The sequence below is a fragment of the Coptis chinensis genome, chromosome 5 (genome assembly GCF_015680905.1).
Source record: "Coptis chinensis isolate HL-2020 chromosome 5, ASM1568090v1, whole genome shotgun sequence".
Classification (NCBI taxonomy): Eukaryota; Viridiplantae; Streptophyta; class Magnoliopsida; order Ranunculales; family Ranunculaceae; genus Coptis; species Coptis chinensis.
This window is the reverse complement of record NC_141460.1, coordinates 73,201,430-73,273,518: the sequence shown is the minus strand read 5'-3', so window position 1 is coordinate 73,273,518 and position 72,089 is coordinate 73,201,430. Positions and strand designations below refer to the sequence as shown.

The window sequence follows — 72,089 nt, the reverse complement described above, 5'->3', positions numbered from 1 at the left end:
GGTCCAACTACCATTGAAATTTCGGCCAAGCCAATAAAACATTTCGGCCCAACAACTTAAAATAGAAATGGGCCCAACACAACTTAAAAATGAAATGGCCCAACCACTTAAACTAGCTAAGGCCCAAATCGAAACCAAAAGGCTTTTGCCTGTGCCCAAATGGTGAAAAATGTCATCTCCTTCACTGATTTCTCTTCCACCACCGGCCACCAAAAACCGCCGGCCACCCACTCCCATTCCATTAAGTCGGTTAGACTCCCCATAAGAAACCCAACAACATTAATGAAAACAACAAGCCAAAATCGTCCAATCCAAACATCACAAAAACTAGATCTAGGAAATTTCTTGCCGCCATTAATGGCTGGCTTCAAGCTTCCAACAGCTCTACCACCGTACTCCAACCCCCAAACATCATCCCCAATGTTCAATCAACACAAAAACAACAATCACAGTTCACCTATATTTTTACTGACGATTTTTTTCTTACTGCCGCCATTGATGGACCTTCAGGCTTCTTCGACAGTTCTATGTCGTTTTCAAAGCCTTCAACATCCATCCCTAAACACCGTTCCAACAACATACATCACACAATAACAAAACAGTTCATATTTCTAATTGGCTGGGGCCTCCATTACCAAAACTCCAGAGTTTTGAACCGTCCAACAGTTCAACATTTTCAAATACCACTATTACCAAAGTTTCGACAGTTCTATATCAAATCCGAATTTTAACAAAATTTAATAAAACAAATGGCACGAAGTCCTATACAACGGAAAATGAACAGTATCCATACACAGAAAACCATAAGTTCGGTGAAATAGCAAAATAGCTACTCACCTTAACTAACAGCTCGACGAATTTTCCTAGCCCGAATCGTCGTGCTCCACCTCTCCAGCAAACCAGCTTCTTTCTCTGCCTCCATTTTTTATATTTTATTATCTTCAAAACCCTATTCTCTAGAACAATGTGTTTATATACTTGGGTCCGAAACCCAAGCCCAACACCGACTCGGGCCCAAAACCAAGCCCACGTATCCCGAGTCCAATCCGACGAATTTTTAAAATAAACAATTAAATTAATTAATTAAATAGAAAAATACGTATAAGAAAAACACGGGGTGTTATAAGTTTGTTGTTTGAAATTTGGAGTGTTAGATCTGATGATTTTCATACCATGGTTTTCATACCATGGTTTATACTTTATACTATGGCCCACAACTTCACCCACAAGATGAACTAGAACCTAATTTTTTGTGGATATGTCCAACAAACCTTGAAGATCACCTCTACAAAATTTTAGTTCATTTGATGATGTTTAACAATGTCAAAAGATGATTGCAAAATCGAAAAATCGGGGCCGTTAAAAAAAATTTAAAGTTGTCAACAATTTTTATTTAGTTTAGAGATTTCCAAATGAACCGAATTTTTGTGGAAAATCTATCCATAGTTAGGAGATCATATCCACAAAATATTAGCTTTTAACTTATCTTGTAAAGGGGCGTGGTATAAACCATAGTATAAAAAACCATGGTAAACAGATCCCTCCCCCCATATATATATATGGGTAGTAGGTTCTATTTACAACACTTTTTATACAATGTTTTATACAATACCCTCACTAGACCCTTCAAGATGTTTTGAGGGCTAATCTTTTGTGGATAAGATGTTCTCACCATAGATATGACCTCCACAAAAAATCGGGTCCTTCGATCATTTCTAAATTTGCCAAAAAAAAGTTATAAAATCGATATTTCTAGACCGTTAATAAAAACTCATAGGTTGAGAGCAATTTTTCTCATGGTTAAGAGTTTTCAAATGAGAGATGATTTCGTGAAGATCATATCTACAAGGAATCAATGCTTAATTCATATTTTTAAGGAATATTGTTTAAAACGTTGTATATAAAACGTTGTAAATGGAATCTACCCCTATATATATAGTCAAGCGCACTTTTTGCAGGGAGCTCGTGGAATTTTTTTAATGGGAAAACAAATTTTCACCAGCAAATTTCTTTTAGGGAGCATTATTTCGTCAATTTCAAGGGCCTTTGTGAACAATTTGGGATAAGGTTTTTCATTCCTATGACATTTTACCATCGAAATTGTTCTTAAATGCGAGGGAAAATAAACATATTATGAAGCTAGTGGGGAATGAAATCCAACGGTTAGAATTCAAGCAAAAGGACAAGGAGTTTAGTAGCTATACAACTCTTTGGAGTACAAAGTCTAACTTTCTATAGATTCGTAAATCTAACTCACTGCATATGAACCACGTATTCAACTTGGTTTGCGATGACAAAAGAATGTCGGGACCACTCTATCCATCAATTTTTGTCGTTTGCAAGTTTGTCCAGCGTGGTTAACTTACGCAAAAAACATAAATATCGTGGCCGACATAGGTATATAGCTTTTCCGATGTCCTCATAATTAGAGCATTTCCAAAGCAAGCGAGAGTTTTTCACCTCCACGTAGGCTCAATTTCTCTTGTTTCCTATCATTTTAGTGAAAAGCAAGATGAGGTTGTCCAATGCAAATGTGAGTTTGAATCTGCTTGATTCCGTCTGAATGTAAAAATCGAAAAAACGCGCCAGACAGAATGAAACATCCCGTCTGAAGTTTAAAAACAAACCTAAAAAACACACGGGACGGAATGAAATATTCCGTACGGAAAAAAAACCAAAAAAATTAAAAAAAAAACACGCGAGACGGAATAAAACATCTCGTTTGAAGTTCACAACTCAACTACTTTCTTGGTAGCAACTGCTACTCTCGTTTTCACTTAGTCACAACTAACTGACTTTGTCACCTTGCATTGGGCAAAAAAAATTTCCCAAAAAACGGTGAAAATTATCAATTTCCCTCCATAGTGACTGTGATTGGGAATGCTCTTAAGAAAACTTGAAAACAACTAAAACACTGTGTAGGTTATTAATTAATTAATCCGACCGAAAAACTAGGGTGCATCTATGGGCAGGGCTGTGAACCACTTCTTTTAAAATTTGTGACCGGGTGTTTAAGTTTTAGTCAACAGCAACTATCACACCCCGAATTTCGATAGAATTTGGAAAAACATTATTTGTTCCTGACTCTTCGATCTCCGAGGTGTGACGCACTCTCAACTCCCAAAAACCCATAAACAGTTTAAATATGCGGATAATTTAAAAACCAATAAAAATTTCAAACTTAAACAAAAGTTATCTTCATTACAAAAATTTACAAAATGAAAATGCAAATAACTTTATCTTAACTGAAAATCTATATCACCTCAAAGGAAAACAAGGCCTATCTTGAAATGCGACGCTAACACAAACCACAAGCAGCAACCAATCTTCTTCAACACTAAACCTGTCAAGACTTATCAATTGTGTTCATTTAATGAATACACCCGATAAGCGAACATGCAAATCGGGTTAGCATTATAAAAATGCTGGTGTGAGTAGCTCTAAAATACAACATATACTTATACCAATATATACACAAACCATACGGCAGTTAGTTCCTCCACCGAGACGCCGTAACTTTCAACAACTAATACAACATCCTTAAGTACAATAATCTAGGCAGGTAGTTCCTCCACTGAGGCGCAGTAACTTCCAACAACTAATACAACATACCATACGCATAATAAAAAGGCATTTAGTTCCTCCACGAGGCGCCTTAGGTTATAACTAAATTACTAACCAGCCAAACATATACAATCATCTATCTAGAGATATATCATTTACCAACATATTACCATAATTATATTAGTTTAGACTTTCTTTGTGTGTCCCTAAAATTCACGTCGTATCTATGTCTTACCTAGTTTCCCTGGCTACCACAATCGCTACCCAATGCCGAACATGTACATCCACATGCCTCCCCTTACATAACGTATCACTCCGTGCGTAACTACCCTGAGCGGGATGCCGTACACCAGGTAAATCCTCACACGGAAGCCATTATGTAAGTAATGCCACTATTCGACATAAAATATCGCGCGTCTCGTTCTATTTTGCAAACGAAATAATCAAGCTACTATTCGGCTACGCCAGAAGGGCCATTCAGATTCACTGAAACGCCAGAAGGGCCAATTACATTACTTACGCCCGAAGGCCATTCAGCTTTCACTGAAACGCCAGAAGGGCCAATTATATCACATACGCCCATACAGGGCAAATCACATGAGTTGTGGTAGTCAGGTTCTAGGATTTTCGTTATGTAATTTATTCAGGTGTCATACATCTATGACTTGTAATAATTCCACTATATCACGTGCAGGTCAAATACCTTATTGCACTAAGCCACAATATTTAGAAATATCTCAATATATCTCATAACCATTTTCATTCTTTCACGTGCCAATATATTATTGCACTAAGCCACAATCCCGTGGAAAATATCCACACATACTATACTACCTCATAGTAGCAGCATCTCACATATACTAATGGAGAGTTTATACATTTATTTCTCCACAACTATTTAATATAATATATATATATAGGGGCTGGCTACCTTGACAGCCCCAATTGACAACTTATCTTGCCATCTCGTCATGTCCGTTCGATTACATCTAATCCAATGGACAGATCACACACCCCAAACAACTAAAGAATAGAACGGGGTAAACTAGTCATTTAACTTTCTTGTTGAATAAATCCAAAAAAACGCGACAAACCTCTTCCTTTCTTTGTCTCTCTCCTCACCAACGGTGAATAGTGAAGATGACGAAGTGGCTTCCTCCCCTCAACAACGAAAATGAAATCCACTACCACTACTGAGAGAAATGACCGGAGAGACCCACCACCACTCAAGAGCGAGAAACCCACGACCACTAGAGAGAACCACCACCACTACTGGATCGAGAAACTCATCGCCACTACAAAGAAACCCACCACCACGTTTGATTAACTCAAAAGATGTAAGTTTTTTTTTTCTTCTATTAACTCTCTTTTCTTCTATTATGTAGTGTTTGAGATGAATGTTGAGTTCTAAATTGGATAAATTGATATTTTTGTTATGATAAACAGTGAATTTCAATGCAATTTAATTTGATAATTTAATTTTCCGATGCTATTTAATTTGATCATTTTTATTTTTTTCCCTCTTTGATAAACAATGAATTTAAGTTGTGGGGTGCGAAATTTTTGCATCTGGCCTAAACTAAGGATCTCATATTTCAATAGAGGATATTGACCAATGAGATATATAGCACCCGTATGCATCCACACTATCCTAGATGCAAAGTTCCTAGTGGAGCCTTGTAACCAACTTTTCTCTTCTTCTGCAGGATTTCGCTATGCATTTTCACCTTATTGTGCTATGCGATATTGAAAATTTGTGCAGATGTTACTTTTTATCTTGCCAAGCATGAAAGCTCAAGCAGAGTATAGTGATAATAGTTGCAAGCGGAAGTGGATGTGGACTATTACCTCTAGCAATTACCGAAAGATGAGTGTGGATAAGGTCTTAAGTAGATGTTGAGGTGACTAATATAGTAATATGTTAAGGCTTAAATAATCATGAGGCGTCCGTACAATCGTTTGGTTTTAGATAGTTCTTCAGTATTGAGTATAAAACGAATAGCTGACAGGGTTTGTAGCATTGTTTTAAAAGGGGTTTGTAGGGGAGCAATATCCCCACTAAGGAACATTGCAGACGAAGCACAAGCGACCTCAACGCATCGACCTCCAAGACCGATCTGCGAGCGACTCCTTAGAAGTAGGTGTGTAGGGGAGCAATATCCCCACTAAGGAACATTGCAGACGAAGCACAAGCGACCTCAACGCATCGACCTCCAAGACCGATCTGCGAGCGACTCCTTACAAGTAGGTGGTACGAACAAAGATACCTCCAGTCATTTAACACTTTGCCGAGACGTAAGCCACCCACCGGATGTAATCATTGCCAAAATCTTATTTGTATTTCCCACCACCGGGAAATAGGGACTACCGCGCCAACTCCCAATCAGAGCACGACTTACACCAAAACCACTCCAGCACTCATTCACGATCTCTACCCTACATTTGTACACAAAGGGTACACGTGTCTGAAGGATCTCCACTCCTTAATCCTATAAATACCACCCATCATCGGAACTACGCCGGACTGATTCTTCTCTCCCAAGTAAAGGAAAAAGAGAAGATACGTGAGGCGGTTCGGCTCACGGCGACCTCGGTCCCATCCAAAGTCCAAACCCATCTCGTTCTCCTCAGAATCGAGAAAACTAAAACGCCCTTTACATTTGGCGTCCGTGGGTTTCGATCACTTGAGAAACCAAACAACCTTCACAATAAACCAAGAGCCAAAGATCAACACCAAAAATTCTCAAGCCCACGAAGCATGGTTAGCCTCAAGCTCAAGTCCAGGACCTTGCCCACCACCGGGGGAGTTACTTAATGAAAGTATTTCCTTACTCCGAGGAAAACGCCACTCTACGAGCTCAAGTGGCTAGCTACCAGCAGCAACAAGGAGGTAACGGAGCAGACAATAGCATCAATGACGTTAATCAACAAATCAATGAGTTATCACAGCGGATTGATCAGAACGCCGTAAAGAAAGATTCGACACAGATTGTGCACAAGATGCTTAAAACTTATCGCGCGTCTCCGTTCTGCGCAGAGGTCCTCAGTAAACCCTCTCCACAAGACTTCATCCAGCCACGCTTTCCCATGTACGACGGCAGCACGTGCCCAGGTCAACATGTGGCTCGCTACATTCAAAGCTTGGCACTGTACAGCTCTCCCGAGTATGATCATCTCCACTGCCGATTATTTCCAGCCAGTCTCAAGGATGGCGCTCTCGATTGGTTCTTTTCACTGGAATCAGACTCCATCAGAACCTTTGAGCAGCTTACTGATCTGTTTGCCAGCCAGTACGTCCACAACAGACGGAAAAAGGCAGATCTTGATTCACTCTTTCAGTTGTCATTCAGAGAAGACGAAACTATTCGTCAGTTCCTAGGACGGTTCAAGGCCGAACTGCTATGCATGGAAAGCGGCTTGAAAGAGTCTTTCGCCACACTGGCATTTTCTAACGCTTGTCGAGTACGTAATACCGACCTTTCCAGGTCGTTGATGAAGGAACGCCCAGAGACACTCTCTGAGCTGTACGCTCGAGTGGACAAATACATCAAGTTGCAAGAAACTTTGAAGCTCCACGGCTTAGACGAGAACCAGGAAGTAGCAACGATTTCGGATCGTACCCCAGCGGGAAAGAAGCGCGCCAGGTCGCTTGCACCAAAAGCTCACACCGATCCGGACAACGGAGAGAGTTCGCCCCGACGACAAGTTCCGGGCCGATAATCTTTGGATAAGATTAAGCGCGCCTCATTCTTCAGGCCAGACGTGAGGCAACCACTAGACCGACCTGGCACGCCATTCTGCGCTTTTCACAAAGCGAAATGCCATGAAACCGATGCATGCTGGGGGCTCAAACATTATCTCCAGGATCTTGTAGAAGCCGGTCATATAAAACAGTACACTAGCATTCCTGATGGCGACCTGCGTCATAAACTAATGGCTCGTCGTGTACGTAGTCGATCTCCGCCTCGCCGTCACCAAAAAGAGGCCCAAGCTCGTCCTCACAGCAGAGGACGCTCCCGCGATCGTTCTCGTCACGACCGAAGGCAACACTCATCAGATCGTGACAATGCTCGAACCATCCATATGATTACCTTCCCGGACGACTCAGTAACCTCTTCCAGAGAGAAAAGACGTCGAGTGGGCGCCCTCCAAGAAGTCTATCACTTCACTTCACAAGCAGCCCACGCCCCACGCGATTCAGGTCGCAACGCCGGTGATATCACTTTCACAGAGGCCGACTTAAGCAAAGTCTGCCTTCCTCATAATGACGCACTGGTAGTCCATGTCAAGATTAGCGACTGGACAGTCAAGCGCGTCCTGATCGACCCCGGCAGTTCCTGTGACATCTTATTCTACCACACTATGCAAGAGATGCACCTTCCCAAGTCCGTCCTTGTAGACCCGATTGCCCCCCTTTATGGGTTCAATGGCTCCAGAGCCGACCCCATCGGTGATATTATCCTCCCAGTATCGGTGGGGTCTAGAGAGGATAAGATCAGCTGCAACACACGATTCTGCGTTCTCGACACCAAGTCGTCCTACAATGCCATACTAGGACGACGTTGGATCCATCAGATGCAGGCGGTACCGTCAACATTGCATCAGGTTCTCCGTTTCCCAGGACCTCGAGGAATGATGGAACTTCGAAGCAATCAGCTGGAAGCGTACCACTGCAACCAGATCATGTCAGGAAGTGAGACTGTCCGTAATCCGACCCCCATCATGCATGAACCTACCAGTTACACCATGGCACACGACTTAGTGGCCGAAGTCCAGTCCCGCACTACAAAACAGAACGCTGGGGGCTCCCGCAAGCAGCCACGCCCAGTCGCTCCCCAGTCATCACTTCACCAACAAGGATATCCAGCGTCGATCCAAAGTCAGACACTCCGTCGGCTCGACTATCAGAGGTCGCCTCAGATTGTGTTGGCCCGCCACATATTACACCATCAGCTGTACCACCAATGGGTATACAGCCAGGCCCGCTTCCACAGCTCGAGAGTATCCCTGCCAGCGTTGCCGTGCAGCCCGCCTTTTACCCCCCAGTTGCTCGTCATGCCAGCCCGGGGAGTGTTCAGACCTCCCCCAAGAGCGACTCACCAAGCAAAGCGCCACTGGCCCAAAGACTTCCTCGGTGGCAGAGAAAGAAAAGTGAACCTCAAGACCGAAGATGACCCTAAGTATGTCTATGTAGGGGCTAACCTCGACCCCACAATCAGAACCCACCTTGTAAACTTCTTATCTATGAATAAAGATGTTTTTGCTTGGTCGTATATCGATGTGCCCGGGATAGATCCCGCAGTCGCATGCCATAAATTAAATGTTAATCCCAATGCCAGGCCAGTCCGACAGCGACCTCGCCGACTATCCCTACGCTTTCAAAAAGCCATTAACGACGAGGTCGACAAACTCAAACAAGTCGGTTTTATCAGAAAAGTAAACTACCCAGAGTGGATCGCTAACATCGTCGCGTAGCATCTAAAAAAGAACGCACGCGGTTAAGCCTACGCGTCGATTTTATTTAATGTAAATCGCTACACCAAAAGACGGTTTCCTCTACCTCGCGATTGACCGATTTGTCGACCCGGACATCGCGGGCATGAGCTTCTCTCCTTCATGGACGCTGCGATGGGTACAACCAAATCCCACTCGCAGAGGAGGATCAAGAGAAGACCTCTTTCATCGACGAGCAAGGGATCTATTGCTATAACGTTCTCCCGTTCGGCCTGAAGAACGCCGGAGCAACGTACCAACGCCTGGTTACCGACATGTTCCAGGACATGTTAGGCGACACCATGGAGGTCTACATTGACGATATGGTCGTTAAAAGCAGAAAAGCCGGTGATCACCTTACCCACCTTGAACAAGCGTTCTCCAGATTACGCCGTACGGGCATGAAACTGAACCCAGAGAAGTGCCTTTTTGGAGCGTCCTCCGGCAAGTTTTTAGGGTATCAAGTGTCTCGCCGAGGGATCGGGTTTAATCCGACCAGATCCGAAGCGTTCTTAGACATGCCCGACTCCACGCACAAAGAAGCAAATACAGAAATTGTCGCATGGTCGCCGTGACTTAACCGATTCATATCAAGGGCGCCGATAAGTGTAGACCGTTCTTGCAACTTTAAAAAGGCGAAAGCAGTTTCGTGGAACGATCAATGCCATCATGCATTCGCTACTCTCAAAGAGTACCTCACTACGCCTCCCGTCTTAGCCAAGCCAATAGACGGAGAGACTCTGGGGCTTTATCTGGCCGTATCCGATTTCGCCATCAGCTCGGTTCTCTTCAAAGAGGAGAACAACTCAGAGAAACCGATATACTTCACAAGTAAGACGCTTGCGCCAGCTGAAAAGAATTACACCATCCTGGAAAAAGCCGTACTTGCTTTGTTGTATTCGGCACGCAAGTTCAGGCCATACTTTCAGGCGCATCAAATCAAAGTTCTTACCGACCTCCCATTAAAGAAAATCCTCCACAAAGAAAACAAGACTACTCGAATGGCCGTTTGGGCCGAAGAGCTCGGCGAGCACCACGTAGAGTTCGTACCGCGAACTTCTCAGAAAGGTCAGGTCGTCGCAGATTTCCTAGCAGACTTCCCTGTCGATGATCCCAGTTGGGACCACGAAGCCGACTTCCCAGACGCAAAAGCGCGTGTCAAATCGATCTGGTCCCTTTTTGTAGACGGCTCTAGTAACCCTGGCGGAAGCGGCATAGGAGTCGTCTTAGTTTCTACCTGATGGGGATATGATAGAAAAGTCAGTCCGCATCGACTTCGCAACTTCCAATAACGAGGCGGAGTACGAGGCTTTAATCAGGGGACTTCGTATGGCATTGCAGCTCGGAGTCGAAGCGATCCAAGTCTTTAGTGACTCGCAACTGGTCGTTCGCCAGATTGCAAAAGAATACACTACCCATGAAGGTAACCTTTCCAAGTATCTTCAGGTCGTTCATCAGTTATTGCCTTCTTTTAAGCAGGTACATATACGCCATTTCTTGCGGGAGGAGAACCGTCACGCAGACAGTCTAGCTTACCTGGCTACCCAGACCCCGACCTGCGCCCCCCGACAACTACTCATAGAAGTCGTCGATCGACCTGCTTACCAAGTCGAGCACACTTTGATGATAAGCGACCTATTTCCTCTCTCCGCCACTCAGTTGAGTCTAACATGGATGCAGCCCATCATTGACTATATCCGGCACGGCACGCTCCCTGAGGAGCGTACCAAGGCCAGGCAGGTCCCGTATCAAGCACGCCGTTATTGCTTACTCCAGAACAAGTTGTTCAGGAAGTCCGCCGCTGGCCCGCACCTACGGTGCATTACTCCGGAACAGGGTCAGTTGATTTTTGCAGAGATCCACGAAGGAGAATGCGGAAATCATGCCGGCGGTCGCTCATTAGCCCACAAGGCCATCTCTCAAGGATATTTCTGGCCCCGGATGCAGATCGATGCCAAGGCATACGTCCTCAAATGTCTCAAGTGTCAAACATTTGGTCACAATATCATCCAACCTGCTCGCGAACTGATCAGCATAGCGAGCCCGTGGCCATTTCACATGTGGGGCATGGACATCATGGGACCATTCTTCCCACAGAAGAGTACGGGCTTCCGATTTGTCCTAGCTGCGACCGACTATTTCACTAAGTGGGTCGAGGCCATTCCTCTAGCACACGTCAAAGAGTCACATGTTAGAAACTTCATCTGGACTCACATCATCACTAGATTTGGTTTGCCACATACACTAGTAATGGACAATGGGCCTCAGTTCAAAGGCAGAACAGTCAAGGAGTTTCTAGCCAAGTGGAAGATCGTTCATGCGTTCTCTACTCCACAGTACGCTCAGAGTAATGGCCAGGCCGAAGCCAGTAATAAAGCAATCTTGGAAAATTTGAAGAAAAAGATTGAAAAGAACAAGAGCCAATGGCCAAATCAGTTGGAAAATATCCTATGGGCTCACCGCACCACAGCTCGATCCAGTACCGGCGAGTCACCATTCTCCTTATGTTATGGCTCGGAAGCCGTAATTCCCACCGAACTGACAATCACCACGACTCGCTCAGAACTTGTGGAGTCGGGGCTCAACGACTCCGTGTTAGCACGAGAAGTCGACCTGTTGGAAGAAAAACGGGACTTAGCCGCCATCAGACTCGCATCTTACCAGCAAACTCTGAAAAACTCCTACAACAAGCGAGTTCATCCTAGGTCTTTTCAGCCTGGCGACCTAGTGCTGAAAAAGACGCAAGACGACTCCAAGTTAGCACCCACATGGGAAGGTCCCTACATTGTGGAGCGCGTCGTAGGCAATGGAGCATACTGGATCAAAACCCAAGAGGGGAAGATGTTACCTCGACCTTGGAATACCTATTTACTAAAGAAATTTTATCAGTAGCGCCATTCATGTTGTAAATCTTTTGTTCACATTAATGTAAGAAAAGTTTTTGTGCTGACTGATACTATCTACTCCATTTAATTGTATTGGTAAAGCTCACAGGCTACTTAGCCTCTCCAATTCTTGTAACGTCGAGGACCTATATTTCTAGGATCGACTAAAGCGAGAACGCTCTCAGCGAGCAGACAGCTCTCAGGAGCTTACAGGCTACTTAGCCTCTCCAATTCTTGTAACGTCGAGGACTTATATTTCTAGGATCGACTAAAGCGAGAACGCCTCGCCGAAAGCGCATACTCTCGGGAGCTCATTGTGCTACTTAGCCTCTCCAATTCTTGTAACGCCGAGGACCTATATTTCTAGGATCGACTAAAGCGAACGCCTCAGCCGAAAGGACGTGAGCTCACATGCTACTTAGCCTCTCCAATTCTTGTAACGTCGAGGACCTATATTTCTAGGATCGACTAAAGCGAGAACGCTCTCAGCGAGCAGACAGCTCTCAGGAGCTTACAGGCTACTTAGCCTCTCCAATTCTTGTAACGTCGAGGACCTATATTTCTAGGATCGACTAAAGCGAACGCTCAACCGAAAGCGCATTACTCGGGGAGCTTACATGCTACTTAGCCTCTCCAATCCTTGTAACGTCGAGGACCTATATTTCTAGGATCGACTAAAGCGAGAACGCTCTCAGCGAGCAGACAGCTCTCAGGAGCTTACAGGCTACTTAGCCTCTCCAATTCTTGTAACGTCGAGGACCTATATTTCTAGGATCGACTAAAGCGAACGCCTCGGTAGCAGACGACTCGAGAGCTTATGTGCTGGGGCTACTTAGCCTCCAATCCTTGTAACGCCGAGGACCTATATTTCTAGGATCGACTAAAACGAGAACGCTTCTCCGAAAGCAGACACTTCGCCTATCGCGAAGCTACATGCATCATACCACGTAACACATAACATGCATGCTAAAAACACAACCAATAACAATATTCGATCAAGCATTGCAATAGATATGCCCACCGATCTGCTGGGATTACCTAGAAAATCCAGATCGGCGTCTCATACAAAATAAACAAAGTATAGAACCGCCATGGAAACCAAATCCTCCAAATAAAAGGCGAATCGCCGGGCAAGCCCGAAAACACAGCTCTATTGTCAACTCTCATATAAGAGAGAATAGCGTAAACAGTACCTACAACTCCTACCTCACAGAGACTACGGCTGATCACATTATCAAAGCTCACCTATGACGTGCTTATCCTCTGGTGGCGCGCTGGTAGAAGCCGTGTGCCCGACAGATCTTAGCACCACACGCATCTTCTGCCCTGGCTCATCGCCTACAGTCGCTTTATTCAGGACGTCATACTTCTCGTCCAGAGCGGCGTAGGCGACACAAGCCTCGGCATACGCCTTCTTTGCTTTGCGCGCCACCTTCTGGCATTTCTTGGCATAAGCAGTCACCACAGCTAATTCCCTCTCTAGCTCACACGTCCACCACTAACACAAACATTCTCAGCAGTAACGTTCTGGTACTTGGTCATCATCACTTCCAGCCTCCTCTTGTCAGCCTCCCACGCAGCCCGCATACACCCCAAAATACCGACGCGGAGGGTTATCACCAGTCTCGGTGTTTTGTACAACATCTTTCAACTTATCATACCCTGCAAGAAACTGCAAGAGCAAAGTCAGAATGCCAATCCTTTGGGAATAGGCATAACAGCTTAGGGTGTCCTGAACTCACCAGACAAGCGGCCATATCCATCGTCCCCAGCAGTGTCCCCATGTCCTCGTCCTCCACCTCTGCTTTATCACCATCTAACACGATCCCCTTCAGAACGCTAGTCGCTATGGGCGCCGAGTGGAAGCTGCAGTCTGAGCGCTTCACCATCCGCTTCTTCCCCGTCTTCCCCAGGTAGTAGAATTCGCTCCCCACATCCCTACATTGGGAGGACGAACTCTCCCCAGCGACTGCACGACCTTGCCCCAGATCGTTGCCTCCCGCAGCATCACAAGCAGTTTCGCCTGCTCGCAGCGGCGACCTGAACACAACGCCGCCAGAGCAGCGACTAGCCTTCTTCAGTCGTTTGTGACTCCTGGGCTCACCATCAGTGACCTTCCTCTTCCCACGATCACCAGGCACATAACGTTCAAACTCCATTTTCTCCATTATCAACGGTGACGTTTCTCTCGCATACGCGCGACATCTAGCCATGGTCTAACCTAGCAACAAAGATATCACGGCGTCAGCTAAAGCTTACTCCGGGTATTTCTCAAACGGAATAACATGTACAAAGAAGAAACCACGTACCTGGTGAAGAAGCAAGAAGAGCAGAGCACGGCGACAGGGTAGAGCGAAGAAGACAGAGAGCAGCGCAGACTCAACGATGGCCAAATACCTTGATGGTATGCGAGGAACCGTTTATATTCCTTAGGAAACGTCTTTTCCTAGGCGCCTCATAATTGCCTTGAGACGCCAAACGCCATCTGCCCGCCATCATTATGTCCCCTCGAACCCTCGCTTCTACACCGTCACGTCACGCGACGCGGAAGAAACACTTCGGTTTGCAAAGATCAATACATCGTAATTCGAACAACGCCTCGCCGGTATAACCCAACAGCCGGGGACGCTTCATCCAAGCTTACCGGTCATCGGCCAGAAAGTGGTCACCGCGAATGTATCTACCACGCTCGTTATGCGCAAATTTAATCACAATCAGCTATGATCAAAGCAAACGAAGTCAAGCACACAAAGCAAAACAAATAGCCAGCACCGCATGAAAATAAGGGACGACCTGGTTTACCAGTTTTCTCATACAGATCGTTGTTTAGCCGAGTTGCTGAGACTACTCAGGAAATCCAACCCGGCTACACAAATAGTAACATCACATGGTTACCCCGAATTAGCACGGGGTACCAGCTCGCTTAAGAGCATAGTATAACAACACAAGAAAAGCGAACTGCCCAGGTTACCCCAGGAAACCAGTTCTATTGTATCACAGCATATAAGCTGGCAAGAAACAAAAAATAAATTCACAGCTCGCCCTCCATGGGGCACTACCGGGCCACAGCTCAAACGCTTCATCAACCTCAAAGAGCCTCCCTTCCACTTCGATCGATATCCCGGCCCGGTTCTAACCTCATCGGCGCAAGATCAAAAAGTAGCTCCTTCCAAATTTTCGACACCACGGTTTTCGGCATGATCAAGGAGGACCTAATCGCTTTACCGGCGACGCCTCGCACTGTTCCATCGTGGTGTACGGGACGCGGCAGGCGCGTGTTCCTCCTTCAAAGCTTTGTAATCCATTTCAGATCTCCGTAGTCAAGATCCAGATCGTCAGACGCCTTTAGTAGCGCCCCCGAAAGCAACTTTCTTACAGTGGAGGGCATAATCGTTCAGCCTCCCAATTTCCACAGTTGCGGCACGAACGTTACCTTCCGCTCCTTCTAGCTTCTGCTTCAGATCTTCAGCTTCGGTGTCTTTCAGCATCTTCGACAGAGTCAGAGCTTCATGTGCCTTCCGCAGACCCTCGAGCTCATCACGCTCCATCTTGGCCGCGTCCTGCACGTTTTTCAGCTCTTCCGTCAACTTCAGCACAGACTCCCTATCTGTTTCAGCGAACTGCGCAATCTCTTTCAACTTTTGGAAGCCGCTGACAAGCTGCCACAATGCACACATGCAAACAGATCAAAGCAACGAACATAGGTTAACATGCTATACTAACGGACGATAATTCTACGTACCAGACATTGCGCGATTTCCATCCGACGTATGGTATCCGCCAGTCCCTTCTCATCCAATTCCTTGCGGTTCCCATCCAGGGCAACTGTTTCAAAGAAACAAGCCGCTACCTTTACTTCGACCGAAGCCGCAATGCGGTCGCTTTTCTGATTCGGCTGCCCTCCGGCTTTCGTCGGTGTAATACAAATTGGGCCTCCAGGTCATCGCCACCCGTACCGCTTTTCCACTTTCGCTTTACGGGAGCCTTCGCTTTCACTAGCGGACTGGGTTCCCGTCCTCGTCGAGGCGGACTAGATCCCGCACCGAAGGTGGCCAAGTCCATGACCTGCTCAGGACGCGCCCGATTCCGGCGCCCACCGCTAGCACCACCTCCTCCACTAGAGCCCTCCCCCAGGGCATGTCGCACCACTTTAGCCATTCGAGCTCCCTCTGGCTCAGCCACTTCAGCTCTCCTCTTCTCCGACCTACCCCTGGGAGGAGCTGCGAAGCTACAGTCTCCAACTCCACAGGAGCATCAATGGTCAGTCCTCCGGGATGAAAGCTCGAGCTACCAGCCCCCGTAGCCTCCACAACAGGACGCCGCCTCGAGACGCCACGCGCCCGGTCTCGGTCCTCCCGTGTTATCAGATCACTTGTACGCTTCTCCATCACCCTTCGCTTCGTTCGACTTAGAGCTCGCTCCTTTTGCACCTTCCTCTTCTCCCGGATCGCAGCACCTCCTTTTTCCTCAAAGAAATGAGCAAACTCTGGAAGCTTAGCTCGCTTTTGTTCCCGACTCAACCGTGCGAACCTTTCTATCTCCCCACGATCAGTTCGAGTCCGCACAGGAATATCTGCAAACAAAACAAAGAGATGAACCAGTTAGAAGAGCAGTGGCTCACCCACTAACACAACAAGAGGAAGACAAGCCTACCCACCGGCTAGACTACACATCCTAGTTCGCAACCTACATCCACTAGCACAGTAGTTGCCCACTAGCAACAACGGCCTCCTCGTCCAGGCCTCATTGCTTACACCATCAAGCACAGCAGAACGCGTCGGCATGGTTTGCAAGCTAAAGTTCAGATTACCAGACCGCCTCATTACGTAATGCTCTATTATGTCAGACACACCTATGTGGAATTCCCCACTCGCATTCAACAGATTGAACACCTTGAATAGTCGCCAGGTGTTGCCAACGAACTGACATGGAGACTTCCCACAATAACTCAAGAAGTCACAAACCAATTTCGAATCCAGTAGCGCATGAACGCCTCACTCACCGACCTTCACATATGATTACTCCACCATTCGGAGGTTTGTACCCCTCACTACTTAACATTTTCACTCAGCCTAGGTTCGTATATTTCCGGTCGGGCATTATTAATCCCCATACGCTGCTCAGTAGCTCTCGGAAACGAAATGGGACCGATCTACAGCTCTTAGGGGTAGGTCACCTGCTGGCGTCATCTCTCCTCGACCAGACGTACTAGCCACCTCATCCTCTGACCTAGATCGGCTATTAACCTCCTCTACCCTAACTTCTTCTTCCACTACAGTCCGATCATCACCGCCGCTCAACGAATCCTCATCCTCTTCTTCATACTCTCCACAGCTCAGTGAAACCTCCCGTACCTCTTCCGAACGAGTGTCATCAGAATCCGACATTGTAATATCACCTTATTCTCGAATCACCAAACCCTAAACCCTATAACCTAACACTGACCTACCAACTTAATAAACCCTACTGGAACGAGAAGAAAGCAAAGTTTAAAATGAAAAGCAAACAAAGAGCGGAAGCACTCACCGCAAAGCCCTCGCTTGTTTTTTTGCGGAAGAAGAAGCCTCGAAATGCCTTTTTGGTTGCCTCAATTTTGATTTTGCACAACCGCCTGTTCAGTTCCCAAGAAGTTATGATTACGGCCTATGATATAGCCCACACACGTGTCCAAGGAACTGTCTTTTCCTGACTTCCGAATACCGCGGCGACACGACTCCTTTCCAACTGCTATGATTCTGTCACGTGCCAGCAACACGCAAAAATTTTCTTTCCCGCCAAAACCACCTTGCTACAAGTTTCCAACTCAGCGGCATCCCAAACAGAACGATCTCCATAGCTCGCTCATGCTTCACCCAAGTGTTGAGTCTTCTCTCAGCAGATCGCCTGCATGAACCCAGCCATTCTACTGAGAGGGGGCTGTGTAGGGGAGCAATATCCCCACTAAGGAACATTGCAGACGGCTACTGGCGACCCTAACGCGATCGACCTCCAAGACCGATCTGCGGCGACTCCTTAGAAGTAGGTGTGTGGGGAGCAATATCCCCACTAAGGAACATTGCGAGCGGCACAAACCTGGCGACCTCAACGCATCGACCTCCAAGACCGATCTGCGAGCGACTCCTTACAAGTAGGTGGTACGAACAAAGATACCTCAGTACGAACACTTTGCCAGAGACAGAACGCGCCCCACCAGATGTAATCATTGCCAAAATCTTATTTGTATTTCCCACCACCGGGAAATAGGGACTACCGCGCCAACTCCCAATCAGAGCACGACTTACACCAAAACCACTCCAGCACTCATTCACGATCTCTACCCTACATTTGTACACAAAGGGTACACGTGTCTGAAGGATCTCCACTCCCAGAATCCTATAAATACCACCTACTGGAACTACGTCGGACCTGATTCTTCTCTCCCCAAGTAAAGGAAAAACGAGAGAAGATACGTAGGCAGTTCGCTCACAGCGACCTCGGTCCCATCCAAAGTCCAAACCCATCTCGTTCTCCTCTACTGTAATCAGGAGAAAACTAAAACGCTCCTTTACAGGGTTTGAGGCTGAAGGTGTTGAGTAAGGCGTTTATGCAATGGAAGCGACGCTTCGATTAGGTGTGAGGCAGCTCGAAGTGTTGAGTCGTTTGAAAGCATACACCTTAGTAGTGAGGCGTAAAAAATTTAGACCATTTTTTTTTTTTTTAAAAAAAAAAAAAAATTTAGTGCAAGTAGACATCAACTTCAAATAGTATTGAATTATTGATGTACCAAACGCCCGGACTAACCCATTTTTAATGCATTACTTTAACTTGTAAATGTTTCAATCTATCTATCTATCCTCTTGTCTTGCAAAATGGAGTATAATTGTTAACTCTTAATGATAATATATAAACTCTAAATAAATCTCAAGTTTATGAATAGATTGTTGTATATAATGATGTACGACAAAGTTTACTTCACTTTGTGGACTTCGTTTGGTTGTTTGCTCACTTTTGATTTATGCGACTTAGAACTTTATACTTACATAATAGGAAATGTTTAGAATTTAGAAAACGTCATCTGCTGCTTGAGGAGGCTTATGAGTGATCAAACACCTCGTCCCGTGCTTTCACATTTTTAAACATTGGTTTGTAGCATAGTTGAGTGAAGACAAGTGATGGCTTGACCTGTTATTATGCTTGTAATCTATTTTCATATAAGCAGGTTTGTAGAGTTTGGATACTGTTCTGGTACCCAGTCAGTAAGAGCCGAGTCTGAACATGCTGAAATTTGACTTCCCGACAAAGTATTAGTGAACTTCGAGCTACTCGAGGTTCCACTCGTTTCTAGCTCCCTCAAGCTTGTTTCATGTTGCAATTTGAGCTGAGCTTAAATAACTTTTTTTTTTATGGGAATTAAGAAAAATCAATGTTTGATTAAGAAAATCTAGCCATTTCTTGGTTTGTATTTTGTTACCTGTTTTGTGTAACTTCAAGTATTTGATCAAGGTGTGTTAGTGTATACATTGAAAGCTTTGTAAACTTAAAGCTTTGTTATCAGCAATGTAAAAAATAATTCAATGCTATGCTATTGTTTATATGGGTTCATTCATTATTGTTGTATTTGAATGCCAATTGGATACAGAAACAGTTCTTTGTGGACTATGAACAATTTGTGGACTATGAACAAAGAATGTTCATAGCTCATGACTATGAACAATCAATGTTCATAGTCCAATTGTTCATAGTCACAAAGCCCACAATCTACTCACCGAAAATAACAACTGAAAAGTAAAACCCAAATAGGCGCCCGCCCTCTTATAGTGCTTGGGATATAGGCTCCGCCCTAAACCCAAATAGGCCCGCCTCTCTTATAGTTAATGCGGGATATAGGCGCACCCCTAAACCTAAATAGGCGCCCGCCCTCTTATAGTATCTGGGCTATAGGCGTACGCCCCTAAACCCAAATAGGCGCCCGCCCTCTTATAGTGCCTGGGATATAGGCGCATGCTGACAATATTGCACTAACTCATTTTTTGAATGATATGAACAAAGAATGTTTATAGCTCATGACTATGAACAATCATTGTTCATAGTCCAATTGTGATATGAACAAAGAATGTTCATTGCTCATGACTATGAACATAAATTGTTCATTGCTCATGACTATGAACATTGATTGTTCATAGTACAGTATGGACTATGAACAATCACTGTTCATAGTCCAATTGTGATAAAAACAAATAATGTTCATAGCTCATGACTATGAACATTGATTGTTCATAGTACAGTATGGACTATGAACATTCATTGTTCATAGCTCATACAATTGGGACAACAATTTTACTAATATACTGAAAGGAAATAACTAAACCAGAGAAAGAACTCTTACAATTGGGACATCTTCTGGTTTCTTCTCTGAAAAAAGAGTATGGACAAACATGTTCAATGAACGATTATTCTGCACCAATTTAATTTGCAGATATTTTAACTTTTGAACTCACTACATAACATGGAAAACTCTGAGCACAAACCGAAAAATAATTATAGTCTACAAACCATATCAGTATCATTGCACAAATCTTGACATACCACATCCGCCTTTACCACTAGTCACCACCGATTCACAGCTTGTGTCTGTAGTTGCAAGACCAGTCTGTGACAAACGAGTAGCCCAACTCAGATAGAATCCAAAGTAAAGCAAACCAAAATGAAAATAAATTAAACAAAACAAAACAAAATCAAGTTAAACGAAACATCTAATATCTTGATTTTCTTACAGTCTGTGAATGTTGGCGAAAATAGCCATTTTCATACACCGATTCGACATAACCGCTACGCAACCTATCGTTCTCCTCCATTAAAAGCTTGTTCATGCGATGCCTCCTTCCGCTGCTTCTCTCGGCACCTTAAACACAAAACACAACACACATTAATATCAACAAAAAAATCAACAAAGCAAACATTTTTCTTCCAAAGAAAAATTATACCTTCGGTTCTGAAACCAAACTTTAATCTGCTTAGGCTCAATATTAGAGAGAATGGGCATTCCCTAATAAGTTGTTGTCTTCGAATCGAACTCGGCTTTGGGCACTCATGATAAACCCTTTCTAGTGCCTCAACCTGCTCAGGTGTATATCTCACATATTTCCCATTATCTATTCCACCTTTACCATCCTTGCAGGAACTTACGGCCATCATCCCTTCAATCTACAACCTTAAAAACTTGTTTTTAAACTAGTCTTCAAACTCCTTAAACACTCAAACAAACAAAGCTAAATAAACTAACCCCTTCACACTTAAAATACTTAAAAAAAGTTAAGAAAAAGAATTCAACCAAGTGTTTTGTCTCTTGTCTTTGTGTAATGAAAATGAAACAACAGCAAACACAAGAAACACAGATCCATCTTAATTTTTCCTTGTGAAATATTTTCCGGAATTGCTAGGTTTTAGACTCCCACCAAATCTTGACATACCACATCCGCCTGTCCAAATTCAGCTATCTAAGCAACAATGTACATCCTCAAAAACTGAAATTTCTCAAAATTGTGTCTACCCGTTCCAGATCAGATGTTTCAAAATTGGGAAGTCCCATTTCTTCCACAGCTACAAGGAAATTCCTCACATTTCAAAAAATCTGATATGCGGACAAAGCCGCTCCATCAGGAACAACAATCGAATCACTCGGACTTTCTACAACCTAGGATCAGCTGCCTCGTACCATTTTTCTAGTATCAATTATCCGACATAAAAAAAAAAACGAAATCATTGGTGTAAGCTCCCAAAAAATTGGATAGTTTTATAATTCTTACAATTAGAAAAAAAACACCCAAAAAAACAAGACAGTAAGAACATAACCAACGGTCCTTCCACACTCAACAAGCATGTCATTCCACACTCTTGTTTTTTAATTTTTATGGACAATTTCTGGAGTCGTGCTTAGCAATCTTATTACAAGATTTACACATTCTTCCTGGATTCTATAAGGCTTCCTCCCTGGGGCCTTTCATTCTCTCCATTTTCTTCTTCCTCCCCTTCGTTTGAGAAATGTTGGGATTTAAAACCAAGAGCTGAAAAGAAGATTTAAGAGTTAAAATCAAATAGGATTTTTATCATTGCAAAGATAAAAAAAACAAACTAAATAAATTACCTGTGAGGTATCAACTATAGGCTCTTCAACTGGAGGTGCTTCATTATTCATTGCATCCGTTTTGTTGATAGTTTCCTTGAGCTCCGAAACTCCAATAGACATTTCACTCATCTTCTGAATAAAATATGCATATGTCTAGTTGATGCATCATAAGCCAATTGAGTAGCAATCTTGATACAATGGGCAACTCTTAATGGCTCATGGTCTTCATGACCGGCCACTAGTCCACCATCAAACACCGCTCTGTATGTGTTTGCCTTTTGCGTCCACCTTTTCAAAATAAAATGATCTGGAATCTCTTCGATGTCATAACGCTGAAAAAGCTTTAAAATGTGAGCACAAAGTAATCCTTCGAACTGAAAATTCTTACATTCACAGTCACCCTCCAAAGTTCCTCTATTAAAAGTCACTTTCCAAATTGAAGTTTGCTTAATGTCTCTTGTCTTCACCGTATAAATTCCTATTCCATGTATGTCTATCTCTTCTCCAACAATTCTATACTTCATCTTAGCCTTTTCTAAATGTTTCTTGAATTTATTGAAAGCACTAATGGTATAAACTTTACCTGCATGCTTGAGGAGGAAAGCATCCTTAGCCACAATGCGAGAAGTATGTTCGGTACGGTAATCAGATTCCCTTTCATTCCTGGCTATCGATTCAAAAGACCTCTCATTACCATGGACAAATTCCATAAGTGTAGTCGTCGAACTAACGAATTGATCATAATGAGAATTCATTGATTCACTTCGCCCAGTCGTATGCATACCAACAAAAAAAATGTCATTGTGATAAGCCGGAACCCAAGACGTCACGGTTTTATATATTTGTCAACCAAGTATTTTCGGTCAAGTTATACTTCAACAAGAGTGCAGACCACCCGCTTTCAAAATCAACAATCCTATATGACTTCCAAATAATATATGTAAGCTCGAACACAAAGCATCGAGCCTATGGTAGACAAATGACAACTTCTCACGAAAATTTCTGCATAATGTGCCAAAGACAAAATCGATGTCGAATAGTAGGGAAAACTCTTCTAACTGCTGCAGTCATCGCTAAATCTTGGTCAGTAAGTATTGAAGTTGGTGGACGACCACCCATAGCTGCAAGCCATGTCTGAAACAACCACACAAATGTCTCTTCTATCTCATCAAGTAGCAGGGCACAACCAAACTGAATGGACTGCATGTGGTGGTTGACTCCAGTAAAAGGGGCAAACGACATACCGTAAACATTAGTTCTATATGTTGTATCAAAAGATACAACATCCCCAAAGTACTCATATTGGACATGGGACCTTCCATCAACCCAAAAGAAATTTACTACTACACCTTTTGTATCTAATTGAACAGCATAGTAGAACCGAGGATTTTCAGCACTCTTACGCCTAAAATAGTGAAGCACGCTTCTGTTGTTGCATCATTATCTTTAGGCATTTTTCTCGTCAAACCATAATGGTGGTTCCAATAATGCTTTCTCGAAACCCAATCTCATCCCCATAGAAAAGCGTCGCCACTTTCCCTACGGGTATACCGTTGTCATGAAAAACCTCGTCAAACTCTTTGCGAAGCTCGGGCATATTTTTGTTACCTTTCATATATTGTCTCTTTGATGGAGTGACGAAACCATGGCTATGGCGATTTTCAGCCAAACTCACATCATATATATCTTTAAGTTTTCTTTTTGTAACTCGCATTCTAGCTTGGCAACCACATCTAATAGTTGAAGTACTTCTCGAAGCTACACCTTCAATTTCTTCTTTCTTGTTATGGACCCCCTCGCGTGAGCAAACCAATAGACAACTAGAAGGTAATTCCACACCCGTTTGTTTTTTATCCGTAGTCCGAACACGAATCTCAAATCCCTCCTGTTTACCAAACTCTCTGTAGTAAGTCTTTGCTTCATCAACACTATTAAATTTCATACCTAAGTGTGGAGCAACTAATTTATTAATGTCATTACTTTGAGAATCAGTACAACAAGAAGAAGTGCCAACAAAAGCTCTAACATTTTCTTCCATTTCTAGCAAAAAAAGAAACAGAGAAAATATCAAATGACTTAAAATAGATATTAATGACTCCCATATATTAAATTGACAATTTTAACGTCTATTCTAATTAGCAAAAAACGATTATGGTATAAAAGAGGGCTATAGAGCAATTCTTCGAGAACAAACAACTAAGAATTCTAATTCGAAAAGAAAGCACTTAAGTTCAAAAGGACAATATCAAAGCAAAGAATATTAACTTCTTACAAATTGGAAAAACCAAAAGAACGATAAAATAAGATTAACTTACCTTGGTTTATAGAGATGGCTAATTTCAAAAAAATAGTATAGTGATTTTTTGTGAAAAAGAAAGATAATGGGCTCTAATTGAATAGTCGGGTGATCTTTTGTGAAGAAGAAATTGGCATGGGTTTCTCTGTAGAGAGTGAGTGAGGAAGAGAGAGGAAGAAGAAGTCTCAGGGTGTTTTGTTGGGTTTTTTGTTTTTTTTATGAATAGAAAATCAAAATGACCATTATACCCACCCTGAATTCTTTGTTTGATAAGGAATAGTTCTTGGGCGTTGGATGGGTTGTGATCAAACGGACGTGGACGAAATTTGTCAAGATAAAGGCATTGTCAATTGAGCCATCAAGGTACCCCATATATATATATATATATATATATATATATATATATATATATATATTTCAAGATATTATATAATGTCACAATATCAACGTCAAATCTTAATTAGATAATGACCACCAAAATGCCGGCCACCAATTACCCTTCTCCCTCATATCGGTTTGACTCATTGCAACAACCCCTACAACTTTGTCAAACACAAAAACTCAATTCTTAAATTTAACATCTCAACCAAAACTAGATCTGAGACAAAATTCGGCCACCATTAAAGCTTGTTTCAAGCTTCACTCGACCCCATTTACATCCCCCACACCCACACTACACTACCCCATCATCATCAAACCCATACAACAACAATATCAACAAAAACGTTCAAACTGTGTTACTGCAGTGTTTGGTTTGGGCAAGCCGCCATTAACAAGTCTTGGGAGCTTCCACCAAGCTTCCCAGCATCCATTCGACAGCCTCATATGCCCTACACTACCCCACTTCAACCCATCATCACTCAACCAAATAAAACTAACCCAAAAACAGCCCAACCACCGGCGCCATTAGTGCCGACAGCACCGACCAAACTTCCACTAACACCAATCTTCAAACCAACAATAACCCACCCAAAACAAAACAACAAAATCTAAAGGCAGTAAGATTCATGGGCTGCGCCTCCATGAACGCCTGTTCATAGCTTCGACAGTCCACCCAATCAACTAACAAGGTTTAATATCTAACAGTTTCCAACAGTTTAACACTCCAGCCGATTTTACCAAAAACAACAAAACGCCAAATAAAAACAGGAAATTGAATAGTAATAACGGACAGAAACCTTAGACAGGGAAAATGTCCGTATACACTGATACACGAAAAACTGTAGATTTAGTGAAATAGTAAAAATAACTACTCACATGACGTAACCGCTCGACGAATCCTCCCAGTCCGAATCGTCGCGCTCCAACGCTCGAGCAAACAAGCTTCTAGCTCTGCCTCCATTTTCATTATTTTTTATTCTTCCAGAACCCTATTATCTAGAACAATGTGTTTATATACTTGGGTCTGAAACCCTAGCCCAACACAGACTCGGGCCTAGAAAAATCAGGCCCGCGTATCCCAAATCTAATCCAGCAAATTTTTAAATAAATAAATAAATAAATAATTAATTAATAAATATGTATTTTAAATACGGGCGTTACAGCAACAGTGAGGGGTAAAAACATAAATGCTCCCTCTTCCCTAAACTCTCTCTCTCACTGCGAACTCTCTCCAAAAACTCTTTAATGTCCGAAACAAAAAAGACAAGGCCAAAAAGGATGGAGAAGAGAGTGGTGTTTCAATAATAATACCATAATCAGTAATAGAAGCAGCAAATACACATCTTTCACACAGAAGATTTAAGAGTTCATCTCCAAGATTTCTTATCATCCACTTCTTAATCATATGTTCTTTTCCCAACTCCCTCCTCTTCAACGTGCCCAAGCACTTCTTCTTTTCGCCAGAGCTACTTCTTCACTCGTTGTATGTAAGCAATCAACCCCTTTAATTTCTTTATGTTTATTTGTTTTTGGATTAAAATGTTTATAGTGCTGTTGAGATGTAATGAAGTTCATCTAAATGAACACCTAGTTAAAACTTAACTTGTAAGTATTTATATGTAATAATTTTGAAGATTTGAGTGTGTTTATTTGATGAATTTGAATGATGGGTGTTTGTGATATCATTTGGTGTACTGGTTATACTTTATATATGACGTTTGGACGTTTCCCTTAGTTTTCATGTTATCAGTGGTATATATCACAAGATATCATTTGATTGTTGTGATATCTCCTTGTTAATTCTACATACTAGTTGAAGGCTCCTAACTACAACCTATGTAGTCAAATATTCAACATATAGTGTCATCTTGTTTACTTCTACATGATGATCACAAGTCCTCCAAGAGAGAGAGGTGATGAGTTGTTATGTACAACATAGAATGAGTCTTCTTATAGCTTTTGTTGTATGGTTTCTAGTCATTTATGGTGTGCTTAATCATGTTTCCAAGCCTATTTTAACTTGCTTATTTAAAAATTTAAGGTAGGGAAACTATGAGAGATGTGGTTTTCTTGCACAATGAACTGTTTTTTGCTACAACTCAGAAGAAGTAAGACCATTCTTATTTTTACTGTAAATTCTTGACAATAACAAACTTAATTTTTATAGGAAATTTAGTATAAATGCAAGCATATTTGTCTCTGCATTAGTCGTATATGTTTTCTTTATCTTGTGTCAACAAACTATCAATGCATGTCCAGACTCCTCAAGTAGAGTTCTACATGCATGATTTATGTTTTCTCTGGTTCCGCGTTTTATATATTCATTCGTTTTGATTACATGCATTATGTTGAAATTTTATTCATCTGTGTGAGAATTTCTATTGATATTATCTCAGTAATAAATCAATTACTGTTGGTGGTCGTATATGTTTTGGGTCCATATGTTTTTCTTATCTTGTATCAACAAATTATCAAAGCATGTCCAGACTCCTCAAGTGTAGTTTTACATGTTTTTGTTTTGTTTTGTTTTGTTTTGGTTTTTTTGTTTTTTTGTTTTTTTGTTTTTTTGTTTTGTTTTGTTTTGTTTTGTTTTTTTTTTTTTTTTCTACTTCTACATTTCATATCTTTGTTTGTTTTGATTATATACCTTTGCCTTGATTAGATGTGTTCTGTTGCATATCATAAATTGATATCCTATGTTAGAGTTTTCATTTTGTAGTTATCCCAGTGATAAATAAATAATTGTTGGACTGTGACAGGTATTCATATATATAATATAGATGGTAAAGAACTTCATTGCCTTACGGTTAGCATCTGTCGCTCCCAAAAAAATTCCTTTTTCTGTTCTATTTTCTTTTGTGTCACTAAGGAATAGAAAAATTGTTTGAACCGTAGTCATATCTTAGAACCAGAATATGGTCTTCTCCTTGAGTGAATAGAAAAGTTGAACGAACCTAAAATTGATTTGATTCATTGTTAAATACTTCTTCGAGAAGTATTAACGTTGGTTTGGTCTACATCATAGTACTTGATTATAATGGTGTCTTGGTTATAACTTGCTATCCATTCAACTTTATTTTTCTCATACCCGCACACACAGATGGCAAGCCTTTTAAGAGTTAAAGACTAGAATAGTAGAATCTGATAAGATCATTGCATCTCGTGAATAAATTTTTTTAAGGCCTTCAAAATACGTCCTACACAACAGAAAGAAAGTCATAGATAGATTGAAATGAAGAATCACACCCAAAAAAGAACTAAAAAGAAGGAATGAACCAGCTATCTTCGAAGGGAATGGTTGTTTCTCTGAAAGGTGGCGTCTTACTCATCTTTTTGTTGTAGAGATTTCACTTTAGAGTTCGCCCTGCAAATTTGTTATCTTGTTAGATATTTGAATAGAAGTTATGTCAGAGCTGGATTTATGGAACTTCATCTACGAGTGTATCCATAAGGACATATACATGGGTCTCTTTAAACACATTGATTGAAACGATCAATAATTTGATATAACTTTACATTTTAGAAGTGAGGTATGAAATTAGATATGGTGATTGTTCATGTTTTCGAAAAAGGTAGGGTGTTCTTTTTTAAAGTTATAATTGTTGACATCTCGGTAGCCATTGCAAAAGATAAGGGGTGCTCCATGTATAACATCAAAAAAGATCAATCATTTTTCAAACTTTGTTTTTTTTAACATTGGGTGTTATTTTCCCTTTTTTCTCTCTTATTTTTCTATGGAGATTGAAACTTCCTTTTGCTACCACCTAGGGTTTGAGTGTTCTGGTATTGTAGAGGCTTGACTTGTTTTTTTTTTTTTTTATAGTGAAGGTGGATTCAACTGTGTGTACATAGAAATTCCAAAAGAATTAGTTTATATGGTTGTAAAGCAGCTAAAAATTGGTTGTTTATAGGGAAATCGTGAGTTTAGAGCTTAGCTCGAGATTATTAATTGTGTAGATCACCAACACTTGGTTTCATAAGCAGGGCGATGCATATACAACCATCAAAGATTGTGTGTATGTTTATGTCCCAAACAGTACCATGTATTGTCCAGATGTCAAAAATAATATCCGTGTTTCTTCTACCAAATGCAAGAAATTGTACAACAAATGTCATATACCCATAAATTCTGCTCAAAGGACATCGATACCAATGAGAAAGGCGAGTGAGAAATTAAAGAATGCTACTTTTATTGGTTTATATCTAAAGGTGACTGTCAATGATATATAATGAGTTGTTTATATTACATTAGATTTGCATCCCATCTTTTATCTCAGCAAGCTTTTGAAGGGGTCTCCTTTCTGACGCCCTTGTAATCCCTGGAGGAAAGTACTTTGCACTAGATAAGAGAGTATTTGTAGTGGTAGAAAAGTGATTTACATCTATCTATTTTCCATAGGTAAATAAATTCTATTTGTTCCGGTGTTCTTAGGGTAAAACATATTCATTGTTTATGTGTGCTTGCTGAAATCAAAACCGCATGTTAGTATGGTACGCTTGAGTTTCTTGATAGTGAAATAAATGGTTTGATCTTTTACTTCTCTTTTGGTGTTTGCATAAACTTTAATTTTATTCGTGTTTTGAAAATGTGCCAGGCTTATTATCTTTGAAATTTAAGCTTTTCTTTTGAAAGTGGCATTTGCATATATTCGTGTAATATTAGTATGAATGTTTTTTTAAAGTTCTTTTAATGATTTGGATTTTATAGAGCATAATGCTTTTCTACATCTTTTATAGCACTAATTTTTCTTTATTATTTTTTGAATTCCAGGAATTTTGAGGAAAATGATACAAAAACTAAAGCTGAAGCCGCTTAATGCGGATCTTTTACCTTCACATGTTAATTAGTTAAATGCGCTGGGGAATGCGTTTGTATATGATTTAAATGAAGAAGAAATAAAATGTATCCATTTAAGTCATGTTTTATGATTGGATTTTGGTATTCGATTCGACATACTATGTTCTTCGTATCATGTACATTAAGATTGGAACATATTGCACCCTACGTGTAGCCTTTCATGTAGTTTCCTTATGTAATAATGTATTCTGAGTGAATACTGTGAGGAAAATAATATTAACATCCAATGAATATCAAGCACGTGTCCAACATAAACATCTTCACCAACCAACCTACGGTCCTCGTCCTTACAACTCGCTTCTTAGTGACTCGACTACAGCAAGCAATTTGGGCCAGCATTCGCCAACCGACCTGAAGTCTTTGTCACACGAGCTCGCTTCATAGTGACTCAGTACACACGAACGACCTCACCTAACAGTGACCTCATGAACTCTCGCTCTCCTCAATGGTCAGTAACGGAAATCTTAATTATCGTCATCAATACCGTGGCTTCAGGCACGCTTCATAATAAGTGTGCTTAACTCGTCATCATGACACACGCGTGAGCTGAACACCTGGATCTGACCTGAAGTGCGAGAGCCAGAGGCGCGAACTTGATACGTAGGCAGTTCGTCCATACGAACCCGGTCAATTCAATCCAATCAATCCAATCCTTTGATCGAATCTACGTTTGTAAGAAGAACCAAATACATCCTTTACATTGGCGTCGTTTGTGGCTCGATTTCTTGAGTTCACAAACCCTAAATCAATCTCAAAAAACAAAAAACTCAAGCCCACGAAGCATGGAAAGCCTCCAAGAACAAGTCAAGATCCTAGTTTCCTTAATGGGAACGATGTCCGACAGCATCACTCTGCTCTGGCAGGAGAATGATGTACTCAAAGAAGAGATCGCTACCCCAAACGTTGCCACTGCATAAGACGACATTAACGAGGTCAACCAGTAGATCAACAGCCTCAACCAGCGAATCGACCAGAGCACAGTGAAAAAGGATGCCACCCAGATCGTCCAGAAAATGCTCAAAACCAACCGAGCGTATCCCGTTTATAGCGGAAATACTTGTTAAGGCCGCTCCCTAAGACTTCATACAACCAAGGTTCGCGATGTATGATGGCAGTGCGTGTCCTAGTCAACATGTAGCTCGCTACATCCAGAGCCTTGCACTCTACAGTGCACAGGAATTTGACTTCCTACAATGCTGTTTGTTCCTTGCAAGCCTGAAAGAGGGAGCTCTCGATTGGTTCTCCATCGACAGCTTCGAAAAGCTAACGGATACGTTCACCAACCACTACGTCCACAACAGGCACAAGAAGGCCGACTTGGACTCACTCCTACTATCCCAAGATAAGAAAGAGTCACTCAAGTCCTTCTTACACAACAACAGAAGGGGTTTTTTGCAACGCACCTTTTTGCAACGCCAATTTTTTTTTGCTAAGGTCACCAATTGCAACGCCTTATGGAGCTGCTAAATGTTTATCGTGTTATTGTTCATATTGTGTATGGATTTATCTATTGTGACGCCTCTTGCATGGCAAATAGATGTAATTTTATTTTTGAAAAAAGATAATACAATTTTTGGGAATTTTTATAGAGGGCCTTTATCATTTACAATGCCATTGGCGTGGGTAAATTTAATTTGATCTTTTGCAACCTCACTTGTGTTGTAACAAATATTTAATGAATGATATATCTAATTTTTTTGCAATGAGAGTGGCATTGCTAATAGGCTTTGTTAGGCGGGTCTTAAATTTTTGGAATTGCAACTGATGGGTAGGCCTATTTAGCGCTCGAACTAAAAACTAAAAGCCCTAAAAGACATTCTCTTTCTCTAACTTTCTCTTCAACCACCGCCACCCCCCATTTCCCACCGGCAACGTATCTAGCTCCTCTCTCCATCTTAAAACAACCGTCGCAATAAGCTTTTATTTTTACTTACTCCTCCACATGAGACCGAGGTTTGATTCTGAAGGTTGCAAGGTTCTCTTATTTGGGCTTAATTAGTTTCTTTTAGGTTCTCTTTGGGTTTACTCTACAAGTGATTCAAGTATTCTTATAGTTTATTTGTTTCATTTGTAATTTATGTACATTTTGAATTCTATTGTATGTTGAAAATTTTAATTTTTTATTTTCTTATCTGGAACTTGTGTAGTGCGATGTGCTTGATATATATGGAAGGGGGTGTGAAAACTTCAATCAATCCCATTACGTTTACTGATTGCTGAGTGGCGGTTTCCTCTTATCCCCTTTGTCATAGATTATGATCTAGTCATGCAAGTGTCAGTCGATAATTTGTTAATTCGTTTATGAATTCCTTCACAGAATAAAGAGTTGTTTGGAGGCCTTAAATCTACCGTCTCACTTGGTCAGGTCTGTTCAAATTTCTGCTATTCTTTTTCTTCTTTTGGATTCTATGTGTGTGTGTGTCTGCAAGCACGTTAGCTTGTAACTATATGGTTGATTCATGTTCCTGCAGAAGAGCACAAGTGATAAATGTCTAACAGATCTTGGCTTGAAAATCTAGTTCCTCATTTTCTTGCTAGGTAAGCTGTGAAAATTTATCTCATACTTTGTAGTATGTGTTGTACTGATTGACTGAATTTTTGTCAGTTATATGAATTAGCAGCCATGATGTGCCACTGATCTTAAATCTAATGCTTGGCTAGACTATCATTGTTTGTGTGCATTCAACTAAGTTAAAATTATCTAAAGCAAACCTATTCCCAGATTTACAACCCGATTTCTCATATATATAACCTATATATTTATATGAATATATGTTTTGCTCATATATTTGTAATTGTATGCATTGTATTTCTGATCTTATTGTGTCAGTGGTTATATTCTGCAACAACAGAGGAGGTTCTCGCTAATTCCTAAATCAGTAAAGATTCTCCCCATTGCAATCTGTTTTAGGTTCTTAATTTATTATTAAGTTTTCTTAACAGTAAATTTTAAGTTGACTTCTCTCAATAAGTGTAATGGTGCTTAGATGATCTTTGTTTTCAGTTTTGAGTCCACCAACATTAAAGTTTAAATTTCACTTTTGTAGACTATAAATGGTACATGGTTATGTGGCATGTTGGTTAACTTTTAAGTTTTGATTGATGCCATCTTATCTTCTCATGGACCATCTTATCTTAGTATTCCTTTGCATTTCGATCAGGTTGCTTTAATTGTTTAAATTGTTTCATGTGATTTGGTTTCATGCTGCAATGCTGAGTTTTTGGAAGTTGCTCTACCATGTAATCAAGGTTTTTATTTTGTTGTACGAGTCAAAAGTGTTACTGACAGTAGTTTGTAGTATTGTTTGAAGTAAGGCTCTAGATGTCGTGACTCCCTCTTGTTTCAACTTTCAGGATGTCCTGCTCTTTGTACTAAATCAGGTCATTATAAATTGGTTGGAAATCTAGAAGGTATATATCAACCAACAAAGGGGTTGCCATGAAGTGGTAACCTACCTTTCTTCCCACTTGGATCAAGGTACAAATTTCCCTTGTTCTAATTTTTTTGAGTTGCTCTTGTTTGAGGACTTTCGTAAGTAAAAGATACATGTATCTGATCATGTGATAATGCTCGCAATTGAGAGTAAGTTGAACAAGTTTTCTTGGCTTCACGTGTTGGATAGTTAGAAAGGTGTTGGGATGGGTTTAGACTAAGGACCATTACTAGATATTCGGTGAATTGGTTCAATCCTTGAAACTGGTAGGACCAGTCCATCTAAAATATGTCTGATTAGTGGAATGGGTTAGAATTGGTAGGTTTGTGTCTAGAGCAACACTATGGTTAAGTCAGACCATGGATTGGTGCAATGGAGCTTAGCTTAGTACAATCTTTATTCATTTCATATCCTTTCCGGAAAGAAAGCTTGTTATTAAGGCATCTACATGTTTGTGTGTCTCGTGAATATTGCTAATCATTTTGCATGCTTTTTGGATGGTCTATTTTCCTTATGACTAATTCTTGGAGTTTCGCAGATAGAAATGTCTTTGTTGAATTGATTGATATGTCTTTGTATCATATTTGATCCCAAAATCGCTTTGACCCAATAGATGATGCAGTGACAGGCTATGATCTTATCCCAGGCATGGTTTATGAGTAAACAAAAATAAATTTCTTTGTCTCATGGCTCATTATTCTCTTGTCTGTTTTACTTTTAATCTAGTAGGAAGTTTAATTTTCTGGATTTGATTTTTTTAATTTGCACCTCATTATTTTTGCAAGAGTATTCGAGACCAAGACTTTGGAGGAATGGTTTGTGCCATATTGATGGTGAAGTAAGGATCATGATTTGAGTTGTTTGAGTAATCTAGCTAGATACTTAGTTACTTACTGGAATCTTGTTTGAGTATGCCTACAAACCTATATGTATCTGATAAATTTGATCCTTGTAAGTAAATCTTTCTATGTCCTTGATTGATTGTTGATAAATTAAGTTGCAACAGGAAGAGGACTCTAACCAATTGGTTGTAGTGGTGTTTCTACACGCTAGGTCTATAAGTTTGATTTGCTAAACATTTTGTCACATGCATTGCTTACTTTGAGTGCATTTTAGCTTTGTTATTGGTTTATTTGCCTTTTTTTTTTGTACCAGATTAGTCGATATAATGTCGGTATATTCATGAAGAAAACATGGATGGATGATGTTCAAATTGGCAGGCTATGGACAACTGTGGACAACTATGGACAACTATGGACATTTGTGAACTTCGAAAAATTGAAGAATTTTTTCTAGATTGTTGTGACAATTATGTGATACAATGTATTAGTTTTGTAGATACTTTTGACAATTTTGTAATAGATGATCTATTGATCTTAGTTAATGATATATATTGTTATGGCTCATTGTGAATTGATATGGCGTGATTATTGTTATCTATATAAATTGCATTGGGAAGAATTTTGCACATTCAAAATAATCAAAATATTGCGTGTAAAATACAGGTGTTGACCTTTGGCAATTAAAAACACCTTTTTTGCAACGCTCTGTATGTAATGCCAAAGGTGTATGCACGGTTGCTAAAAACTTTGCTTTTAGCAACGCCAAAGGTGTTGATGAAAGTTACTTTTTTGCGACGTTGTATGGTGTTGTTAAAAAGTGTTTTTTGTGACGCCAGTTGTTGCAAAAAGTTTGATTTTTTTTCTAAACCAATTTAGTTTTGGAAAATGAAGTAGCAATGCACATAAACTATTAGCAATGAAGTGAGGTGTTGCAAAAGACTAAAAGTTTTTGCGACGCCGTTGTTTGTGTTGCAATTGATATTTTGTGACCCACTTTTCTGTAATGCCTTTGCAACGCCTAGTTTGGTGCTGCAATTGATCAATTGCAACGCATTTTCACACAATTAGCAACGAGGTATGGCGTTGCAAATGAGCCTTTCTGTTGTAGTGTTAGGACGGTTCAAAACCGAACTACTGTCCGTGGATAGCAACATCCAAAAGTCTTTCACTACGTTAGCCTTCACTAGGGCTATCAACAAACGCACCTGGTTATACAGGACGCTTATGAAGGAGCGTCTTGAAAAATTGGAAGACCTGTATAACGAAGTGGACAAGCACATCAAGTTACAGGAGTCACTAGTGAAAGACAACATCCAAATGGAGGAAGTCGCAGCAATCACAGACGCTGAACCACCCTCCAAAACGCGACCCAGACAGGAAAGACAGAAGTCTGGGAACAAGACGCAGCCGCAACGCCAATTCACTGCCCTCACAAGATCTCTAAGTTACGTCTTGGAGAAGATAAAAAATGCAGCCTATTACCGACCTGCGGTAAAAAGGCTAGACAATACACCAGGAAAGCCGTACTGTACTTTCCATAAAGTAAAGTGTCATGAGACAAACAACTGCAGAATGCTCAAGCACTACCTTCAAGACCTCATCGAGGTAGGGCATATCAAACACTATACTGATACTCCCGACGGCGACCTACGCCACAAGCTTATGGCTTGCCGAGAACAGAGCCGATCTCCCCCTCGCCACCACCAAAGAGACCGCTCACACGCTCGAGGACGTTTTAACGAGCGATCTCGCCATGAACGCCGCCAGCACTCATCCGACAGAGAAAATCACAGAACGATCAACATGATCACCTTCCAAGACGATTTTGTCCCGCCCACTAGGGAGAAGCGGAGAAGAGTAGGCGCTCTGCAAAAGGTCTACCGATTCTCCTCCCAAGTGGCTCCTGTTCCACGAACAGCCAGCCGCAGCTCAGGTGACATCACCTTCACTGAGGTTGACCTCAACAAGGTATGTCTCCCTCACAATGACACTCTGGTCGTCCATGTCAAGATCAGCGACTGGACGGTCAAACACGTCCTCATCAACCCTGGCAGTTCGTGCGACATCCTCTTCTACCAAACCATCAAGGAGATGAACATGCCCAGATCAGTCTTGATAGATCCAATAGCCCCTCTGTATGGCTTCAATGGATCTCATGCTGACCCCATCGGAGACATCATTCTACCCGTCTCAGTGGCATCAAACGAAGACAAAGTGAGCATTAACACGTGCTTCAGCGTCCTGGATGTCAACTCGTCTTATATTGCTATTTTAAGGCGCCGTTAGATCCACAAGGTGCAAGCCGTGCCTTCCACACTCCATCCGGTGTTGCGTTTCCCTAGCCCCAAAGGCATGATGGAGCTACGAAGCAACCAACTCGATGCTTACAACTGCAACCAGATCCTCTCAGTCAGCAAGTCCGTTGGGGCTTCAGTAAAAAACAAAGGAGAGATCGCCAAAACAAAATTGGCAGAAGACTTCATCGCTGAAGTCCAAACCATTGCCAAATCTACATCTAGCGATCTGGCCAAGGAGAACGTTGGGGGCTCAGCAAAAAGAAGTGCCCCAGAGGTGAAGCCTATAGGAACCGTTATTTTAGAATGCAAATTTCTACAAACTGCGAAAACCCACGCGCAGCGGAATTAATGGGGTTCACGATTTTGGATAGAAAATCATACCTTTAGATCAGCTTCTTGATATCTTTGAGAATCCAAGCTTTATGAATCCGAATCAACAATCAACCCCTTGATCTTCTATTGTATTCCTATCAATAGATTGGACGTTGTGTGGGCAACGATCTACCAAACCCCTTCTTTCTCACAAAGCTAGATCCAATTTTGGATCTATCTTTCCTTGCCTCTCTTTTCAATCCAGAGTGAATAGTGATTTCGGCCAAGAGAAAAAGGATTCTATTTATAGGCTACAACAGGGACCATGGGGAGAAATTAGGGTTGGGCCTCCTGACGGGCTTGGGCTTCCCATGTTCGCCCAGAACACACGTCCCAAGTCCGTCAACAAATGGCTTATTCCACTAAAGGCCATTGTTGCACTACCGCCCTAATCCTAAATTACGTGTCAGCGTTTATGGGCTCCATATTATATGCTCGTTGATCTCCCGTGTTTAAGATATCGAATGTTTGTTGATTAATTCAAGTTACTGACAACTACATTAATCAACTTCTTATGTCTTTGAATAGTACCACTCAACCTTATTGTCATGTCGGAATAAATCCACCTGCAGGGTTTACATGACAATCTTTTTGAGCTCCTCAAGGGGACATCATCAACCCGACTTCCGTGGGTCACAGATTCCTTCTATAATCAAACAGCACACCTTACATACAATGTCATTACCCAATCCATCGAGTTTGTTGATTCACAAATGAATCTCACTCATTGATGATTTAAAGCAATGTACAATGCACGTAAGTGCCCGTTATTATATCCAGATTAAGAGGACAAACATCCATAATAACATAAGCGTTTGTTTCCTTATATAGTCAGTATAAAGAGAAACAACCTCACTTGGCCTTGTTCAATATACATAAAGTGTACTAGTGTAATCCTATAGTCAAGATAGATTAATACCATATTATACTACAACCGTACCAATGGTTTGTCCAAATCCATCTAGGTTGTGAACGATTACTTATACTTTATAAGGTACTGATGATATAATCTTTTGTGTGTTCACACCATATTATCTACAACATAAAGTATTAGACACATACATATAACTAATAACATATATAATATGCATAACATTTGTCCATATGATTCTCATTTAAAATATAAATAATTAGAGTTAATCCAAAAGTAATGCTTTTAGTATATAACCCTATCAATCTCCCACTTATACTCAAATCATTGCTTTTTAGTATACTACTAACAAATCTCCCACTTATACTTAAAGCTATGTTGCCAAGCATCTGATTCCCATCCCCTCAACATGCCTGTCAAGGGGTCAGCTAGGTTATCTTGGTAACATAAACATCTCCTCTTTTCAAGGTGGTACGTGCGCTCAATGCGTTTACTTGCTTACAACAAGTTCCGGACCCAAAACTGATTCTTTGGCTGCCTCAGTGGCTGCCACATATTCAGCTTCCATGGTGGAGTCAAACAAGCATTTATGATTGACACTCCTCCATACTATGGCTCCACCTCACAAGGTAAACACACAACCTGAGGTAGACTTACTCTTGTCCCTATCTGACCTTTCAGCACCCTCCACACCGAGAAGTAGTAAGCCACGATAGTGTGGACGTTTACCATTCTACATTTGTGGAAATACTTTTGGAGTTTACGATAGTGTGGACTGTATACCCTAAGGGAACCAAACTATCTGCATGGTATACTAACATATAATCCTTAGTCCTTTTCGTGTACTTCATTATATGTTTTACCTTGATCCGGTGCCCTTGTCCTGGGTTCTTCGATATCGCTAACCATGCCAACGGTAAAGCAGATGTCTAGCCTCGTGCATAGCATGGCGTACATTAAGCTTCCTACAGCCGAAGCATAAGGAACCGCTTTCATGTCCTCTATCTCTTTTGGTGTCTTGGGACACATATCCTTTGATAAAGGAACTCCATGCCTGAAAGGCAAGAAACCTTTCTTAGAGTTTTGCTTGTTAGAACGAGTCAACTCAGTATCAATATAGGTAGCCTGAGATAAGCACAACATCCTTTTCTTGCGATCTCTTATAATTTTGATCCCAAGGACGTGACCTGCTTCTCCCAAGTCCTTCATATCAAATTGCTTTGATAACCATACCCTTATGTCTGACAACACTTTCACATTATTTCCAATGAGTAAGATGTCATCCACATAAAGCACAAGAATTACCACTACATTTCCATCAAATTTCTTGTACAAAACAAGATGCTCTTGACCTTTTTCAATGAATCCTTCTGGTTTCTCCATATAGATGGTTTCCTTAAGACTTCCATTAAGGAAAGCTGTCTTGACATCCATTTTATAGACCCGTTTGCATCCAATGGGTTTTACACCTTTGGATGGCTCTACAAGCTCCTAGATCTGATTAGAATCTATAGATTCCATCTCAGAATTCATTGCCTTTTGCCAAGATATTACATCTCTATCTTGGAGTGCTTCATTGTAGGTCCAGGGATCAGGATCTTGGTTATCAGTGGTTATGTCTGTAGACATTCCCAAACCAATCTACCTGTCAGGTTGTCTAACAACCCTCCCACTACGACGAAGCACCTCTTGTTCTTGTACGTCATTGGTGACACATCGTGGCTCCTATTCTTGTACAATTGGTACGGAAGTAGTTTAATGTCTCTCCTCTCAATACTTCTAGAATAATACTACTTTGGGTAAAATTTAATGCACTGTGGGTGGAATAAGATTAATGATGTATAAATTGCCTTCTAATGCACCAGAACAGATAAAAGGTTTATTTTTCTTAATGACGATCTTGTCATTTAAAAGAAACAGAATATCCATCCTTAATTAACATAGAAACTGAAATCAAGTTCTTTCTAAAATTAGGCACATAAAGACAATTCTTTAACACCATAGTCTTATTTCTACCAAAAGATAAATAAATATCTCCCACTGCAACAGCTACTACTCTGGTAGCATCACCAAAGATAAGGCAATCTCTCCAGCACTAATTTTTATGGTTTCCTAGAACCTCTGCAATGAAATGCAGACATGGTTAGTGGCTTCCGTATCTACACACCAGGTACTGGTAGATAACACCGCTAAACATGTTAAATGACTAGTGCATGAGACATACCTCCATTATTCTCTTTGTTGAGAAGAGGACAATCTGGCTTCTAGTGTCCTGATTGCTTGCACTGTAGACTTGCCCTTAAGCTTTTGCACAGCTCCTTGAGGTCCCATGCCATTCTTTGCCATATTCTTATGCTTCTGAATATTATTCTTCTTCCTACCGCCATTAGGCATAGAAGTAGAAACCTTCTCAGTAGCATAAACTTGAACATAACTCTGCTTAAAGAGACTCTCAGCTGACTGAAGTTCTGTCATAAGTTCCGCCAAAGAATACAACCTTTTGTTCATGTTGTAGTTAAGGCGGAACGGTTCAAATCTTTCAGGCAGCGTCATGAGAATGATATTGACCTGCGTTTCCGCATCGATATCAGCTCCAAGGATCTCCAACTCATTCAGATAAGCCATCATCCTGAGTATATGATCCCTTATAGGAGTCCCTTCAGTCATAGTTGTGGTCATCAAGTTTTTCATGGCAGTTTGCCTAGCAGCCCTATTCTGGTGTCCGAAGAGTTCCTTAAGATTGAGCATCATATCATAAGCCGTGGTCATGGCCTGATGCTGATGTTGCAGCACACCTGACATAGATGCCAGAATGTAACACCGCGACATCTCATCTGCCTTGTTCCACTTCTTATATGTTGCTTTCTCCTCTTCTCCAGCAATATCGTCAGGCTTAGGTGGGCATTCCTCATTGAGTACAAATTTGTACTCTTCAGCAATCAACACAATATCCAAGTTGCGTTTCCAGTCTATGTAATTAGGGCCAAGAAGTTTGTTTTCCTTAAGAATAGTTGCTAGTGGGTTGAAAGTAACCATTTTGAAAACCTGAGAATCACATAAAATAACTATTATGTAGGGCAAAAAAAACTTCTTAAGTTAATAACAAAAATTAATTAATTAATCAACCCATCACTTGTACCCTCCACACCGAGAAGTAGTAAGTCACGATAGTGTGGACGTTTACCATTCTACATTCGTGGAAATACTTTTAGAGTTAACTTAAAAAATTAATTAATTAACCCGTTAGCACCTTACACACCAAGATATAGTAAGCCACGATAGTGTCGACGTTTACCATATCTACATTCGTGTAGAGAGGTTTTTCCTATTAGTTCTACTTCTCGTCAACTTAACAGCACACCACTCGTTAAAGTGGACACATGCCATTTAGAGAAGCAAAACTAAAATGCTGACCTTCTTTGGTCCTACAAATAATAGCAATGACTCCGATGGGGAGGATACCATTACTTGCATCTAAGTGTATACCATTACTCAACTTTTTAGTCCATTATTTGTAATGAATCCCTTCAGATGGAGAAGTGAATCCATACATTAATAACTTCATATAGCTGTCCTTTAGAAGTTTGTTCTGGTAATCCGTAATTAAACTCATCCGATATGGAGGAAGGCACTAAAACCGACGCGCAAGTATAATTACATTACCAACAATCCAGTAATGGAGACCGTGGGATTTATACGAAACTAAATTCCCGCTCCCACTTAGTTATTTAGAACTGAGGATCTTTCTGTTTACTGGTCAGGTCTATGTTCATGTTATCTATTATTCATGTGGGCTTAGTTTTTAGCAAACATCCACAAATAAAAACATGCACATAGAATAAGCAAATATGAACAATAAAATGGAAAACAATTTCCTAACTGTTATGGCCCATATTCATTGCTCCATCCTGTTCGCCGAACTCTTTTAGTTTCTTTCGCAAAGTCCGGCTTAAGTCGCGGGGTTCGGGGCAGAGCCCCGATTTTTATTTTTATTTTTTTTAGAAATCGTGACATGTTTCCTTCACTGGAAACCTCACGAAATCACCACATAGACCCCTGAACAGCAAACAGATTTACTGAGAAAAAAAAATTCTCTTTCTGTCGTGAAGGGCACAACCCGCACTCCAAATATGCATGCATGCATAAGGCGTGGCCGGCTTCATCTTCCAGCACATCAGTAGCGACCAGCTCCATTTTTGTTCGTCCGCTGTGGTGGTGTGCTCACTTCCAGGTGCTTAGCGCGACCTGCGCTCCTTCCTTTTGCGACTTCTAACCGCTTGAGCGCGACCCACACTCCACGAGAAAAATTCAGTTTTTCAGATCTCGACCAATCCATTTCTTGATCTTTTGAACTTTTGATCTTCACATATGATTACATCAATGATAATAAACAAATAACATGATACATACCGTGATTTAAATTACATCCACCAATAATCAAAAGCTGTAAAACCAATCAATTTTTCATAAAAACAAAAATCGATCCATTTCTTTTCAGAAATTATTCTGACCATAACAGTTGGTCTAGATGCCCGCAAAACCAAGTTAGAACAGTTCTACATCTACCAACAAATTTACATGCTCCGATACCAATTGTAGGAACCGTTATTTCAAAATGCAAATTTCTACAAACTGCGAAATCCCACACAGAGCGGAATTAATGGGGTTCACGATTTTGGATAGAAAATCATACCTTTAGATTAGCTTCTTGATATCTTTGAGAATCAAAGCTTTATGAATCCGAATCAACAATCAACCCCTTGATCTTCTGTTGTATTCCTTTCAATAGATTGGACATTGTGTGGGCAACGATCTACTAACCCCCTTCTTTCTCACAAAGCTAGATCCAATTTTGGATCTATATTTCCTTGCCTCTCTTTTCAATCTAGGGTGAATAGTGATTTTGGCCAAGAGAAAAAGGATTCTATTTATAGGCTACAACAGGGACCATGAGGAGAAATTAGGGTTGGGACTCCTGACGGGCTTGGGCTTCCCATGTTCGCCCAGAACACACGGCCCAAGTTCGTCAACAAATGGCTTATTCCACTAAAGGCCATTGTTGCACTACCGCCCTAATCCCAAATTACGTGTCAGCGTTTATGGGCTCCATATTATATGCTCGTTGATCTCCCTGTGTTTAAGATATCGAATGTCCGTTAATTAAGTCAAGTTACTGACAACTACATTAATCAACTTCTTATGTCCTTGAGTAGTACCACTCAACCTCATTGTCATTCGGAATAAATCCACCTGCAGGGTTTACATGACAATCTTTTTGAGCTCCTCAAGGGGACATCATCAACCCGACTTCCTGCAGGTCACGTATTCCTTCTATAATGAACAACAGACCTTACATACAATGTCATTACCCAATCTATCGAGTTTGTTGATTCACAAATGAATCTCACTCATTGATGATTTAAAGCAATGTACAATGCACGTAAGTGCCCGTTATTATATCCGGATTAAGAAGACAAGCATCCATAATAACAAAGGCGTTTGTGCTTTTATATAGTCAGTATAAAGAGAAACAACCTCACTTGGTCCTGTTCAATACACACAAAGTGTACTAGTGTAATCCTATAGTCAAGATAGACTAATACCATATTATACTATAACCGTACCAATGGTTTGTCCAAATCCATCTAGGTTGTGAACGATTACTTATACTTTATAAGGTACTGATGATATGATCTTCTGTGTGTTCACACCATATCATCTACAACATAAAGTATTAGACACATGCATATAACTAATAACATATATAATATGTATAACATTTGCACATATGATTCTCATTCAAAATATAAAGAATTAGAGTTTATACAAAAGTAATGCTTTTAGTATATAACCATATCAAAGCCACCTAAAGAAAACGCTGGGGCCTCCACCAAAGAACCCCCTACAACCGTTTAGCTACATGAAGTCACCCAGACGACTCAGCAAGGGAAACACTGATAAGAGTGAAATGAATAGTCTACCTACGACATGAACGATGAATTCACAACATAAGTAAACTAAACTAACTTTCGTGTCTATTATCAAATCTTCTACTCTCGATGCAAATTGCACTAAGTGGAGTAGGAAGTTCGTTCCACTCTTAGTCCTTCCGTATGCTTGTTTTCTAGTCTCAATACTCTACTTAAAGCCAATGAGAGCTTTACGAAGGGGCAACTAAACTATGGTGCAACTACCCACAAGATGCAACTAATCGATTATCAGACAACTATGGGAATGCTACGGTGATTCTATGATATATAAGGAGTTAGAGGGGGATTGATTCCACCTTAACTCAACTTAATCCATTAACGACGAAGTCGTAAGTAATCGAATTGAATCGCTCACGCAGAACAAAGCGGTTCTTCCTAATCCCTAATTACACATGGCATTTCTACCAATTAATAACTAGCATGTGAACAATTAAACCCATTCTCATGGTGAACTAATTATTTCGGCGTGGAATAGAAATTACGGCGAATTCTACGATAAACGGAATCAAGCTTTCATCAAGGCTTCTCAACCCCTCTAATGGAGGTTTTAGCCTTGAATCATGCCGCAATCATTTCCATTTAAATTAAAACTACACATAATAATAAGCATTAAAATTTACTAATTTAAACAATAATGAAATCTAAATTAATGACTAAAATAACATAAGAACAAGAATTGAAATTAGATCTAGAAATGGAAATGACAAAATCGAAATTGATAAAAAATACTACTTTATTGATCTAATCAAATGAAGAACAAGATCCAAAGGTTTAATCTAATAAAGGATTTGAAACTAATTAAATAAACAATTAAATCTAGATCTAGAAGCTATTTTAATGGCTACTTTCTATTCTAAGCTATCTACCTAACCTATCTGCCATTGACTGCCATTAACACTAAGTCAAGCTTTTGTTTTTTATACATCCAGATCCAAAAATCTTGCATGGGCTTGGAGCCATGTTTTGGGCCAGAGAATCAGGCCTAAAACCCAATTCTTTCAGTCCAAAAGGGCCTCTTCAGCTACAGTTAGCTTCCACAGACTTTTCGTCCACTTCTGCTCCTCTGATTGGGTCAAGGCTTGGACCATTGCAAAGCTCTTTCCGAGCCGGTCGTTTTGACATAAGGTAGGCCTCAATCCAAGGTCTGAGTCCAAAGATATGGCATTCGGAAGTTCTGGCACGACTTTTGCTCCTTTATCTCGCTAAAGTGGCACATTTCGCGCACATAATGGACTTTGAAGCCCGAAATGCATAAAAACACGTAATCAGTATTAACTCTTACTTATTATTCACATAATTGGTCTAACAGTATGATTATTAAGGGGTTAAAACTACAGTTTTGGGCTCTTATCAAACCACCCCAAACATTTTGCTTGTCCTCAAGCAAAGATGAGAAATTAGAATAAGTGACCAAAAAATGGAGTTCTACCTAATCTCGTTTTTTGAGTGCGATTGCATTGACCATATGCAACAAGGCCTTAAACCACTAGGAATTCCCTAGTGGACGAAGTTATAGCCTCGCGTGAGAGTTTTCTAGTGAAGGTACTCACAAACTTCATCTATACTACAACGACTAAGAAAATAAAACTATTGTTTCCTTATTCATGCTCCAAATTATCTATACGCCTCACTAGCTATGAACAAGAATAACCAAGTCAAAACCTAAGCTAATATATGCATAATAATCTATCATCTACAATAAACATATACACAATGAGTAGTACTATAAAATGTTTAGCGGGTTTGTTTTCGAGAACTTCGGAATAAGCGTCCTTAAGTAGGTTCTCACAATAATAGTCAAGAAACAACACTCGATTTTTCCACTCCGGTTTAAGCTACTCCGATTAATGCAGTGGGCACACTTTACCTTACAATCTCAATGACACAGAAGCGGAGTTGATCAAACACATCCGCCACTTACTATCACACTAACCTATTCCTAATTGAGCTAGAGGTCTTTATTAGGTGTTACGGGGATTAGGAGATGGTTTAAGAAGGAAGGAAATGGATATTCTAAAGGACAAGTCTGAGATAATAGAGTCTTCATATTATGTAACTAGAGAAAACCTTGTTATTTACTTTTGCTTCTACACTTTGTTTCCATCCTTAGCCATATTTTTTTCTTTTTCTTTGGCTTTTGACTCCCTTTTATTCTATTTTTGGAGTTTTTATTTTATTTCTATTTTTTTTTTCTTTTCCTTGGATGGAAACTTATTTTTTTTTTTTTTTTTTTTTTTTTTAGGAAGCAACTAACTAATTTTTTTGTTTACACAGGTTTTCTCTTCTTCTTTCTCCACTCATTCTATTTTCAGACTTATCTTAATTGGGTGGGTAGATTTTGATTTATATATATATATATATATATATATATATATATATATATATATATATATATATATATATATATTTTTTTTTTTTTTTTTTTGTTTTTTGTAACAGGGTAAAGGAATTGTGGTTTATGGAAGGGCTAATGAAAGGCTCAAAGGGGCTTACTAGCGGAAAATAATTCATAGGTTTGAATTTCTAGCTATATCGATCCAAAGAGGGCCTAAATTCTCGCTTAGGATATGGTTTAGTGATCAAGCAAGTGGACGTGTGATTTCTCTATCTGGATTTTACTTCTCCCTTGTGTCATTTCTCAATTGTTTCACTCATATAAGGCTTTAGGCTATATTCTCACAGGATTTGTAAAATAAGTACTCTAGCCTAGATTTTGAAACTTCTTGCCAAACAATCATAGATACTCATGTAATATATTTATAGATAGATGCAAAGATTATTACCTACATATTAACCTAAGTTTCTAACAATTATTCTCGATGCAAAAGCTATGTGAGACTTCTAGATTGTTAAGAGCATAGAGAAAGAAACAATACCAATATTCCTAAGTGTATAGCATAACTTATTTATTTATATTTATAAATTTTTGAAATTTTTACTAGAAAACAAATGCATATTATACATATTTATATCCTAGCAGATGTCTTAATTACACGTGTTTCTATGCCCCCCAAACAAAAACATGCTTTGTCCTCAAAGCATTTAAATAAAGAGGGTAGTAAAAATACCATTGAAACGCCGCGTGAAATTCAGTGAACATCCGCAAAACAAAGTTAGAACGCACTAATATAGGAAATAAAACTGACTCAACTCTATACGAAGTTCTACCCATTATGGGGTTAAAAGAATGAAATTGCTTGGGACATAAGCGCGGACACTAATGAAACTAAAACTTACCTCCACTCCCGCTGTTATTCGTCATCTTCGTCATCCTCCACTTCTATAAAGAAGTGAGGTTCCTTCGCGTCCTGCCATGCTATGATAATTTGCCATGCTTCACGCCATTTATCATCTATGGTTGCTAACCTATTAAGTGCCACTTGGTCTGATGGGGTGTAAGGTGCAACCTGGTGAGGTTGTATCCGCCACCCTTGCCAAGTCATTGCACGGAAAGATCGAATAATACTATTGGTGGGTCGCACCGTGTCTACCCTAATCCAATCCGTGAAACGTGTACAAAAAACAGGAAAGAAACATAGCATAATACATTGAAATTAGAACGGGCATAAGAAGGTACTTATGCCGCATGGTATAGGCTCGTGCTAAACTAGACATCAAAGTTCGGGAAGGTCATAGAACCGGGCCCCCCGTGGCTAAAGCAAGGAAAACGCTGCAAGTGGCGCCATTCACGTAAGAAAACGCCATTCCCCTAAAATGTTTAGCATAATCCAAAACATAACATTTCCTATGTTCATGGACGGGCTACCAAGGGCAACGCGTTATAGTCCCCTTGGTCCTCAATCTGGAAAATGCACGCCCCATAAGCCACCGTGCAAAAACTCATAAGTGTAGACATGCATATTATCGACCCAATAGCACCATGGGTCTTGTATCTCGGGGGCATAGCAAGTCCAAGAACAAATGCTAGCAAGAACACGGTAATTTCCATTGGTTCTTCGTCAATGTTGATGGAGAACACTTGTTCTCCATCCGGTCTCTAAAAGAAAATGCAGTTATTATAAAAATAAGATGCAAGTCTTTGGAGAATAAAGTTCAGCCCGGTCTTACCATAAGAGGTTCCCAACCAACGATGTGATCACCTCGCAAAACCAAGCACCGTAAGTAGTGCTTTGGAACAAATCTTCGAAAGACTGTTCCGGTATCAATGTTGGAGATGTCATCTCAAAATTACGCTTTGGAATAGCTGTGAAAGATCCGGATACTACGCGCGAAAAATTGGAAAATTTCTGGTCCACGGAAGTCAGTGGCGAAAGCGCCAACTAGGGCGAAAGTCGCTTCTTTGTAATTTGGAATTCCGGATAAAGTAAGCTCTTAGTATTTTAGTATTTTGGAATTCAGGTGTTTTAGCCGAAGTCGCTTCTATATGGCGCTGGGTGGCCTCGAGTAAAATTTTCTGTCGAAGTGTAGTAGGCTGGCCGCTACTGGGAAGTATGCTGGCGAGCCCGAGTTGCGATTTGCAAAAATGAAGTCGAAACGATGGGAATCGCGGGTGTGAAGGGTGAGTGATGGAGTTTAGGTGTAGTGTGAGTTGTGAGAATAGTTTGTATCAAGTTTATATAGGTTTAAAGTTGCTAAAAAGGATCGGAAAGTTGCCAAAACTAATTACGGCAGTTTCCGGAAATCATAAAATTTCCAAACTCGAAAACGGAAACAACTCATAACCTGGATTCTAATTCAAACCCAGTATCTTTTAGGTTGATTTTATGATAGAATGTACCTATTTAATCTAGATTTCATCCTACAATGATACTTGATCATATTTCTGCCTAAACAACCATATTTTCACCTTGACTCCGCAATTAATTTTAATACGAGGGTTATACAAAAATCATGCTTGAATTGATAAAACCACCCCCAAACAAGTTGGGAAGGTGAGGTCAATATGAAACAACCATGCATAATGAAAATAGGCCCTTATATTAAAATTTCATTCGGAGTACCACTACAAAATTCAAATTACGGAAATAAAAGTTACATTACAATAAAAACAACGAAAGTAAATAAAACAACAAAAGTAAATAACACAACAAAAATAAATAAAACAACAACCACTATCAATCCTCAGACTCTCTAAACAGCTCGCCACTGGTGGCGGAGGGCACAATCTCTAGTGGTGGCTCCTGGGCTCCAGAAGGTCCAGCAGCAGTCGTCCTTCGTCGACGACGCTCATGCCCTCGTAGTTTGTGTCCTCGAAGCGTAGTGCGTATGAGGTGGGGAAGCGTGCAAGCATATCCACTCTAAACTGGCTGGGCTTCCATCTCAGCCCCGCCGCTCCCATCTCTCATCCTCTCGTGGGTGCGGATCTCGAAGTTGTGATGAATAGTCGCCTGTCGAGTCCGGAGGTCTCAGGCAGATAGTGTTTAGTGAACGATGCCCCTATGAAGCATAGCCATGCGTTCAAGGCCGACCAACACCTCGAAGGCATCCGCGATCAAAGCAGGTCACGCCCTCCTCATCCCGGAGGCATCCTCATCCTCCTCCTCTTCATTCTCAGCTCCTCCATCCCTTCTTCTTCTTCTCTATCCTCAGCCCTCCTCCAAACTTGTTGGACACACTCCCTATAGATCTGGCGTGTTACGGTGCGGGGTAATGTAAAATCCTCTCGGACACGGAGTTGCTTTCATCTTCAAAGATGATCTTGGTGATTAACACGGAAGAGGTGCCAAAGACCTTCCGCCCCCTAATCATGCTCAAAAAACTCTGGGATACAGAAATCGTACTACGCTCTGGAGTACCCATAATATGGAGGAGGGGTCGGACCGATGTCGCCGACCTTGTCCTTCCCTAGGACATTCCGACCAATCCACTGGGATGTAGCCACCGGTTGGTCCCGAGGGATGCTGGCGAACACAATGGGAGTTTGTATTGTAGCTCCCATTGATGACGATGCGCCCATCAATGGCTCCACCCGTCAAAACCGGGGCTCTGTAAAGTAGCCTCGGATGGATTCTAGCGGAATGCCTAGAATCTCGACCAACGATCCGTGAGTCAACTCCCTTCTCTTCTTCCTTACCATCACAAAATCATACTCCCCTCCAACTCCCGGTGTTGTAGAACCGTCGGACCAAGTCTTCGTGGTAGAAGGCTTCGGTCGAAAGTACCGAGACTATTCAGTCTCTACTAGCCATTCGTCACCGTAAAAAGCGAGGGCGAAATGGTCGGCAAATGAAAACTTGCTGCTCGTATAATTCGGCGTTGTTGAGCCATCTAGTGTTTGAAATGGAGTGAGGGTTTAAATATGATGTGGTGGTGGTGGAGTGGTGGCGGCGCAGCACCAAATTTGTGAATTTTGGTGGTTTTAGTTATTTAAATCGGTGGGGGTTGTGGTGGTTTGGTTTTAGAGAAGATTTGGGGTTAGGATTTGATTTTTGGCGTGGGTTTATGTTATTTTCTTTTTAATTTTTATTTTTCTAGGTTTGGAGCTTGTTAATGGCGGTGGAAGATGAAAAAACGATGAGCTGTTGTTTGCTGAAGAAGGTAAGTGGCGTGGCGTGGCCGGTCGTCGTGGGTTGGTTAGCTGGTTAGCCCAAGCCCAAAATCGAAAATTTTGATTTTTCGATTTTTTCGCTAATTTCAAATCAAAATTGCCGCTTCGTTACGGGTCCGATTTTTTGCGAATGAGATATGGAAATGATCAGGAGGGAATTTCCTATCCAATGATCCATAAAACACTTTATTCGACTCGGATGACATACGAGATAGTGGAAAACGCCTCGAAGTGTGTGCATGACGTAAGTTATGCGAACGAATGAACTCTAAATTAATAGATTATGTCAATCCGAATCGTAATACAATAAAACGGCCTAAGCAACTCTAATGGGACATAAAACATTTATTACGGAAACATTTAACACACCCCCCAAACAAATTTTTACAACGAAGCTTAGAAAATTTGTTTTTAGTAGTGGGTCTTTTAAAGTCAGATTCCCGAGACTTCCTAGATTACTATGTTTATTTTTATTTTTTTATTTTTTATTTTATTTTTATTTTATTTTTAGAAGGAAAAACGATAAGCAATAAAGACATAATTCACACCATAGAGAAACATGACTCAAAAATCCGAGAAAAACATGCAAGAGTGGAAAACGTGAACTATGTGAACCGTGGACTTAGGATCCGGTACTTACAGCCACACACTCCATAGGGAGGGCCCGGTTACCTTAATGGTGCACTCACCATTATATCAAAGTGAAAGGAAGTGCACCAAACACAGAAATTGAGTCGTTTATAGTCAGATACTCGAGACTTTATCTAAAACATATGTATGAACATGAAGTTGATCATATATCAACAACCGAAATAGTTGTGGATCATTCCATAAATAAATATCACAGAAAACATATCCAAACACAATCAAACACCAAGATTCCCTATGACTCAACCTAGTGAAATGAAAGCGAAGTCGGATTACCCTATTGTGTAACCTATCATGCACCTTCTTTTTAATTTTTGAATGAGTGGGTGTTCTAGTAAATAAGTATGGAAAAGTGAATGGGTGTGGAGAATATGGTAGATATGGATAAGTTCTAGAAAGACAGCTTGTACACAATGAGGATGTGGTTTTAGCACCGAACTCATTCATTGTGTGTGTAGGGACTGTCTCAATTCTGAAAATGAAGGTGTCAAATAGTTTGTCCTTCTGAAGTATCTGTTTTGCTAGGAGGATTTAAAAAATTATGAAGCACAGGAGAAACAAAAGGATCGAGTGCAAACTCGAGATTCCTTTGAAAGGGTGGAAGGAGGGGAATCGCGGTGGATGTTGTGCAAGTTAGTTCTTGATAGGGTGAATTTTCACCTACTCGAAAAAACTCATCGAATTCCTCATCTAGATTGGTCATATCCACATTACTATGGTAGTCCTCTACATCTTTGAGAAAGTCATCTATCCCGTCCTCATCAATAACATGTGTATCGACTAGTGTAGGAATGAAAATGTTGGAGTCTGACTTTCCAAAGGAAAGAATTTTGGGCATATGATTATCAGGGAACGTGTTGTTGAAATAATCTCGAGCGAAGCTCTCAATCATGCTAACCTCTCCATCCATTGACAAATCGTGTAACTGTGTCCTTGTTTTAAAAACATTGACTTCAACAGCAAGATGGCCAAAAGACATGGACATTGAACCATCACGGCAATTAATGAGCGCATTGGCAGTTGCCAGGAAAGGACGCCCTAAAATGATCGGGACAGAGTCGTTAGCGACTTATGTATCGAGGACTACAAAATCAGCCGGATAGTAGAAATCCTGAACTTTTACAGCACATTTTCGACTACACCCTTAGGATACTTAATAGACCGATCAGCTAATTGCAACGTCATTTTAGTGGGTTGCATCTTGTCTAGACCTATTTGTCTATACAAATAAAATGGGAGTAAGTTAACACTAGCCCCCAGGTCTAATAACGCGGTCGTCGTATAGGAATCTCCTAAGGTGCATTGTACAGTAGGACGACCAGGGTCCTTGTACTTAACAATTCCATTATTTTCAGATAAGGTTGGGAATTGTTCTGTTAAAAAGGCGTCTTTTGGTATATTTGTCTTACGCCTAGTAGTACACAATTCCTTAAGAAACTTAGCATGATGTGGTAGCTTTTTTAATAGCTCGAGGAAGGGAAGGTTTATAGTTAGATTCTTGAAAACGTCCCTAATCTCCTCGTAATTTGTATCCCTAGTTAACATGGCTAATTTTTTGTGGAAACGGTGGTTTTCGTCTATATTTAGCTATGGTATCAAATTTGGATGTTTAACCCGTGGCTTTCTACGTTTCTTAGGTTGTGTTGTAACCGGGTACCTCTACGGTGGTAGGCTCTTCAGGTTTCTATTTGGTATCTAGTAAAATAGTAGGTGTAGGGGCTTGGTGGTGGGGTAACTATAGGCATAGTTACCTTGTTATCAACCACTCTGAACGGAGAGTGGTGATGGCATTTATCTCACCTACTTTTTTCAAATTAATTACTAGTATTATCCGTTACCTCAAAAGGCTGTGTTTGTTGTTTTAGGATTATGTATTTGCGTGACTTGGCAACACACCTTTGGTTTGGGCTTTATCTTGAGCCAACTGTTGGGTTAAATTATTAACGGATTGTAGAAGCCATTTGGTTAGATTGAGCCATAGTTTGGAAAAGTTTTGGCTCACTTGTATGAAGGTGTCAAGGCGATCCGGTTGTGTGGGTGTAGTAGTCACGTGGTGTGGATCGAACTATTTCACGCGGAATTATTTATAGGTGGATTCTGATAATTATTATTGACGGAACGATACCTCTATTAGCATTATAATTATTATAATTACCTTGACCTTGTGCTTGACCTTGTCGAGGTTGCACTTGGTTGTTATAATTATTAAAATTACCCCGACCCCTGTCCTTGTCGTAGTGGAGCTTGGTTAAAGCCGGCGTTGGCCTAACATATTGATTATTGTACCCTCGAGGTGTGACTTGTTGGTTATTTCTCCAACCGAAGTTGGGATTTTGTCTCCAAGGGGCGTTGAGGTTCACTATTAATGGAAGAAGCCTGTTCATAGGCTATGGGGACGATGGGAGTCGGGATGCTCGGGACTCCAATGTAAACTACATGGGTTTGAATTTACATTCATGACCGGGGATAGGCTTTTGTTGTACGAGAAATGGCCTCTACTTTTTTTAGTGAGTGATTCGATTAGAGTTTTAAGCTCGAATCGTGTTTAATTTCAAACATACCGCAGCCTTAATCTGTTGAAGAAGAACTAGCGAGCGGAGTAATCGTCACTACCCCCAATTATTATTTCGCTTTAGTTTGGTCCTCTAAAAATTTATAAGCCTCAGGCTCCTTTACTTAAGAAACTACCCCCATTCATAATGTCAAGGACTTCTTTATGGTGATGTTGAAGTCCTTTGAAAAGGCACTAACTAACGTGTCTTTTGCTAGGTTATGGTGTGGACACTCTATAAGGATCGGTGAAACGATTCCAAGCCTCCGAAAATGATTCATGAGGATTTTGTCGAAAAAAATGAATCTTGGAAAGCATCTCATCCGTCTTTAGGGGTGGGTAAAAATGTTCCATAAACAGGTGAACAAGTTTAGCCCACGAGTCCACGTAATTAGCGCTTTGGGCAGTTAACCAAGACGCGCCTTATCGCCTAAGGTGAAAGGGAATACCCTTAATTTAATTTGTTCCGCACCAACCGTAGGATGGTGGAATGTTGTTAAGACTTGTTCAATCCTAATACGATGTGCCGATAAGGTTTTTCATGGTCTAAACCATGAAAACGGGTAACAAATTAAAAATATTTGGAGGGATTCTCAAATCCCCACTGGTCTGCTAGAACGATGCAAGATTTGGGGCTATCGCCAAGGCTTTGTAGAAGTCCGAGAGAGGAGTCTCTTTCTTCCCCATTATATCCGGGTGGTGTGTGTGAAATAGTAGCTAGAGGTGTAGTGTGTGGTATACTATATAGATTTGTTTGTTGGTGTTGTTGTGTATTTACGTTTGGTGTTTTTGTTCTACCAGACCTTAATCTCATGCAAGACTAAGTCGAGCTTAACTAAACATGCAACACTCCAAACAATTCTGATATACTAGTATAAAACCTCTAACAGGAGATGCGAGGTTTGGAAGAAAGGAATACCTGACAAGGCGTCCTTGCTTTCGCTTTTATAAATAGCGTCTTGTTTACGCTTGTTCAGTGTATATAGCAGGTTAAAACACTGAAAAATATGAAAGATCAAAGTTCGAATCAAAACTGTCGAAATCCGAAAAATTTAACATTGTAGCAAGGCCAAGATAGTATAGGCCTTCGCTCGAGCTATTTTCAATTTATGTTGTTTTAGGAATGGTCGCGCTCCACATGGGGCTGGTCGTCGCTCGATTGTCCAAGAAGAACATAGGGCGGGTTTTAAGGAGGAGAGCTAGCTTCGAATGTAAATTTTGCTCGGAATTTTTCAACTCTAAAATGGACAGCCACAGTATGATTCAAACAAGGGTGGGTGGGTGAAATGGGACTTTAAAAACAGTACTAACACTATGAAAACAATACGAAAGTGAACTAAGATGGCAGCGGCGCCATTTGATAAGAGTGAAATGAATAGTCTACCTACGACATGAACGATGAATTCACAACGTAAGTAAACTAAACTAACTTTCGTGTCTATTATCAAATCTTCTACTCTCGATGCAAATTGCACTAAGTGGAGTAGGAAGTTCGTTCCACTCTTAGTCCTTCCGTATGCTTGTTTTCTAGTCTCAATACTCTACTTAAAGCCAATGAGAGCTTTACGAAGGGGCAACTAAACTATGGTGCAACTACCCACAAGATGCAACTAGTCGATTATCAGACAACTATGGGAATGCTACGGTGATTCTATGATAAGGAGTTAGAGGGGGATTGATTCCACCTTAACTCAACTTAATCCACTAACGACGAAGTCGTCAGAATCAATTGAATCGCTACGAGAACAAGCGGTTCTTCCTAATCCCTAATTACACATGGCATTTCTACCAATTAATAACTAGCATGTGAACAATTAAACCCATTCTCATGGTGAACTAATTATTTCTGGCGTGGAATAAAAATTACGACGACTCTACGATAAACGGAATCAAGCTTTCATCAAGGCTTCTCAACCCCCTCTAATGGAGGTTTAGCCTTGAATCATGCCGCAATCATTTCCATTTAAATTAAAACTACACATAATAATAAGCATTAAAATTTACTAATTTAAACAATAATGAAATCTAAATTAATGACTAAAATGACATAAGAACAAGAATTGAAATTAGATCTAGAAATGGAAATGACAAAATCGAAATTGATAAAAAATACTACTTTATTGATCTAATCAAATGAAGAACAAGATCCAAAGGTTTAATCTAATAAAGGATTTGAAACTAATTAAATAAACAATTAAATCTAGATCTAGAAGCTATTTTAATGGCTACTTTCTATTCTAAGCTATCTACCTAACCTAACTGCCATTGACTGCCATTAACACTGAGTCAAGCTTTTGTTTTTTATACATCCAGATCCAAAAATCGTGCATGGGCTTGGAGCCATGTTTTGGGCCGAGAAATCAGCCCAAAACCCAATTCTTTCAGTCCAAAAGGGCCTCTTCAGCTACAGTTGGCTTCCACAGAATTTTCGTCCACTTCTGCTCCTCTGATTGGGTCAAGGCTTGGACCATTGCAAAGCTCTTTCCGAGCCGGTCGTTTTGACATAAGGTAGGCCTCAACCGAGGTCCGAGTCCAAAGATATGGCATTCGAAGTTACTGACTTTTGCTCCTTTATCTCGCTAAAGTGGCACATTTTCGCACATAATGGACTTTGAAGCCTGAAATGCATAAAACACGTAATCAGTATTAACTCTTACTTATTATTCACATAATTGGTCTAACAGTATGATTATTAAGGGGTTAAAACTACAGTTTTGGGCTCTTATCAAACACCACAAGAGAAGGAGAACCTAGAGGTCGCTCCCCTGCCTGCTGCAGCCATGGAGAGAGAACCGAAGGAGAAGGTCATCCTAGGAACTGATGACAACCCCAAATTTGTATACGTAGGAGCTAATCTTGATCATACGCTCAAGGCATAACTTGTAATCTTTTTATCTCTGAATAAAGACATTTTCGCTTGGTCGTACATCGATGTCCCTGGAATTGACCCTAACATTGCATGTCACAAATTAAATGTTAATCCTAATGCTAAGCCAGTACGCCAACGACCTAGGAAACCATCTCTTAGGTTCAAAAAAGCAATAAACGACGAGATCGACAATCTCAAAAAAGTAGGCTTCATTAGAGATGTGGAATACCCTGAATGAATTGCTAACATAGTAGCAGTCCCAAAAAAGAATGACACAGTTCGCCTATGTGTCGACTTCACCAATGTCAACCAAGAAACCCCTAAAGATGGCTTCCCCTTACCAAGAATCGACCAACTCGTGGACCAAACCGCTGGCCATAAACTCATGTCATTCATGGACGCCTACAGTGGCTATAACCAGATCCCACTAGCAGAAGAAGACCAAGAGAAAACATCGTTCGTAACAGAATAGGGCATCTACTCTTACAACGTCCTCCCGTTCGACCTAAAGAACGCTGGAGCGACCTACCAACGATTGGTCACCAAAATGTTCCAGGACATGTTAGGAGACACCATGGAGGTCTACATAGACAACATGGTTGTAAAAAGTAGGAAATCTGGAGCTCACTTAGATCATATCGAACAAGCGTTCTCCAGACTCAAACGAACTCAGATGAAGCTCAACCTAGAAAAATGCCTCTTTGGCGTGTCCTCCGGGAAATTTCTGGGGTATCAAGTATCTCAACGTGGGATAGAAGTGAACCCAGATCAGATTCGAGCGTTCTTGGATATGCTAGATCCAAAAACAAATAAGCAGATACAGAAACTGTCAGGAATGGTGGCAGCTCTAAACCGATTCATATCGAGAGCGTCCGAGAAATGCTGACCATTCCTACAGATTCTCAAGAAGGGCGAACAGTTCTCATGGAATGAACAATGCCACCAGGCATTCTCCACTCTTCAAGACTACCTCACAACACCACTGATTTTAGCAAAGCCAATTGATGGAGAGACGCTGGGGCTATACTTGGTCATCTCTGACTTCGCCATCAGTTCGGTTCCCTTCAAAGAAGAACAGAATACCGAAAAGTCGATCTACTTCACCAGCAAAACGCTATTGCCAGCTGAAAAAAACTATTTCCACATTGAAAAAGCAGTACTAGCACTACTTTATTTTGCAAGAAAGTTCAGACCATACTTCCAGGCGCATCTAATCAAAGTTCTGACTGATTTACCTCTGAAAAATATACTTTTCAAGGCCAACAAGATGACTTGCATGGCGATATGGGCAAAAGAACTCGGGGAACACCATATAGAGTTCACCCCGCGAACCTCGCAGAAGGGCCAGGTCGTTGCCAATTTCCTAGTCGACTTCCCAGTCGATGATCTCAACTGGGAACCACCTGCAGACACCCCGACCTCTAAGTAACATGATGCTTTAGTATGGTCATTGTTCATAGATGGAGCAAGCAACCCAGGTGGCAGCAGAGTTGGTGTAGTCCTAGTATCACCTAATGGTAACATGGTGGAGAAATCAGTTCGCATTGATTTCGCGACCTCCAACAACGAAGCTGAATACGAAGCCCTAATTATGGGGCTTCGCACGGCGTTAGAATTGGATTTCCAGGAGCTAAAGGTCTTTAGCGATTCACAACTGGTCGTTCGCCAGGTCGCAAATGAGTATACCACCAATGAAGGTAACTTTTCTAAATATCTTCGAATTGTGAATCAAATACTGCCTTCATTTAAGAAAGTCACCATACACCATTTCCTACGGGAAGAGAATCACCACACTGACAGATTGGTGTACCTAGCGACCCAAACACCGAACTGTGACCCTAGGACGCTACTTATCGAAGTAATCGATAGACCCGCTTACCAGAGTGAGAACGTCCTAGGAATCAGTGACCTATGCCCACTCTCTGAAACTCAGATGAGTCAAACATGGATGCAACCCATCATAGACTATATCAAACAAGGCAAAACACCAAAAAATGTACTCAAGGCTCGACATGTTCGCTACCAATTAGGTTGCTACTGCCTAGTAAATGACAAACTTTTCAGAAAGTTTGCCGAAGGACCTCATCTAAGGTGCATAAGCCCAAAACAAGGTCAGATGATTTTTGCAAAGATCCATGAGGGAGAATGCGGAATCACGCAAGAGGTCGCTCTTTGGCTCACAAAGCAATCTCACAAGGCTACTTTTGGCCAAAAATGTAGATCGATGCTAAAAAGTATGTACTCAAATGCATCAAGTGCCAAACATTTGGCCACAACATCATCCAGCCAGCTTGAGAGCTAATCAACATTGCCAGCCCTTGGCCATTTCACATGTGGGGTTTTGACATCATGGGTCTATTCATCCCATAGAAGAGCACGGGCTTCCAATTCGTCCTAGCGGCAACCGACTATTTCACCAAATAGGTCGAAGCAATCCCCTTGGCTCACGTCACAGAAGCCAATGTCAAAAACTTCATATGGACAAACATCATCACCATATTTGGACTACCCCACAATTTGGTGATGGACAATGACTCCCAGTTCAAGGGGAAAATAGTCAAGGAATTTTTGGCTAAGTGGAAGATCGTTCATGCATTCTCTACCCCACAGTACGCTCAGAGCAATGGTCAAGCTGAAGCCAGTAACAAGGTAATTTTGGAGAATCTAAAGAAAAAGATAGAAAAGAACAAAAGCCAGTGGCCACTCCAGCTTGAAAACATTTTATGGGCATACAGAATGACAACTCATTCTAGCACAGGCGAGTTGCCATTCTCACTTTGCTACGGTGTTGAGGCCGTCATTCCATCCGAGTTGACAATTACAATGACCTGCTCAGAGATCGTCAAAACAGGTCAGAACGATGCCATTCTCGCAAGAGAAGTCGATCTACTGGAGGAACGCTGTGACCTAGCAGCCATTCGAGCTACGCCCTACCAGCAAACTTTGAGAAAGACGTACAATAAGTGAGTCAACCCTCGGAGTTTCCAACCTGGCGACCTAGTTCTGAAAAAGACTCAAGACAATTCCAAACTTGCACCAACATGGGAAGGGCCCTACATAGTAGAGCAAGTCATCGGCAATGGAGCATATTGGATCAAGACCCGGGAAGGACAGTCATTACCATGTCCTTGGAATATTTTCTTGTTAAAGAAATTTTATCAATAAAAGATCCAGTTGCAAGACTTCGTACTTTTACCACTATTACAAGTAGTTCCTCAAATGTAATATTATTAAGGGGTTAAAACTACAGTTTTGGACTCTTATTACTAACTGAAAGTATAAACACAACATTTGAGGAGATGGAGGTTTCAATGGAGAAAACAATGGATGAGAAACTAGATGCTGCTTTTCGCACTTAAGGAAAACAATCTATTGTTCATCCTTCTTCTAATACTTTACCTCAATTTTTGAGAATAGCTAAATTTGGGTTGTTGGAGGTGGTGGTGGCGACCGGTTATGGGTGTTGATGATGGTTGAGGAAGATGATGCTTGAAGAAGGGCGGATCTATGACACGTGGTTTTTAGATGGTTGCCATTTGACCGTTGGATCATTCTCTTATATCTAAAAAGAAGACATCTGAGATATCATGTGAGGGAAAAAATGCCATTAAATTTTTTTGGATGGGAGGGATGATGTGGATTTTACACATGTGAAAATGATAGATGCCACATAGGAAAAGAATTTGACACGTCGACATTCTGGTGCCGGAATTTTGAGTCCTAGCCGGAGCTGCTTGTGTGTTACAAGTATAAGGTTTAAACTGCCTAAACTAAACTTCAGGGTCTCCGCTAATAATGTGTGCCAAGTTGAGGGGTCAAAACTACTTTTTTCCCAATCATAATATGACACATGGCAACATATTCAACAAAATTCCCCGTGTAGTTGTGTACAATCTAATTATATTCATCAGATTTAGGTCGTACATTTGCAAATAGAGGTAAGCAATACCTTCTCAGATCGACCAACCATCTTAGCCTGTCACAATTGTCATATTATAGCAATCGGTAATAGCTATTCCAAGATCTAGCTCGTGCCAAACATTCCATATTTATCATAGCTGTCAACTTAGGTCTTCACAACTATTAAAAATATACCAATCAGTAGATTCAAATGTTTTCCATCTGTTGAATGTGTGGAACAATGTTTATTTGTAAATACTAACAAATAATAAGAGACAATTGACCATTGAGAAATAAGCGGAACCATTGTTTATTCTCAAGAGTTCCGAGTATTGTAATTTTTAAGCTAGTAAGCTTGATAAAGTATAATGAAATTAATATTACAACGTACGTATGTAACAATTGACCAATTTATTTGGATGAGTGTCGAATACAATATTGTGTATTTCAAGTGATATAGGTGATTGCTTACTCATCCGATAAATATTAATCAAAATCAAGCGAAGTAGTTATGGTTCTCCTATTTATAACTGATTGTTGCAGCGTGACTACTGATTGAGGTCATCAACACCTATTCTATTGGATGTACGTAATGTGTTTATTGCATTCTACTCGAAGTTTGTGTTGGGTATCCCTCACCATAATGTTGGAAAATGGGAATTGGGTACGCCAAGACATTGGCCGCAAAGTGTTCTTTGCGAGCAGGACCGCAAATTATTCTTTGCAGGCAGGACCGCAAAGTGTTTTTTGCGGTATGTTCTCCTAATATGATTTTTGTACCCACTATGTAAGGGAACATAAAGAAAGAGAAAAAGAGCAATAGAGCTACCAAAGAGTGAGAGAAAACCTTGAGAGAGAGAGATTCACTCAAGAGAGAAATCCAACCCTTTACCTTATAAAGAGAGAGAATAGAGATTTTAGTGAGTTTGAGAGATGAGATCATTCTCTAACCCTTTCTCATAAAATCATTGCTCTTGTGGAAGCAGACACAATTGATCGAACCAGGGTACATCTTTGTGTTGTGGTATGCTTTACTTTCTTTGCTTTATTATTACTTGTTTGTGATAGTTGTTGATTGCTTAGTTTGATTGGTGGTAGTGAAAAGTTAGACCTAGATTGGAGTAGTTGAGTGTTCATATACAAGCTATCTTGAGAAAGGGATTTGATTGGTATCGTTTCCCCCAACAGTTTGTGGCCATCTCTAAAGAAATACTGCTTAGATTATCCCCACGTTTTACGTACTTTATGCATGGGGAATCAATATTCAAAGAAAGCATCCACGCAAAAGCCAATGCGAGGTTATACCGATTAAACTTTGAGATGGCATGGTGTCATGTATTTCAATGCAAAAATATTGTTTTTTCATGTTTAATCGTCCTACTGATACGTAATACCATTGTCAAGTATGCCAAATTGGCAAAAATATTGAGATCTACATCGATTATGATATGGCCATCAAGTCTCTCAACTCACCAAACCATTTGGTGATCGTGAAGCTATCTTTTGCCAACTCAGAATTTTTTATGTCAAGTTTAATCTAACAATAGCAAAATGTGATCATGTCTCCACTACACCATTTTTTAAAAACAAACGACCCATAAGGGCCCATTAACGAGGGTTAGTAGCATGGTTTTAGGACTCGACCGGTTTTGAACCAGAGTCGAAGGTATCTAGGTTGACATTTTAATGTTGAACCAGTTTATCATAGAATCCGGTTTCATTACTGGTTTGAACCGACTAGTTCAACTTAAAAACTAATAAACTCGGTGGTTCAAACATAACTCGGTTAAAAAATCGGTTCAATTTGGTGGTTTTTACTCAAACCCATCCAAGTTGACTCAATCAAAATATTAAATGCTTTCCTTTACTAACCTTACAACGTCTATAGGTGGTGGAGGTATCACCTGTATGTTTGAGGCCGAAATTTGAGGCAAGTATCCACAAATTTTGATCAACTCTAGGTGGAGGCAAATAACAATTGTAAATTTCGAGCAGGGTTTACCATGCACGACATTGATATTGTCGCGCCACATTACCACTATCGCCCCAAATTGAAAAAAAAAAAAAAAAAACCCACGCGACATTCTCACTGTCGCGCCAAATTGAACAAGTAAAAAAAAACCCCCACACGACATTGGTAATGGCGCGCGACATTGTCATTGCCACGCCGCATCCGCATCTGAAGCAGCAAATTTGCATCCACGGATGCGGCTAGACAGGTGTGATACCTCTGCATTTGCCTCCACCTAGAGATGGTTTTTCACGAAATTCCGAATAGTGGAGGCAAATATGCATGTGATACCTCCACCTAGAGATGCTCTTATGTTATTTTTTATTCAACCTAGCCGAGTTTACTTAACAAAGAACTAGCTAGATTTTATTTGAACTAGTGGTTTAAACCGGGACCATTATGACCCAATCCGATTATGAAAACCATGGTTAGTTGCTAGCCTTTGTTCTAGTACGATTGTACGAGTACTTGTTTCCAAAGCTGTTGTTTTCCCGCCTGATATTTTGGTGAAAAATTTAAGTATGCCACCCAAATGTCAGTTTCCCCCCTAAAAAATTTAGAGACCGTGCTTTTAGCTAAGGATTTACTCTCTCTCCACTTCGCCCACTAAATATTTCAGTTTCCACTGTTCCAGGTCCTCTCTCTCTCTCTCTCTCTCTCTCATTTTTATTTTTGGTGCTCCGGCAGTCGATTTACACTTTCTTTCGTCTTTGTCAGAGCAAGCATTGAGCTTAATTTTCATGATCGATACTTAAAATTCTGGGATAAGGTCAATTCAATAGCATTGAATAAGAAGATTTTAAAAGCTACATATGAGAACTGCAAGGTACCTCTTCTAGCTTCCCTTTTGCTGGACTTAATTAATATCATAGTTAGTGATGAAAAAGTAGTTATTATTATTATTATTATTATTATTTTATTGTTTTTCTTCCCCTTTTAACAGGTGCTTTTAAGGTCTGAGCTTATAAAGTCGAGCTCAGAAGAACGTTCTTTGCTGAAAAATCTTGGAAGCTGGATTGGAAAATTTGCAATTGGAAAAAATCAAGTACATCAAGCTCATGAAATTGACCCAAAGGTGTTAATAATTGAGGTATGTGTCAAAATCTTTAATTGCTTTTTAGTTCTGAGTCTCGTAAAACGGATCGAAGGGCATATTTTTTATTAGTGTTATTTGTAGGGTAATAACTATTTAAGATTCTAATGTATCTTAATTGGATTGTCTTAGGCATATGAGAACGGGTTGATTATTGTTGTGAACCAGATTCATCTGCTTTTAGTTATTTTTCAGTGCTTTATTTTTATGTCCAAGTACTTGTGATGCAGGTACTGGAACCATGCCAAAGTATTGTTGCATATCAGTTTCCCAATCCTTGGACCATGGGCATTCTTGGTTTGCTTTCTGAAATTTGTGCACTACCAAATCTGAAAATGAACCTCAAGTTTGATATTGAGGTATATTTATATTTTTCTTTTGAATTTTGGTTTCAAAGTTTATGACTAAAGTTTGTTGTCACATGCAATTATCTATTTTCCATTTTCTCTCTGTATTTTAGGTTCTATTTAAGAACCTCGATATATGAAAGATCAAAGATGTAAAACAAACTTAACTTCTTAAAGATCGGGTTAGGGAAGTCGGAGGAAATCCTGACTTTTCCAACAAAGATATTGGGGCTTCCCAGCCAAAGAACATTTCTGAAGTCAACTCTGGGACCGTTTCTTTAAGCCAAGTTGAGATGCTGCTTTAGGTTGCAACTCAGACACATCCTGTTGGTCATTCACAATTATTATCTCAGGTTTGTATGTTCAAATTAGTATTCGATATTTAAGGATTTTGTATAATTCTCTGATCTGTGTTATTGCAAACCTGTTTGGGGGATGTAGTACACTGCTCCACTTCATCTAGCTCCTGGTGTTTTGGTTCATGAGGAAAAAATGGCTCCCTTGAGCATTTCTAAGAGGCTTCCTTTTGGTCAGGGATTCTCACAACAAACCCTATCTCAATCGTCATTTTTTGTGAGTAGGTCTTCTCTAATCATCACCTTATACACTGTTGTATGATAATTTCTGTTGGGTTTCTTTTTTGTTAAAGATTTTTTTTTCTCCCTCAGCTACCAACACTGATTCCATACCTCTGAGCTAATATTATTAGTGCATTAGGCCTTCACATGCACTTTCAGAGCTTTGAAACTTTTCATTGACTTTACTTTTAACTGGTGTTTTAGAAAAGTACTTTTAACTAGTACTATAGTTGGGGAATGTTAAGTTTGTGATACAATGTTTTCCAACAATATTGTCTCGGGTACAATAGAGAGGGCAATTAAAAAGATAATGACTCTCGTTGTTCAGTGCAGTGTTACAATAGCAACTCAAACATCAAAAGAGCTTGTTTTAAAGGTTGTACATCTTTCCCGTCTTACTTTTTTTTTTTATATATATTTATCAAGTCCATGCCTGTTAATTCCGTTGATTCGTTTCTTAAAATGAAATGATATGGAAGGATTATGCAATGGAATATGTTGAGAGTTGTATTTGGTAATCACAAGTGAATGCATTGCTCATGAATGTCTATCATGTGTAAGGACTCGGAATTTGCTTAAGTGCAATTTGGCAACTTATTTATACTTAGGTACAATATGTTTTGGCTTAATAAATTTGGGTTATATGGCTGGGCACAAGCTAACTTTTTGAATTTGCTGGGAGCATTATAGTTTAACTTAGATTAATAAGCTAGCAATCATGTTTGTTTAAATTGTTCCCTGTATCATAGTATTTGAATGTTTAGTGTATGGACATACTTGTCTTAGTACTTATCACCTCCTACTTGGATCCAACTCAAAAGGAAGCACCTCCTACTTGGTGTAAGGAGGAGCTAATTCCTTAGTGGACAACAACATTGGGGGAAGAATTGAATTACATGTGGAACTACATAAAAAGCTTTGGATAAATGATGGATGTCTAGGAACTTGAACTCAATTCAAGGACACAATGGTGGTAGTTTAATAACCTAATCTGATTTATTGACTACTCAATATATTTAGAGGACTAAGAATGCTTCTTCAGATGATTATGTGCTGGAGTTTAAGATAGGCAAGTAAAACTATTCTATAATGTGATGCAAAATAATTAGCTAAAACTTTTAAAATTATTAGTCATCTTCTTGTTGTGTAATACTCGATCAACTAATGATATGTTGCAATTTAGTTAGGAATAGTGCTCAAAAAAGTGTATTTTAACCCACGATTATATCTTTTGTTTAGCCATCTTAGTGGACTAACAATGCTTGTAAGTCATGTTTTATGATTTTACATTTGAAAAATAGAGTTTTGTAGAATATTAGAGAAAAAGGGGTAAAACGGAGCAATTTGGAGCATTAAGGATCACATGAGAAGCCCGTTGACAATCATGGAGAAAGCTAAAGAATTGAAGTTATGAAAGATGCGACTTGGACCTGTTTTAAAGCTTATTTGGAAGCCCAAGACAAAAGGATTCGGTGCTTGGACCAAAACCCGCAAAAAAGGAAAGAATGATGGAGCAAAAGAGAAAAAACATATTCTTGCGTCTGGGACGCAAGGTCCGTGCGTCCAGATGCGACTCTTGCGTCTGGGACGCATGGCTCGTGTGTCCAGACGCATGAACCAACACAGTATCCCACCTCTTTTACTGTTTTGGAAACAAAGTTGGACTCTAAAAGAAGTTGATTTGTAATAGGAAACAAGCCACGGTTTGGGATGTTTCTAGAACTCATTGTAACCCCTATAAATAGAGAACCTAAGTGTCTATTGAAACTCGCTAATTGACTTACATTCTTGTCTCCAGAACTTGAGGACAGAGAGAGATTAATAATAAAAGATTCGGTTTTAACTAGTCGAGTTTTAATAAATTAGTCTTTCTAGTCTTATGTTCTTCGACTCTTCTTTTTCTTATTTTTTGTGTTCTTTCTTTTTTATGGATGGCTAATTTTCTCCTTTAAGGGAGAAGATGAAGCTGGTGCTTAGGGTTCGGTGATTCTTATGGTTCATGGTGTTCTCCAATCAGGTTAGTTCTTTATGTTTTTAGTTATTAGTTTCATTGCCCACACCAGGGGATGGAAGTATAGAATATGGTTTATGTTTTGCAATATTAATATCATATTAGTGTTCTTTATTTTTCTTATAGTAGTGCAGTTCTTTAGAGTTAGGGAAGTATTCTGTGTTGCCCTAGTAGGAGTAGCTCAGGGAGTCACTGTCTAGGGGAATTATTTTTTGTGTTTGCTTTAAATGGTGATTAATTGAATAGTTGCCCTATTAGGAAGTACTCTTTGATGTTGCTCTCGGTAAATACATTAAATAGTTGCCCGAGCTTACATAAAAGGAAAGAAGATACTATTAATATAAACATGGGACCAACCTTGAGTAGAGTTAATTGTTAACGATGTTTCATCCAAGAGGGCATCGGCACTCACTCGATTGCCTAATTGTAGTCTACTCGTGAGAACAACCATGACACAGAAAGTCACAGATCAAAGGTAGTGGTGGATTCTAATATCTTGAATTCCCTCTCTTATAAATTCTCAATAGTTTAGTTTAGTTTAGTTAAACAATTCATAATATCTATAATCATAGTTTTTAATCCCTCAAGCCCCCTTTCCAGTCCTGTCATTCGTATAACATACACTTAAAAGTGGAATAATATCCTACTCATATCCTTTACTCATTGAGGGATAATTAGGTTTTGATACGTTTCTATTTTGTTCAACAACTATCATCCATCATCTATCTATACACTCCATATACCATCTCATACACACAAAAAAGAGCACGTGTCAAATGACGCTACTGCCATTTTAAGTTGTCTATGTTTAACGTTTTCTTTCAATATTAGAACTTTGGATCTTGAGGTATTTTTAGCCGCATCATTCATCCTTTAGAGAAAGAGATAAGCTTGAAGGACATCTCGAAGACAAGATCTACCATTCAGGTTAGTCGAATCTTCATTCTTTTTATTTCATTCTTAGTTTAGTTGCATCATAGTTTAGTTTTATTGTTTTCTAGTATAATTGCGTTTAGGACCTTTTCAACAATTGAAGTTGCAAGCCAACACAGTGAAACATCCAACTCTAGTGTTTCTTGTCTAAATCTTGACAAACGGACTATCGTCTATAGGCTGTGTTATTTAAGCAATCCAAGTGATTCACCATAACCCTAAAAGAGAGAGCTTTAGACAACGAGCGAGATACTAGCTGCAAAATTCGTGAAGACCCAAATCAAGTGATTTGCTATCAATTATGGCAAGCATAGCAATAGAACTTGAAACATTAAACAAGAAGTTTGATCAGTTCCCTATGAATCCTCCAAAAGCAAAAAAATTCCAAGCTAAACCGCAACCATCCAAACCTTGTTATGTCATTTGTGAGCTATGTTCTGATGAAGGCCATGTAGGAACTGTTATTTCAGAATGCAAATTTCTACAAACCGCGAAAACCCACATGCAACGGAATTAATGGGTTCTCATGATTTTGGATAGAAAACATACCTTTGAATCGGCTGTGATAACTTTGAGAATCCAATAGCTATGAATCCGAATCAACAATCAACTCCTTGATCTTCTGTTGTATTCCTTTAGAATAAATTGGACGTTGTGTGGGCAGCGATCTACCAACCCTTTTCTTTCTCACAAAGCTAGATCCAATTTTAGATCTATCTTTCCTTGCCTTTCTTTTCAATATAGTGAATAGTGAATTTTGGCTAGGAGAGAAGGGATTCTATTTATAGGCTACAACAGGGACCATGAGGAGAAATTAGGCCTCCTGACGGGCTTGGGCTTCCCATGTTCGCCCAGAACACACGGCCCAAGTCCGTCAACAAATGGCTTATTCCACTAAAGGCCATTGTTATACTACCGCCCTAATCCCAAATTACGTGTCAGCGTTTATGGGCTCCATATTATATGCTCATTGATCTCCTCGTGTTTAAGATATCGAATGTTTGTTGATTAAGTCAAGTTACTGACAACTACATTAATCAACTTCTTATGTCTTTGAGTAGTACCACTCAATCTTATTGTCATGTCGGATCAAATCCACTTGCAGGGTTTACATGACAATCTTTATGAGCTCCTCAAGGGGATGCTGGACACGAATTCCTTCTATAATCAACAACACACCTTACATACAATGTCATTACCTAATCCATCGAGTTTGTTGATTCACAAATGAATCTCACTCATTGATGATTCAAAGCAATGTACAATGCATATAAGTGCCCATTATTATATCCGAATTAAGAGGACAATCATCCATAATAACAGCGGCGTTTGTTATCTTATATAGTCAGTATAAAGAGAAATAACCTCACTTGGTCCTGTTCAATACACACAAAGTGTACTAGAGTAATCCTATAGTCAAGATAGACTAATACCAGATTATACTACAACCGTACCAATGGTTTGTCCAAATCCATCTAGGTTGTGAACGATTATTTATACTTTATAAGGTACTGATGATATGATCTTCTGTGTGTTCACACCATATCATCTACAACATAAAGTATTAGACACATGCATATAACTAATGTGCATAACATTTGTCCATATGATTCACATTCAAAATATAAAGAATTAGAGTTAATACAAAAGTAATGCTTTTAGTATATAACCCTATCAGGCCACACCACTTAAGAGTGTTTGTACTATTTGGATACTAATACAGAGGCATGTAGTATCAACTCTTTTGGAAGAAATAACCAGTTCAATCAGAGACAGAATTATTGGAAGCCACAAAATACAAATCAGAGGAATTTTCCTCCGTGGTTTCGAATCGATCCTAATCGGTTCTAGAATCACCCGAGATCGGTTCAATACCATTAGCTTGGCCGTACATAAGTCAGCAGTCATATCAGAACCAGCAATACCAAGCCAACACAAATAGAGAGTTAGTACCAGGTCTAATGAGAGGATACACTGCCCTTACGCCTCAGTCGAGTAAAGCAATTATCCCACGTCTGGAAGAAGTTATCACTACAATTGTCAATGAGCTGAAATAGACAAATCAAAGAACCCAGAAGTTGGAGAATAACTTTAGTGTCATTCAAGGCCAGATAGGGCAAATCTCTGCCGCCTTGACGGAAAGATCGAAAGGAGCATTACCAAGCCAGCCAGAGACAAATTCGAAAGGAAGAGGTGTTTTGCAGGTGGATAACCTGGAGATTACTCAGTCGGATGATCAAGTTAATGCTGTCACCACTCTGAGTTCAGGCAAGAAGGTTGATAACAAGATTGTCTATGAACTAGGAAAAGATTTTGTGGAACCTGAGGTAACTTATGTTCACACCATCCCACCTAGTTCTAACACTCCAGATATATCTAGTGTTGTTCCACCTACTGAAGAAACTGTTGCAACAGAAGTTGAAGGAACTACTGTGGAAGTAAGTAAGAAGAAGCCATCATGAGTGACTCCATCTATCACTCCACTATCTATTACCAAGCCAACCAAAGCCGAAAGAAGAAAACTGATATTGAAGAATCCGCCAGCACTGTTTCCTTCGAAACTAGTGAATACCAGAAAGGATGACCAGTACAAGGAGATTTGCAATGTCTTTCAGAATTTACAGATTAATCTCCCATTTCTGACCGCCATCAAGCAAGTTCCCTCGTATGCCAAGTTCGTGAAAGATCTAGTGAAGAAGAAGACCAACATTCCGAAAGAAGCTTTTATCGCTCAAAGATGTTCATCGTACCTACAGAATCTAGCGGTTGTGAAACTGAAAGATCCTGGAAGTCCCACTGTTACATGCAGAATTGGAAATTCTTTGGAGGAGCACGCTATATTAGATTTGGGTGCCAGTCTGAATCTTCTACCATATTTCGTCTACGAGAAGTTGGGCTTGAAGGATCTTAAACCAACTGATGTTACTTTATAGTTGGCAGATAGATTAGTGAAGATACCTAGAGGAATCATTGAAGATGTCATAGTCAAGATCGAAGATTTCTATTATCCGGTTGATTTCATAGTACTCAACACAGAACCTACATCTGGTAGGCATTACCAATCATTCTAGGCAGACCATTCTTGGCTACTGCAAATGCACTCATCAACTGTCAAAACGGTAATATGACGTTATCCTTTGGTAATATGAGAGATGAGACCAATGTTTTCCACATGTTACAGCAACCACAGGAGGTGTGTTGTGAACGAGGTATACATAATTGAAGCGTTAGCACAGGATTATCTGATTCATTCATATCTTGTTGATAAATTGTTGAAAGCTCTGACATACTCAGACTGTCAGGAACTTAGTGTCCAGATAATCAATGCGATCTTGGATTTATCACCTGTCATGGATAACAGCAAGTTCAAAGAAAAGTTTGAATCGCCTATGCCTGATGGACCATCTAAAGAGCTTAAGAAGGAGCCGCCTAAGCTACAATTGAAGCCTTTGACGTCGACACTCAAGTATGTTTTCTTGGGAGATTTGGGAACCTACCCAGTAGTCATTGCATCAGATTTGACTGAGGAGCAGGAATCCAGGTTAGTAGCACTTTTAAAGGAATATAAGATAGCTATAGGTTGGACAATTGATGATATCAAGGGCATCAACCCTATGATAGTTCAACATAGGATTCATTTGGAAGAGGATTCTAAGACTTCTAAGCAACGACAGAGGAGGCTTAATTCGAAGATGAAGGAAGTAGTTCGAGAAGAGGTCGTCAAACTCCTTGACACTAACATTATCTACCGTATTTCTGATAGTCAATAGGTTAGTCCAGTTCAAGTTGTGCCGAAGAAATCCGGAACAACAGTGATCGAGAACGAGAACAATGAGAGTTTGCATCGATTACAGGAAGCTTAATAGCACATCGAGGAAAAATCATTTTCCATTGCCTTTCATCGATCAGATGTTAGAAAGATTAGCTGGACAAGCTTACTACTGCTTTCTTGATGGTTACTCAGGATATTTTCAGATCCATATTCACATTGAGGACCAAGAGAAGACCACATTCACATGTCCGTTCGAACATTCGCCTACCGTCTTATGCTTTTTGGTCTATGCAATGCACCAACCACTTTTCAGCGATGCATGATGAGTATTTTTTACAACATGGTGGAGAAATACATGGAAGTTTTTATGAACGATTTTTTCAGTTTTTGGATAATCTTTTGAGGATTGCCTGCACCATCTCTCCTTAGTCCTTAAACGTTGTTGTGGTACCAACTTAGTTCTGAACTGGGAAAAGTGTCATTTCATGGTAAAGGAAGGGATAGTGCTGGGTCACCAAGTTTCAAAGGAAGGAATTCTAGTAGATAAAGTGAAGATTGATATTATAAAGGATCTACCCAAGCCAAGAACTATCAAAGATATCCATGCCTTCCTAGGTCATGCGGAATTCTACCGCCGATTTATCAAGGATTTTAACAGAATTGCAAGACCGCTGTCACATTTGTTGGGGAAAGATGTTGTCTTTGATTTTGATGACTCATGTGTCGAAGCTTTTATGAAGTTGAAGGAAGCACTTACTTTAGCACCAATCATTCGAGCGCCTGATTGGAGCCAGCCGTTTGAGATCATGTGTGATGCATATGATTATGCTATAGGAGTCGTTCTAGGACAAAGAGATAAGAAAGTGCCGTACACAATCTATTATGCTAGCAAGACTCTAAATGGAGCTCAGATTAATTATTCTACCACTGAGAAGGAGCTCTTAGCCGTCGTCTATTCTCTTGACAAATTCTATCAATATCTGATAGGTTCAAAGGTAATAGTCTATATTGACCATGCTGCCTTGTGTCATTTACTCGTTAAGCAGGATGCCAAGCCTAGGTTGATCCGATGGATACTACTTTTACAAGAATTTGATTTGGAGATACGTGATAAGAAAGGAACATAGAATGTCGTTACTGATCACCTATCTAGATTGCTAGTGGAGAATATATAAGACAATTTACAAACCTGTGAGACTTTTCCTGATGAACAGTTGTTCAGTATATCAGAAGTACCATGGTACGGTGATAAGAGCCCAAAACTGTAGTTTTAACCCCTTAATAATCATACTGTTAGACCAATTATGTGAATAATAAGTAAGAGTTAATACTGATTACGTGTTTTTATGCATTTCAGGCTTCAAAGTCCATGATGTGCGTAATCGCCACTTTAGCGAGATAAAGGAGCAACAGTCGTGAGAACTTCGAATGCCATATCTTTGGACTCAGACCTGAATTGGGCCTACCTTATGTCAAAACG

At 40.3% G+C, this 72,089-nt stretch overlaps 4 protein-coding genes and 1 long non-coding RNA gene across 8 annotated transcripts; 4 read left to right on the top strand and 1 right to left on the bottom strand.

The window, feature by feature from the left end:
• Positions 1–6,378: 6,378 nt before the first annotated feature.
• LOC147498807 (uncharacterized) lies at positions 6,379–7,284 on the top strand. Its single transcript, XM_086563346.1, has one exon. It carries the CDS (start codon positions 6,379–6,381, stop codon positions 7,282–7,284), a length of 906 nt encoding a protein of 301 aa, XP_086419472.1.
• A 15,753-nt stretch (positions 7,285–23,037) lies between these two features.
• On the bottom strand, positions 23,038–24,085 carry LOC147498806 (protein FAR1-RELATED SEQUENCE 5-like). The gene is made up of 2 exons (XM_086563345.1): positions 23,599–24,085; positions 23,038–23,405 (listed from the first exon to the last, which is right to left on the bottom strand). The coding sequence occupies exons 1-2, from the start codon at positions 24,083–24,085 to the stop codon at positions 23,038–23,040; spliced, it is 855 nt and encodes a 284-aa protein (XP_086419471.1).
• Positions 24,086–31,371: 7,286 nt separating this feature from the next.
• LOC147498805 (uncharacterized) lies at positions 31,372–34,434 on the top strand. 4 transcript variants are annotated; one of them, XR_015194370.1, is made up of 5 exons: positions 31,372–31,624; positions 31,730–31,947; positions 32,054–32,120; positions 32,937–33,060; positions 34,172–34,434. It is a non-coding gene; the product is annotated as an uncharacterized LOC147498805 (long non-coding RNA). The 4 variants fall into 4 exon arrangements; XR_015194368.1 differs by having other exon boundaries at positions 31,372–31,557; positions 32,937–34,434; XR_015194369.1 differs by having other exon boundaries at positions 31,372–31,591; positions 32,937–34,434.
• A 501-nt stretch (positions 34,435–34,935) lies between these two features.
• Positions 34,936–36,144, top strand: LOC147498804 (uncharacterized). Its single transcript, XM_086563344.1, has one exon. It carries the CDS (start codon positions 34,936–34,938, stop codon positions 36,142–36,144), a length of 1,209 nt encoding a protein of 402 aa, XP_086419470.1.
• A 22,343-nt stretch (positions 36,145–58,487) lies between these two features.
• LOC147498803 (uncharacterized) lies at positions 58,488–63,620 on the top strand. Its single transcript, XM_086563343.1, is given in 5 exon segments — positions 58,488–58,927; positions 62,593–62,701; positions 62,819–63,002; positions 63,185–63,327; positions 63,429–63,620. Coding segments are annotated over 5 exon segments (1,068 nt in total).
• The last annotated feature ends 8,469 nt before the right edge of the window (positions 63,621–72,089 follow it).

What these genes read in the sequence shown, in the direction of transcription:
- LOC147498807 (XM_086563346.1), top strand. Translation starts at nt 6,379, where the DNA reads ATGAAAGTATTTCCTTACTCCGAGGAAAACGCCACTCTACGAGCTCAA.
- LOC147498806 (XM_086563345.1), bottom strand. Translation starts at nt 24,085, where the DNA reads ATGGAAGAAAATGTTAGAGCTTTTGTTGGCACTTCTTCTTGTTGTACT. An exon ending in CGAGGTTTTTCATGACAACG is followed by an intron (nt 23,406 to 23,598) that starts GTATACCCGTAG and finishes CTGTTCAATTAG; the next exon opens with ATACAAAAGGTGTAGTAGTA.
- LOC147498804 (XM_086563344.1), top strand. Translation starts at nt 34,936, where the DNA reads ATGGCGTTGCAAATGAGCCTTTCTGTTGTAGTGTTAGGACGGTTCAAA.